This window comes from Oncorhynchus masou, chromosome 17 (assembly GCF_036934945.1).
Source record: "Oncorhynchus masou masou isolate Uvic2021 chromosome 17, UVic_Omas_1.1, whole genome shotgun sequence".
In the NCBI taxonomy this organism is placed as follows: domain Eukaryota; kingdom Metazoa; phylum Chordata; class Actinopteri; order Salmoniformes; family Salmonidae; genus Oncorhynchus; species Oncorhynchus masou.
This window is the reverse complement of record NC_088228.1, coordinates 10,724,386-10,796,474: the sequence shown is the minus strand read 5'-3', so window position 1 is coordinate 10,796,474 and position 72,089 is coordinate 10,724,386. Positions and strand designations below refer to the sequence as shown.

Below are 72,089 nucleotides of genomic sequence, written 5' to 3'. Positions count from 1 at the left end.
AGGAGGCCGGGAGTATGGGAGTGGGATCCATGGGCAGCTCCTCTGTGTCATACAGCCGGGACAATGAATTTGCCTTAACGCTTTGGGAGCCTGGTGTGTAAGAAAGAGGTGGAAATGCGATACCCTAGGAAGGAGACGGACTGTTGAAAGAACAGGCATTTCTCAGCCTTGGCATACAGGTCATGCTCCAACAGTCGACCAAGCACCTTGCGCACCAAGGACACATGCTTGGCGCATGTTGCGGAGTATATCAGAATGTCATCAATATACACCACTACACCCTGCCTGTGCAGGTCCCTGAAAATCTTGTCTACAAAGGCATGGAAGACTGATGGAGCATTCATCAACCCATACGGCATGACGAGGTACTCATAGTGCCCAGTGGTACTAAAAGCCGTCTTCCACTCATCTCCCTCCCGGAGACACGTGACTCCTGGGAAGCGCAGCGCCTACCAGGAGATCTATCGCACAATCGCCCAGGTGATGAGGGGGTAATTGAGTCGCATTCTTTTTAGAGAAGGCAAGAGCCAAATCGGCATATTCAGGGGGAATGCGCACGGTGGAGACCGGGTCTGGACTCTCCACCGTAGTAGCACCAACGGAAACCCCTAAACACTTACCTGAGGACTCTCGCGACCACCGGGTGAGAGCCATCTGTGGCCACGAAACAGTGGAGTTATGACAAGTTAACCGTATGACCCCCCTGCGTCACCATGCCCAAAGGAGTGGTGACCTCCCTAATCAACCCTGACCCTAATGGTTGACTATCTAAGGCGTGAACTGTGAATTGTGTCCTCCTCCCAGAGCGCTAAGAACCTTGGCGTGATCCTGGACAACACCCTGTCGTTCTCAACCAACATCATGGCGGTGGCCCGTTCCTGTAGGTTCATGCTCTACAACATCCGCAGAGTACGACCCTGCCTCACACAGGAAGCGGCGCAGGTCCTAATCCAGGCACTTGTCATCTCCCGTCTGGATTACTGCAACTCGCTGTTGGCTGGGCTCCCTGCCTGTGCCATTAAACCCCTACAACTCATCCAGAACGCCGCAGCCCGTCTGGTGTTCAACCTTCCCAAGTTCTCTCACGTCACCCCGCTCCTCCGCTCCCTCCACTGGCTTCCAGTTGAAGCTCGCATCCGCTACAAGACCATGGTGCTTGCCTACGGAGCTGTGAGGGGAACGGCACCGCAGTACCTCCAGGCTCTGATCAGGCCCTACACCCAAGCAAGGGCACTGCGTTCATCCACCTCTGGCCTGCTCGCCTCCCTACCATTGAGGAAGTACAGTTCCCGCTCAGCCCAGTCAAAACTGTTCGCTGCTCTGGCCCCCCAATGGTGGAACAAACTCCCTCACGACGCCAGGACAGCGGAGTCAATCACCACCTTCCGGAGACACCTGAAACCCCACCTCTTCAAGGAATACCTAGGATAGGATAAGTAATCCTTCTCACCCCCCCCCCCCCTTAATGATTTAGATGCACTATTGTAAAGTGGCTGTTCCACTGGATGTCAGAAGGTGAATTCACCAATTTGTAAGTCGCTCTGGATAAGAGCGTCTGCTAAATGACTTAAATGTAATGTAATGTAAATGTGAACGGGGAAGGGCACATCCACAGGAATTATGGGGATCCCTAAACTATGGGCAAATGATCTATCAATGAAATTCCCAGCCGAAGGATAAGAGGCCATGATTATTTTCATCATTGTGTCAAGAGATATAGTGCTAAAACACTTGAGTGTCTCCCTTGATCCTAGGTCCTGGCAGAGTTGTGCAGACTCAGGACAACTGAGCTTTGGAGGAATACACAGATTTAAAGGGGAGTCCGTAATTTGCTTTCTAATGATCATTATCTTTTCCTCAAAGAAGTTCATGAATTTATCACTGCTGAAGTAAAAGCCATCCTTTCTTGGGGAATGCTGCTTTTCAGCTAGCTTTGCGACAGTATCAATAAGAAATGTTGGATTGTTATTATTTTCCTCAATTTAGTTGTAAAAATAGGATGATCGAGCAGCAGTGAGGGTTCTTCGATACTGCACGGTACTGTCTTTCCAAGCTAGTCGGAAGACTTCCAGTTTGGTGTGGCGCCATTTCCGTTCCAATTTTCTGGAAGCTTGCTTCAGAGCTCAAGTATTTTCTGTATACCAGGGAGCTAGTATCTTATGACAAATGTTTTTGTTTTCAGGGGTGTGACTGCATCTAGGGTATTGCGCAAGGTTAAATTGAGTTCCTCAGTTAGGTGGTTAACTGATTTTTGCACTTTGATGTCCTTTTGTAGGCGGAGGGAGTCTGGAAAGGCATCTAGCAATCTTTGGGTTGTCAAAGAATTTATAGCACGACTTTTGATGATCCTTGGTTTGGGTCTGAGCAGATTATTTCTTGCGATTGCAAACGTAATAAAATGGTGGTCCGATAGTCCAGGATAATGACGAAAAACATTAAGATCCACAACATTTATTCCACGGGACAAAACTAGTTCCAGAGTATGACTGTGGCAGTGAGTAGGTCCAGAGACATGTTGGACAAAACCCACTGAGTTGATGATGGCTAGTCATTGACGACAGCTCAGCATTCAACACCATAGAACCTCAAAGCTAATCACTAAGCTAAGGATCCTGGGACTAAACACCTCCCTCTGCAACAGGATCCCGGACTTCCTGACGGGCCGTCCCCAGGTGGTGAGGGTAGGTATCAACACATCTGCCACACTAATCCTCAACACTGGAGCTCCACAGGGGTGCGTGCTCAGTGCCCTCCTGTACTCCCTGTTCACCCATGACTGCATGGCCAGGCATGACCCCAACACCATCATTAAGTTTGCAGATGACACAACAGTGGTAGGCCTGATCTCAGACAACGACGAGGCAGGCTATAGGGAGGAGGTCAAAGACCTGGCCGTGTGGTGCCAGAATAACAACCTATCCCTCAATGTAACCAAGACTAAGGAGATGATTGTGGACTACAGGAAAATGAGGACCGAGCACGCCCCGTTCTCATCAACAGGGCTATAGTAGAACAGGTTGAGAGCTTCAAGTTCCTCGGTGTCCACATCAACAACAAACTAGAATGGTCCAAACACACCAAGACAGTCATGAAGAGGGCACGACAAAGCCTATTCCCCCTCAGGAAACTAAAAAGATTTGGCATGGGTCCTGAGATCCTCAAAAGGTTCTACAGCTGCACCATCGAGAGCATCCTGACTGGTTGCATCACTGCCTGGTACGGCAATTGTTCGGCCTCTGACTGCAAGGCACTACAGAGGGTAGTGCGTACGGCCCAGTACATCACTGGGGCTAAGCTGCCTGCCATCCAGGACCTTTACACCAGGCGGTGTCAGAGGAAGGCCCTGAAAATTCTCAAAGACCCCAGCCACCCAAGTCATAGACTGTTCTCTCTACTACCGCATGGCAAGCGGAGTGCCAAGTTTAGGACAAAAAGGCTTCTCAACAGTTTTTACCCCCAAGCCATAAGACTCCTGAACAGGTAATCAAATGGCTAGCCGGACTATTTGCATTACACCAAATAATGCATGCAGAGCAGAATTAGGCCGATACCCGCTAATGATCAAAATAGAAAAAGAGACGTTATATTCTACAACCACCTAAAAGGAAGCAATTCCCAAATCTTCCATAACAAAGCCATCACTCCAGAGATATAAACCTGGAGAAGAGGCCCCTAAGCAAGCAGGTCCTGGGGCTCTTTTCACAAATACAAACACACCCCAAAGGGCCCCAGGACAGCAACACAATTACACCCAACTAAATCATGAGAAAACAAAAAGCTTGACACATTGGAAGGAATTTACAAAAAAAACTGAGCAAACTAGAATGCTATTTGGCCCTAAACAGAGAGTACACAGTGGCAGAATACCTGACCACTGTGACTGACCCAAAATGAAGGAAATCTGACTATTTACAGACTCAGTGAGCATAGCCTTGCAATTGAGAAAGTCCGCCGAAGGCAGACCTGGCTCTCAAGAGAAGACAGACGATGTGCACACAGCCCACAAAATGAGTTGGAAACTGAGCTGCACTTCCCAACCTCATGCCAAATATATGGCCATATTAGAGGCACATATTTCCCACAATGAATTTGAAAAAAAAAATCACATTTTGATAAACTCCCATATCTATTGGGTGAAATACCACAGTGTGCAATCACAGCAGCAAGATTTGTGACCTGTTGCCACAAGAAAAGGGCAACCAGTGAAGAACAAACAACATTGTAAATACAACCTATATTTATGTTTATTTATTTTCACTTTTGTACTTGAACTATTTTCACATCATTACAACACTGTATATAGACATAATATGACATTTGAAATGTCTATTATTTTGGAACTTTTGTAGGTGTAATGTTTACTGTTCCTTTTTTAATGTTTATTTCACTTTTTTTTAAATCTATTTCACCTGATTTGGCAAAGTAAACATATGTTTCCCATGCCAATAAATCCCCTAAAATTGAAAATATTTTATTGAGAGAGAGACAAACACACACGAAAATAACACATACATTGACATGTATGGATGTAACATTTGCAAAATAGCATAACTTGGCATCTCTCATAATTGTATTTACTTTTTTCAAAAACCTACTGGCTGTATTTGATTGAGCCACATTTATTGAAATTGAATCAATTAATGTATTTATTATTATTGAACGTATTATTCTGATCACCTTTTTCCTTGATAAATTCCGATTGGTACCGGTCGTATCTAGTTATCACAGCTACAAAGTCATAATTATGGTTTAATCCCGCCTATCTCTACAATGTATCTTCTTGAAACTTTACCCACTCTGCTAACCTTATGCCTATCTCGACTCTTGAATGAAGACCAAAAAGCAAATGTTTGTTTTCATGAATTTGTACGATATAATCCATTTTACTTTGTGGCTGTGGTAACTAGTGACCACGGAAGCCAGTGCCGTGACGTATTCAACGTGCGACCGCTTGCATGAAATCGACACAATCAGTCGTGATGTATTTCGCTACAGGCGTCTGGTCGTCCAGGAAAAGAGAGTATACACGAAAATTATGTGGTCCAAGTATCGGCTCATTTGGGTAAATACATGTTGTTACATATTTCTGAATTAATTTGAGTCAGGCAAGACCATAACAAACATGCTGAAGTCTGATAGTGTGTGCTACATTTTGTTTCGATTTTTTTTTATGCACGCTTTGGTCCCAAATCCTTTCCGTGTGTTGTTGGAGGCTCTGACATGACACACGAGGGCTAGCTTCAAACGTGGTTTAAATTAGCTAGCTAGCATACCGGTAGTTAGGATTCACAGTAGCCAATAATCAAAACATTGTAATGCCGTGCCAGTATGTACATTGCCAGAGAGTAGGTAACGCTACTGTGAACTAGCTAGCAGAGTTATATATTAGTTAAATTAACCATCTTAAGGGCATGTTTCTCTCACCGTGTGGTGCCTATAGTACGTCTAGCCGGTCGGCTGAGAAGGTAAAGCATGGCAAAATAGAAGGCAATGGTCAGGTGTCTTGTTTTCCTTCCTCGGACCCAACTGAAGGCACTCAAATGGGGAGCCATACCCTGGAGACCATGACCTATTCGAGTCATTCACACAAAAGCTGGAAGCTCTCAGCCGTCCAATCAAACACAAGGCTAGAGCTATTAGTCCCTCACTCACTCAAGAGCAGAAAAAGCACAAACTTCAAATGGAGCCTTCCATTGTCTCTGCTCCATTCCTCCCTTGTGTAGCTATTAGCAACCATGGGCTTGAACCTGACTCAGAGTGCATTGCTCCCACAGACAACACTCAAGCAAATCTGAGATCAGATCTAAAGCAGATCTCTGTGTCTCATACCTGCTCTGACCTGCCCCAGAGTCAGTCCCCCTCCATGCACTCCCCTTGCCCTCCCTCCACAGTGCACATCAATAGACAGCCCTTGCCAGTCACACACACCTCTTACCTCTGCTGCAGCCCTGTAGCACAGGTCCACGACCCATCCCTAACCACAACCGCAGCCCCCATTAGATCCACAAACCATAAACGAGACCGGAAAAGGGGCATAAAGAACAACAGAAAAGGAGTCTCTCCTCTCTCCATGCGACACAAGAGGCAGTCGCGGCGCCGGTGTAACATCCAGTTCTGGTGGCAGGTGTGGAGGATGTGGGGGCACAGAAAGTGGCAGAGAGCCAGGTGTCTCCTCTGGTTCTCCATGATCAGAGCTAAAAGACTGGCGGAAACCAGGAGGCGCCTGTCTATTTTCAACACACAGATGTCTTTTACATACACTGGGGAATTGGAGGAAAGTCAGAAATGGCAGAAGGTACGCAAGGGAAAAGAAGTGGTCACTACGGCCATTGCTTGTGATGGTCAATGCCTGGACAGTGCAGAGGACAGCCAGGCAAGTTCAAATTTCATTACACCAACATAGCAGTCAATACAAAGTCCATGAGCATGTAGATGTCATCCATTTATATGCTCAGGCCTATCCAAACAGATTTATAAATCAATACATGAGACCCATACTGACAGCAATCAAATCCAAAATAGCTAAATACAGTTGACTTATTTAGGAAAAGGGGAGTTTGGAACAGAAGGTGTGTCCGTCTGTGGGCACATCAGTGCTGTGTAGCAACCCTGTCAAGGAGGAGGACCGGGGCACAGTCAGAGCTAGGGATGCGGCCACCGCCACTAAACAGGACACGCTGGTGACGAAGCGAGCAGTGCCGTATCCACCTCAGAGCCAGCGGGCGTCCACAGGCGTCAGCTGGGAATCAACAACGACGCTCATCCATGGTAAATTTGTTTTTCTTAAATTTAAAATGTTTCCTTAAGTGCTGCCTTGAGTGTCTAATGTTCTTTCTATCTCCGTAGAGTTCCTTGACTGCTTCTATATGAAGTATGGAAGTTTCATCCCATTGAGCAATAACGATGTACTGAGGCACCTTAACAAGAAGCTGAAGACTGACCTTACTAAGGGGCAAGTACATAATAAATACAACAGAGAAGACATGGTTTTGGTTCCTTCACTTCATAATGCAATATGTGTAGTATGCCCTGTTTTTCCTGATCATGTGGCCTGACTTGGGTATACTAGGCCAGGGCTGCCCAACCCTCTTCCTAGAGATCTACTGTCTTGTAGGTTTTCAGTCCAACCCTCTTCCTAGAGATTCACCGTCCTGTAGGTTTTCAGCCCAACTGTAATTTACCACACCTGATTCTATTTATTAGCTGTTTATTAGCTGCACACCAAGCCGAATCAAGTATTTTAGGTTAGGGTTGGACTGAAAACTTAACTTACAGAACAGTGGAACTCCTGGAAGAGGGTTGGGCAACCCTGCTCTAGGCCCTAGCTGTATCTTCTATCTCTGGCCCTGGACAACTTTAGACCCAAGGTATAGCCTATCCTGTTGAGGTCACATGGTCAAGGAAAAACTCAGGGCCCTAGGAATTATGAGGCTCTCTACTAAATAACAAAACAATGTTCTGCCCTCTTTCATAGGAAGTATTTCATCTCTGTAGTAGTAATGAAGTACCAGGCTGTCCTAGCGCATAGAATGATGCCCGCTTTCCGGGTGGTCTACAACAAGCACACTCTGACACTGGAAGACTTGTCTACGCTGGACGATCAGAACTGGCTCAATGACCAGGTTGATGCCTTTTACCCAAATCCACCAATTTCACCATGATATACAGTGCCTTTTGAAAGTATTCAGACCCCTTGACTTTTCCCACATTTTTGATGCGTTACAGCCTTATTCATAACAAGGATTCAATAAAATAACAATCCTCAGGAATCTACACACAATACTCCATCTTGACAAACTGAAAAGAGGTTATTTGACATTTTAGTTAAAAAAAGAAGAAAAAAAAGAAATACTTTATTCAGACCGTTTGCTATGAGACTTGAAAATTGAGCTCAGGTGCGTATTGTTTCTATTGATCATCCTTGAGATGTTCTACAACTTGATTGCAGTCTACCTGTGGTAAATTCAATTGATTGGACAAGATTTGGAAAGGCACACAAATGTCTATAGAAGATCACACAGTTGACAGTGCATGTCAGAGCAAAAAACAAGCCATGAGGTCGAAGGAATTGTCAGTATTGCTCAGAGACAGGATTGTGCCACGGCGCAGATCTGTGGAGGGGTACCGAAAAATGTCTGCAGCATTGAAGATCCCCAGTAACACAGTGGCCTCCATCATTCTTAAATGAAAAGTTTGGAACCATCAAGACTCTTCCTCGAGCTGGCCGCCCGGCCAAACTGAGCAATCGGAGTAATAAGGGCCTTGGTCACATAGGTTACCAAGAACCCGATGGTCACTCTGACAGAGTTCCTCTGTGGAGATGGGAGAACCTTCCAGAAGGACAACCATCTCTGCAGCACTCCACCAATCAGGCTTTTATGGTTGCGTGGCCAGACAGAAGCCACTCCTCAGTAAAAGGCACATGACAGCCCGCTTGGAGTGGTAGCATGGTAGCATCCTCATTAATGTAGAACTGTTTAGAAGCATATTCTGTTATTTACAAAAAAAGTGACTCAAATGACACTACGTCATTTGCCATACATTTCTAATGGGCACAAAATAATCTGAAACACAACTGAAAAACACACAGCAAATGCATCCAACAAATTCTTGTAATCATTGATTGCTAGGATTATGGGACCAAATACTAAACTTTTGACTATAATACACACAAAGGAATTTGTCCCAATACTTTCATTTGCTTAAAATAGGGGCACTATACTAAAAGTGCTGTAATTTATAAACAGTTGATAATTCCCTCAAATTAAAGTTTACAGTCTGCACTTCAACCCCGTAGTCATTGTATAATTTAAAATTCAGAGTGCTGGAGTACAGAGCCAAAACGACAACAACTGTGTCACTGATCCAATACTTTCGGAGCTCACTGTATGTCCATAGACTGAAAACTTTCATGACGGGCTGGGGGTTTCTTCTGACCACGTGACCCGATCAAGAAATAACTGTAGTTCACGTGGTCAGGATCAGAAAAGCCTCTTGGCCCTGCGTAGTCTGGTGCGTCATCGGTCCAAAGTTAACTTGCTCTATGTGATGTGACCCTGTTTTGAAATTCTTTTGTGGTTTTCTCTTGAAGGTCATAAATATGTATGGAGAATTAATCATGGAGTCTGCACAACACAAGGTAGGATTTATTTCCCATTATATTTCCTCCATTCTATCAAGAAATATTCATAATGTATTATAATGTTTTACATTATAATAATGAGTCTTGATCACAGAGGGGTAGAAATTCTACAATAGCCTGAGTCCTGATGCAATTGGGCTTATATAACAAATGGGAGCAACTTTGATTGTCGTCCCTCTATTTGATGCATGTGGTCGTGGTTCCTGAATGAGCTTATTTTTTTCTAGGTCCATTTCTTTAACAGCTTCTTCCACCGACAGCTCATGACCAAAGGATATGAAGGGGTGAAGAGGTGGACCAGGAAGGTGAAGGCTGCATTTCAGATTGTCTAACTTTGTTTTGATCTTTCAGAATGGATGTTACTCTAAAGCTTCTGATAATCATTGGGGATGGGCTTTGTTCTGTTTCAATTCAGGAGATTAATTGTGATGTACATCAACTTTAATTGGTGGAAATGGAATTGACCCGGACCAGGGTCATTCATTTTTAGCTTTCCATGACTTTTTATTTAAATTTTTTGCTTTCCGTATTCTAATGAGGACAACCGCTGTTTCACTCCGTGCGAACCGTTTTCTACCCTACTGAACACGTCCCTGGCTTCTGTTCCTCTGTGTCCTGCAGGTGGATCTCTTCTCCAAGGCGCTGCTGCTGGTACCCATCCACCTTGAGATCCACTGGTGCCTGGTGACAGCCGACACCGTCAGCAAGAGGATCCACCTCTACGACTCCCAGGGCATCGTGTTCAAGGAGGCTGCTGAGGTAACGGCGACGTAACTTTGACTGATTTAACTTTCGTTGATACAGGTTATTTTCATTGAGATCAAATCTCAATCAGACCTCACAACTGATGCCCCCCTACACCAGCTTGTGTGTGTCTGAACTCATTGGTGGCAGGAAGACTCGAGCATATTTTAATAGGATGAACATGAAAATGCTTTATTTAATTTTTGCTATAATATGCTACTGTGGCTAAATATCTCACTTGACTGAATGGAATGCTTTCATTTCATCCATACCCTTGCCCTGCACATTGTGGAATGACTTAACCAGTAGTGAATGTGTCCATATTCAATAACAGAATATACATTCCAGTGGTGTGAATGTTTAAACAAAATTGGGATCCTTAAACTCCTTAACTGAAAAACATGTTTAATTTTTTTCACCCACAAAATTAAAATCACTGTTCATTTTTCACAAAACATATTATTTTCTGTGTGTAGCCTAAATGGACTCTATGGCTATAAAGACCTGGGGAAAGTTGTGTAATTTAAATAACAACCGGAGAGGAAGAGGCAGACTTTAGGCCACTGGTGAATTTTGGAGACAAGACAAGACATTACGAAATACAGACATATGCGTGCTGGCCTGCCTGCCCCTTCCTCTCTCTCCCTCGCGTTGGCCTGCCTGCCCCTTCCTCTCTCTCCCTCGCGTTGGCCTGCCTGCCCCTTCCTCTCTCCCTCGCGTTGGCCTGCCTGCCCCTTCCTCTCTCTCCCTCGCGTTGGCCTGCCTGCCTGCCCCTTCCTCTCTCTCCCTCGCATTGGCCTGCCTGCCTGCCCCTTCCTCTCTCTCCCTCGCGTTGGCCTGCCTGCCTGCCCCTTCCTCTCTCACTTGTGCTGTCTCGCCTGCTCTTTCTCTTCGCCAATGATGCCAGTGTGTGTTCAGTCTTCGGTCTGTTGCGTGTGGAATATGCCAGCCTATTTATTGATGATAAGACAAATTGCGAGATAGATAGGTCTAGTACACGGTTCTTACTCTGTCTGCCTGGTGGCCAATCTGCCTATACTGTGCCCCTCCCCCCTATGTTTGTGTTCTTGGCAGTACAGCAACTAATCGGTCTCCTCCGTTCCAAGTTCCAGAAATACCAATCTTAGCAGTCGATTCCTAGCGGAATCGAATCTTAACACAAATAAATTGATTCACGTGGAACTGTATTAATTTTATTATAATTTAATGGAAAACAAATAAAACATGTTTGTCCATCCCTAATATATTCATGTTTAATCATAGCTTAATTAAGTTGTTACTTGCTACGTAAGATTTCACAGACTGACTTTACATAAACAAATACAATTTCCAATCAGTAAAATGCTATTTCACCTGATTTAATGTAGATGAAATCAACATTTATTTTTTCTTCCCCCTTTCCATTCTATAGAATGTTTTAAGGTACATACATACTGAAGCGAAGGAGAGGAAGCAAACTGCATTTCAAAATGACTGGAAGATGTATATCGACGAGGTATGATACATTGAGCTGTGTGTGGATCTTTGAAATTGAGTTTTAATGTTTGCCTGATCATTTTTTTAACACAATAGAACAAAAAGACTGGTCTTCAAGGGATTGCCTTCAGAAATCCTGCCAAAAATGCCATTTGAAATGTAGCCCATGATAATCACTGTTTTGGGTGTCTAACTCCAAATTGACTTTTCGCAGAGAATACCACAACAGACAAATGAAAACGACTGTGGAGTTTTTGTGTTAGAGGTACCAGCATATATATATATTTTTTTTATCCTTGATTATTTGAAGTGTCTACTTTTATCGTCATGTGTCAGTGTAATCTTAATAAAGTGTTACTTCCTGTCTCACCTCACCCTGTTCATTCGTGTACCTTTGTCTCAGTACTGCAGGTGCCTTGCCTTGGGGAAACCGCTGCGATTCTCCCAAAGGGACATGCCAACTGTGCGAAAGAGAATCTACAGAGAGCTCTGTGAATGCAAGCTCCAGGACTGACAAAATGGACCTTTCACCTTTTCACCATCCTCACTCACCTCACCTGGGTCATACTAATTAGGGCACACAATAGAAAAATGTTTTGCAATGGTAAAAAAACAACAAAAAAGTAGATATTGCCAAGAATCCTTGAGCCATAGAAAAGGGGGGGGGGGGTTGTTTTGTCTGGACCCTGTGTCATTGTGTTAGCTGATATATTTAATTAGTGGAGAAGCATCTCCACCCCATATTCTGACGACCTGTCATTTCAAGCCGCCTGGTTGCAGACTGACTAGCTGGCATTTGTTTTAGCCAATGGCGTATCAGGGTGTAACAAAATATGTTGTGATCAGTCTGTAATGACTGTCAGACTAGTTGGTCTCCTAGATTTTTATTTTTTTATAAAGAACTGGTATGAACTTGACTTAACCAAGTCTGAGGCGAGTCTATATACATGTCCACTGTTTTTCAATGGTTATTGCATTATTCTACATGAGCTTACAACGTTTAGACTATTGTTGAAGGCGGCAGACCGAATAGCAACCTACCATTGAATGTATTGAACATACGGAATATATTCAATGTAGTTTTTGTTCACACTTTCGTTATAGTTTTGTGTTTTAGACGTTTCTGTATGGGTCAAATTTCAGATTTTTTGCATTGAATAAATTGCATTCATTTAAATGTAAACTGTTGTCCCTTAGATTTGCCATTTACTTTTAAGACCTAAGTTTTCCTATTATGTCATGCCCCTATCTCCCGGAGGCTCAGTTCTGTAACAGGTCAGCAGGAGGTTAATGTGGATCCGGTTTTGAGCCATGAAAAGGTAAATCAGGGTCCATATTCATAAAGCGTGTTAAGGTAGGACTGCTTTGAGAATACAGGTCCAGAAGGATACGTCATGTTTTTTTTGTGTTTGTCACCTTCCTTTCAAAGACAATCTGGAATTTTTATTTATTTTTATTTATTTTTATTTAACCAGGCAAGTCCGTTAAGAACAAATTCTTATTTACAATTGACGACCTACCGGGGAACAACTGCCTTGTTCAGGGGCAGAACGACAGATTTTTACCTTGTCAGTTCGGGGATAGGATCTAGCAACCTTTTGGTTACTGGCTCTAACCACTAGGCTACCCCCCCCCCCCTCCCTCCCCATTTTTCTTTATTTTTTTCTACGTTGTAGAATAATAGTGAAGACATCAAAACTATGAAATAACACATATAGAAACATGTAGTTACCAAAAAAGTGTTAAACAAATCAAAATATATTTTATATTTTGAGATTCAAAGTAGCCACCCTTTGCCTGGACAGCTTTGCTCACTCTTGACATGATCTCAACCAGCTTCATGAGGGAGTCACCTGGAATGCATTTCATTTAACAGGTGTGCCTTGTTCATTTGTGGAATTTCTTCCTTATTAATGTGTTTGAGCCAATCGGTTGTGTTGTGACAAGGTAGGGGTGGTATACAGAAGATCCCTATTTAGTAATAGACCAGGTCCATATATGGCAAGAACAGCTCAAATAAGCAAAGAGAAATGACAGTCCATCATTAATTTAAGGTATGAAGGTCAGTCAATCTGGAAAATTTCAAGAACATTGAAAGTTTCTTCAGTTGCAAAAACCTATGATGACACTGGCTCTCATGAGGAACGCCACAGGAAAGGAAGACCCAGAGTTACCTCTGCTGCAGAGGTTAAGCTCATTAGAGTTACCAGCCTCAGAAATTGCAGCCCAAATAAATGCTTCAGAGTTCAAGTAACAGACACATCTCATCAACTGTTCAGAGGAGACTTTGAATCAGGCCTTGATGGTTGAATTGCTGCAAATAAACCACTACTAAAGGACACCAATAAGAAGAAGAGACTTGCTTGGGCCAAGAAAAACTGAGTCCAAATTTGCGATATTTGGTTCAAACCACTGTGTCTTTGTTAGACGCAGAGTAGGTGAACAGATGATCTCTGCATGTGTGGTTCCCACCGTGAAGCATGGAGGAGGAGGTGTGGGGGTGCTTTGCTGGTGACATTGTGATTTATTTATATTTCAAGGCACACTTAACCAGCATGGCTACCACAGCATTCTGCAGCAATACGCCATCCCATCTGGTTTGCGCTTAGTGGGACTATCCATTTTTCCCCCAACAGGACAACGACCCAAAACACCTCCAGGCTATGTAAGGGCAATTTGACAAGGAAGGGCAGTGATGGAGTGCTGCATCAGATGACCTGGCCTCCATAATCACCTAACCTAAACCCAATTGAGATGGTTTGGGATAAGTTCGACCGAAAAGCAAGAAAGCGGCCAACAAGTGCTCAGCATATGTAGAAATTCCTTCAAGACTGTCGGAAAAGCATTCCGGGTGAAGCTGGTTGAGAGAATGCCAAGAGTGTTCAAAGCTGTCCTCAAGGCAAAGGGTGGCTACTTTGAATAATATTAAATAGATTTTGTTGGTTACTACATAATTCTATTACAGGCCTCCCGAGTGGCGCAGTGGTCTAAGACACGGCATTTAATTACAATAGGTGTTACTGCAGTACCTGATTCGAATCCAGGCTGCATCACATCTGGCTGTGATTGGGAGTACCATAGGGCTGCGCACAATTGGCCCAGCGTTGGCCGGCGTAGGCCGTCATTGTAAATAAGAATTTGTTCTTAACTGACTTGCCTAGTTAAATAAAGGTTAAATAAAGCAAAAAATGTCATAGTTTGTCTTCACTATTATTCTACAATGTAGAAAATATAAAAATAAAGAAAAACCCTTGAATGAGTAGCTGTGTCAAAACTTTTGACTGGTACTGTGTATATGTACACACACACAGTGCATTCAGAAAGTATTCAGACCCCTTGACTTGAAGCACCTTTAGCAGCGATTACAGCCTCGAGTCTTCTTGGGTATGACGCTACAAGCTTGGCACACCTGTATTTGGAGATTTTGTTCCATTCTTCTTTGCTGATGCTCTCAAGCTCTGTCAGGTTGGATGGGGAGCTTTGCTGCACTGATATTTTCAGGTCTCTCCAGAGATGTTTGATCGGGTTAAAGTCCGTGCTCTGGCTGGGCCACTCAAGGACATTCAGAGACTTGTCTGCGTTGTTTTGTCGTTGTGCTTAGGGTTGTTGTCCTGTTGGAACGTGAACCTTCACCCCAGTCTGAGGTCCTGAGTGCTCTGGAGCAGATTTTCATCAAGGATCTCTCTGTACTTTGCTCCATTCATCTTTGCCTCGATCCTGACTAGTCTCCCAGTCCCTGCCACTGAAAAGCATCCCCACAGCATGATGCTGCCACCCCCTTGCTTCACCGTAGGGATTGTGCCAGGTTTTCTCCAGGCGTGAAGCTTGACATTCAGGCCAAGGAGTTCAATCTTGGTTTTATTAGACCAGAGAATCTTATTTCTCATGGTCTGAGATTCCATTAGTTACCTTTTGGCAAACCAAGCGGGCTGTTATGTGCCTTTTACTGAGGAGTGTCTTCAGTCTGGGCACTCTACAATTTAGGCCTGATTGGTTGAGTTCTGCAGAGATGGTTGTCCTTCTGGAGGGTTCTCCTATCTCCACAGAGGAACTTGAGAGCTCTGACAGAGTGACCATCGGGTTCTTGGTCACCTCCCTGACCAAGGCCCTTCTCCGATTGCTCAGTTTGGTTGGGCGGCCAGCTCCATGAAGAGTCTTGATGGTTCCAAACTTCTTCCATTTAAGAATGATGGATGCCACTGTGTTCTTGGGGACGTTCAATGCTGTAGAAATGTGTTGGTACCCTTCCCCAGATCTGTGCCTCAACACAATCCTGTATTGGAGCTCTACGGACAATACCTTTGACCTCTTGGCTTGGTTTTTGCTCTGACATGCACTGTCAACTGTGGGACATTATATAGACAGGTGTGTGCCTTTCCAAATCATGTCCAATCAATTGAATTTACCACAGGTGGACTCCATACAAGTTGTAGAAACATCTCAAGGATGATCAATGGAAACAGGATACACCTGAGCTCAATTTCGAGTAGTATAGCAAAGGGTCTGAATACTTATGTAAATAAGGTATTTCCGTTTTGAATATCTTATAAATTTGCAAAAACCTTTTTTTCACTTTGTCATTATGGGATATTGTGTGTATGTAGATTGCTGAGGAAATGTTTTAATTTAATCAATTTTATAAGGCTGTAACTTAAAATGTTGAAAAGGTCAAGGGGTCTGAAAACCTTCCGAAGGCACTGTGTGTTTGTGTATATGTGTGTATATATATATATATATACAGTGCCTTGCGAAAGTATTCGGCCCCCTTGAACTTTGCGACCTTTTGCCACATTTCAGGCTTCAAACATAAGATATAAAACTGTATTTTTTTGTGAAGAATCAACAACAAGTGGGACACAATCATGAAGTGGAACGACATTTATTGGATATTTCAAACTTTTTTTAACAAATCAAAAACTGAAAAATTGTGTGTGCAAAATTATTCAGCCCCCTTAAGTTAATACTTTGTAGCGCCACCTTTTGCTGCGATTACAGCTGTAAGTTGCTGGGGGTATGTCTCTATCAGTTTTGCACATCGAGAGACTGAAATGTTTTCCCATTCCTCCTTGCAAAACAGCACGAGCTCAGTGAGGTTGGATGGAGAGCATTTGTGAACAGCAGTTTTCAGTTCTTTCCACAGATTCTCGATTGGATTCAGGTCTGGGCCTCTTGGCTGCATCTCTGATCAGTCTTCTCCTTGTATGAGCTGAAAGTTTAGAGGGACGGCCAGGTCTTGGTAGATTTGCAGTGGTCTGATACTCCTTCCATTTCAATATTATCGCTTGCACAGTGCTCCTTGGGATGTTTAAAGCTTGGGAAATCTTTTTGTATCCAAATCCGGCTTTAAACTTCTTCACAACAGTATCTCGGACCTGCCTGGTGTGTTCCTTGTTCTTCATGATGCTCTCTGCGCTTTTAACGGACCTCTGAGACTATCACAGTGCAGGTGCATTTATATGGAGATTTGATTACACACAGGTGGATTGTATTTATCATCATTAGTCATTTAGGTCAACATTGGATCATTCAGAGATCCTCACTGAACTTCTGGAGAGAGTTTGCTGCACTGAAAGTTTTTGATTTGTTAAAAAAGTTTGAAATATCCAATAAATGTCGTTCCACTTCATGATTGTGTCCCACTTGTTGTTGATTCTTCACAAAAAAATACAGTTTTATATCTTTATGTTTGAAGCCTGAAATGTGGCAAAAGGTCGCAAAGTTCAAGGGGACCGAATACTTTCGCAAGGCACTGTATATATATATATATAATATTAAATATTAAATGTTGCATGACTATTCTGGCTCTTTGTTCAGGCAACCTTAAATTAGTTCAGGAGTAACATTTGGCTTAACAAATCACATTCAGTGAAACACTATTTGCCCCGTTCCTGATTTCTTATTTTTTTGCACATTTGTCACACTTAAATGTTTCAGATCATCAAACACATTTTAATATTACACAAAAATAACCCAAGTAAACTCAAAATGCAGTTTTTAAGTGATACTTGTATTTATTAAGGGAAAAAAGCTATCCGAACCTTCATGGCCCTATGTGACAAAGTAATTGCCCCCCCCTTGTTATAAATCATGAATTTACTGTGGTTAATCACATTTTTTTGGAAAGCTGAGTTCAATTTCACCAGCCATACCCAGCCTGATTACTGCCAGACCTGTTGAATCAAGAAATCACTTAAATAGAACCTGTCTGACAAAGTGAAGTAGGCCAAAAGATCTCAAAAAGCAAGACATCATGCCGTGATCCAAAGAAATTCAGGAACAGATGAGAAACAAAGTAATTAACATCTATCAGTCTGGAAAGGATTACAAAGCCATTTCTAAAGCTTTGGGACTCCAGCGAACCACGGTGAGAGCCATTATCCACAAATAGAGAACATTTGGAACAGTGGTGAACCTTCCCAGGAGTGGCCAGGCTACCAAATTACTCCAAGAGCGCAGTGATGACTCATCCAAGAGGTCACAAAATCTTAATGATCCCCAAGACTTTTGGGAAAATATTCTGTGGACTGACGAGACAAAAGTTGAACTTTTTGGAAGGTGTGCGTCCTATTACATCTGGCGTAAAAGTAACACAGCATTTCAGAAAAAGAACATCATACCAACAGTCCAATATGGTGGTGATGGTCTGGCGCTGCTTTGCTGCTTCAGGACCTGGATGACTTGCTGTGATTGATGGAACCATGAATTCTGCTCTCTACCAAAAAATCCTGAAGGAGAATGTCCGGCCATCAGTTCGTGACCTCAAGCTGAAGCGCACTTGGGTTCTGCAGCAGTACAATGATCCAAAACACACCAGCAAGTCCACCTCTGAATGGCTTTTTTTTTAAATGAAGGTTTTGGAGTGGCCTAGTCAAAGTCTGGACTTGAATCTGATTGAGATGCTGTGGCGTGACCTTAAAAAGGCGGTTCATGCTCGAAAACCCTCCAATGTGGCTGAATTAAAACAATTCTGCAAAGAAGAGTGGTCCAAAATTCCTTCACATCGATGTGAAAGACTCATTGACAGTTATCGCAAACACTTGATTGCAGTAGTTGCTGCTGAGGGTGGCAGTTATTAGGTTTAGGGGGCAATGAAGGTTCGGATAGTTTTTTTCCCCTTAATAAATAAAATCATTACCCCCCCACCCTCCCACTTTGTTCAGGGACACATTATTCCATTTCTGTTAGTCACATGTCTGTGGAACTTGTTCAGGTTATGTCTCAGTTGTTGAATCTTATGTTCAACAAATATTTACACATGTTAAGTTTGCTGAAAATAAATGCAGTTGACAGTGAGAGGACTGCTTTTTTTTGCTGAGTTTACATACATCTTTAAGGTCCCTTCATTCAAGTGTTGAATTTCAAGCACAGGTTCAGCTACAAAGACCAGGAGATTTTTGAAAGCCTCATAAAGAAGAGCAGTGATTGGAAGATGGGTAACAATAACAAATCAGACATTGAATATATATTTAAGCAGAGTCAAGTTAAGAATAATTTTGTGGATTATGTATTAAACCACCCAGACACATAAAAAATGTAGTCGTCCTGCTGATCTGAGCTGTAAGACAGGAAGGAAACTTGGTACATTTTACAACTTTTCAATCACCATTTTATTATAAGAATGTGAAATGTCAGAATAATAGTAGAGAGAATTATTTATTTCAGCTTTTATTTATTTCATCACATTCCCAGTGGGTCAGAAGTTTACATTCACTCAATTAGTATTTGGTAGCATTGCCTTTAAATTGTTTAATTTGTGTCAAACGTTTCAGGTTGCCTTCCACAAACTTCCCACAATAAGTTGGGTGAATTATGGCCAATTCCTCCTGACAGAGCTGGTGTAACTGAGTCAGGTTTGTAGGCCTCCTTGTTCGCACACGCTTTTTCAGTTCTGCCCACAAATGTTCTTTGGATTGAGGTCAGGGCTGTGTGATGGCCACTCCAATACCTTGACTTTGTTGTCCTTAAGCCATTTTGCCACAACTTTGGAAGTATGCTTGGGTCATTGTCCATTTGGAAGACCCATTTGCAACCAAGCTTTAACTTCCTGACTGATGTCTTGAGATGTTGCTTCAATATATCCACATCATTTTCCTACCTCATGATACCATCTATTTTGTGAACTGCACCAGTCCCTCCTGCAGAATGCGTCTCCTTCCTGAGCAGTATGACGGCTGGACGGTCCCATGGTGTTTATGCTTGCTTACTATTGTTTGTACAGATGAACGTGGTAACTTCAGGCGTTTGGAAATTGCTGCCAAGGATGAACCAGACTTGCGAAGGTCTACAATATTTTTTCTTGGCTATCAGAAGCTTCTAAAGCCATTACATAATTTTCTGAAAATTTTCAAGCTGTTTAAAGGCACAGTCAACTTAGTGTATGTAAACTTCTGACCCACTGGAATTGTGATACATTGAATTATAAGGAAAGTAATCTCTCTGTAAATAATTGTTGGAAAAATTACTTGTGTCATGCACAAAGTAGATGTCCTAACCGACTTGCCAAAACTATTGTTTATTTTCACAAGAAATTTGTGGAGTGGTTGAAAAATGAGTTTTAATGACTCCAACCTAAGTGTATGTAAACATCCGACTTCAACTGTATGTCACCATGAGGCCATTTGGGATTTTAAAAACAGTTACAGAGTTCAATGGCTGTGATGGGAGAAAACTGAGAACGGATCAACAATGTTGTAGTGACTCCCCCTATAATGACAGAGTGAAAAGAAGAATAGAAATATTTCAAAACATGCATCTTGTATGCAACAAGGCACTAACATAAAACTGCAACAACAAAAAACAGCAAAGGAATTCCCTTTTTGGCCTAATTGCAAACAACAACTTATGTTTGGGGCAAATCCAACACATAACTGAGTACCTGCCTCCTTATTTGCAAGCACGGTGGTGGCTAAATCATGTTATGGGTATGCTCGACATTGGCAAATACTGGGGCGATTTCAGGATAAAAAGAAATGGGATGGAGATAAGCACAGGCAAAATCCTAGAGGAAAATCTGCTCCAATCTACTTTACACCAGACACTGGGAGAGAAATTTGCCTTTCAGCGGGACAATGACCTACAACACAAGGCCAAATCTACACTGGAGTTGCTAACCAAGAAAACAATGAATTTTCCTCAATTTTGTCTTAAATCTTCTTGAAACTCAACGGCAAGAATTGAAACTGGTTGTCTAGCCATGATCGCTAACATCTTGACAGAGTTTGAAGAATTATAAAAAGAATAATGGGATAATATTACACAATCCGAGTGTATTAAGCTCTTAGAGATTATCCAAGAAGACTTGCAGATGTAATCGCTGTCAAATGGGTTTCTAACATGTATTAACTCAGGGGACTGAATACCTATGCAACAACTATAATTTAGTTATTTAATTTCTACTAATCTTTAAAAAATGTTTCTTCCATTTTGACATTTGACATTCCTGGTCAATGCAGAGCATCAAGCCGTTGGACTCTCAAGTGGAGAAGCGGTCTAAGGCACTGCATCTCAGTGCTAGAGGCATCACTACAGACCCTGGTTAGATTCCAGACTGTATCACAACTGGCCGTGATTGGGAGTCCCATACAGCGGCGCACAATTGTTCAGTATTTTACAACTTAATGTTTGATGGTTCTTCACCTTGAAAGTAGTCTGTACTGGGAGAAACTTGAGTCCATGGTTTCTCCAGGCCTGTAGCGTGCCTTTTAGGGTGAGGAACCATCTAACATCAAGTTGTAAAGTACTGAACTTCCCCTTTAAAATGTAATACTGCGCAGACAGAGAGCGCACAGCGAACTGGGTGGCCCATTCACTTTCAATGAAGCCTAGATGGGGACGACATTCTATTCAGGTGTACAGATGTGCTCTTGCCCACGGAAGCTGCTTAGCCGAGCCAGCGAAAACAGGATTCTGCTCTTATTTTTCAAGAGATTCCGTCGTTGTTGACCAATCACAGTAGAAAACGTAGCCAACAGCAGGATACTATCAGTTTACAGAGTTATGTTTAACAATATATATTTTTTAAATATACAAATATTTGTATTATTCATTTCTGTAGCATGTTTTATGCATGCTTATGGAGTTATAGCAATATTTTCTTCCCACGTTGATAATGTTTGTTTATTTCATTGCCATGTTCACCAGCAGCTGTCGCATAGACTGTGGACTTCCGTCCACGTGTGTAAAGGCACTTGCCGCTTTGACTAGAGGGACAAGTGGTGTACTCTGCTATATTCTGCTGGCTGTCTGAACAGCACTTCACGCTATTGTAACAGGAAGATCTGCAGGTCATTCTGTTTAGAACAGGTTCAAGTTAACGCTTCTATTACAACACCTTCCTTGGCTGACTTGTTTAACACTGACAGTGTCAAAATACATAGTTCTGAAATATGTACTGTGTCCCTTCACTCTTAGTCGTCCGTCCACATTATCTTAGTCAGCGGTGGGATGCCCATATGTACACTGTTATGTGTAGGTCAGTTTTTCCATTTACACTCTAATGGTTAAGGTAAGGATTTTGGGAGGGTAAACTGACCCTAGACGTGTGATCCTAGAACTTTAGGAGTTGGGGCCAGCTTTTTCCCAGAGAATTTCATTGACCCTTTGTTCGCTCCCAATAGCCATTCGTCCTCTATGTTGGCTCCAAATGGGCCCTAGTCATCCATGTTGGCTCCCAATGGGCCCTAATCGTCCATGTTGGCTCCAAATGGGCCCTAGTCATCCATGTTGGCTCCCAATGGGCCCTAATCGTCCATGTTGGCTCCCAATGGGCCCTAGCCGTCCATGTTGGCTCCCAATGGGCCCTAATCGTCCATGTTGGCTCCAAATGGGCCCTAGTCATCCATGTTGGCTTCCAATGGGCCCTAATCGTCCATGTTGGCTCCCAATGGGCCCTAGTCATCCATGTTGGCCCCAATTGGCCCCTAGTTGTTTTCCATCTGCGGGTGTTCCTGATCGATCTCCTGGCCATCATCGTGGTGCAGGAGGATGTAGGAAATGAGCTGGAACATGTATTGCCACAGCAGCAGGGCCAGGTACAAGTAGAAGTCACTACAGTCGACTGTGCATTGGTCACCTGAGAAGTTGCTCTCACAATCACAGTGGAAGCCATTGGGGAGGTTGTGGCAGTAGCCTCCGTTATCGCAGGGGCCCGATGCGCACTCATCAAAGTCTACCTCACACCTGTGCAGAAGGGGGATTTAATTAAATATTATTTCATTAAGTAAATACAATTAATAATTTAATACTAATGAATTATGAATTCATTGCATTTAATAATATTTGTTATAACATGAATATACATTTTCATATACATTCATGCAATATTACAAGACAGACAGATATTGGGTCTCATTCACTGACCTTGAGTATGCACAGACTGGTGCTTCTCCAGAGCACAAGATTAAATATACAAATATTTTCGATTTTGTACATTTTTTCTTATTAGAAATGTGTTCTTCTGTACAAACACATTTTACAACTGCTTAGACCACTCCTACACACATTTTCTTGTTGAAACAAGTCAATTAGCAATTTTATTGACAAAGAATTTCTCCGGTAAATGTTTTAACTCCGGTGAAAGTTGCTGTCTTAATTTGAGGAAGTGAAAAGAAGGATGCAATCTGTAAAGGTTATTTTCCAGGTTCTGTATTGTCATGCAAAGTATGTAAAGTAACATAAACATGTTATCGATTTAGTTTATGTGGATATTTTCATCCTACATATTATGTTTGTACAGTATGCATGCTGTGATTATGGCTTTGTGTTGAATAGACTGTTTCCTATTATTTAGTATCTGATAGTAACAACATTTCCGAACAATAGATTTATTTTTTATTTTTTATTTTTAACCTTTATTTTACTAGGCAAGTCAGTTAAGAACAAATTCTTATTTTCAATGACGGCCTAGGAACAGTGGGTTAACTGCTGTTAATATGCAGTTGGTCCCCCCTTTTGCTGCTATAACAGCCTCCACTCTTCTGGGAAGGCTTTCCACTAAATGTTGGAACATTGCTGCAGGGATTTGCTCCATTCAGCTACAAGAGAATTAGTGAGGTTGGGCACTGATGTTGGGCGATTAGGCCTGGCTCCCAGTTGGCGTTCCAAATCATCTCAAAGGTGTTCGAAGGGGTTACAGTCAGAGCTCTGTGCAGGCCAGTCAAGTTCTTCCACACTGATTTAGCTAAAAAATATTTCAGTATAGGTCTCGCTTTGTGCATGGGGGCATTATCATGCTGAAACAGGAAAGGGCATTCTTCAAACTGTTGCCACAATGTTGGAAGAACATAATTGTCTAGAATGGCATTGTATGCTGTAGGGTTAAGATTTCCCTTCACTGGAACTAAAGGGCCTAGTACGAACCAAAAACAACCCCAGACCATTATTCCTTATCCACCAAACTTTACAGTTGGCACTATGCATTTGAGCAGGTAGCGTTCTCCTGGCATCCTCCAAACCAAGATTTGTCTGTCACACTGCCATATGGTGAAGCGTGATTTATCACTCCAGAGCATTCGTTTCCACTGCTCCAGATTCCAATGGCGGCTAGCTTTACACCACTCCAGTTGAAAGTCACCGAGCTCTTCAGTAAGACCATTCTACTGACAATGTTTGTCTATGAAGATTGCATGGCAGTGTGCTCAATTTTATACATTTGTCAGCAGCGGGTGTGGCTGAAATAGCAGAATCCACTAATTTGAAGGGGTGTCCACATGCTTTTGTATATGTCGTGTATATGGTGTTTCTATCAAATTTTCTTAATTACTATAAAAAACATACAATACAGTTTGAGTTCCCTGAAAACCATTCAGCTTGTAAGGCACAAAAACAGCCTTCTACCATGATGGGCCATCAGCATGATAATTGTGTCTAAATTAATATAGACATTAAAGGGGAAGTTCAGTATTTTACAACTTTATGTTAGATGGTTCCTCACACTGAAAGTAGTCTATGGGTCAGGAGAATATGTAATCCATGGTTTCTCCAGACCTGTACACTACTTTCAATGTGAGGAACCATCGAACATTGTTGTAAAATACTGACCTTCCCCTTTAAAGTATACATACTGTATTGTAACAGGAAGAGCTGCAGGTCATTCTGTTTAGAACAAATGAAAGTTAACAGTTCTATCACATCACCTTCCTTGGCCGACTTGTTTAACACAAATCATGCCGACACGGATGGTACTGAAATATGTACTGTATCCCTTCAGTCATAATCATCCACAGTATCTTTATCAGGGTTGGGATTTATTTTACCTTTAATTAACTAAGCAAGTCAGTTAAGAACAAATTCTTATTTTCAATGACAGCCTAGTCACAGTGGGTTAACTGTCTTGTTCGGGAGCAGAACAACATATTTTTACCTTGTCAGCTCGGGGATTCAATCTTGCAACCTTCCTGTTACTAATCCAACGCTCTAACCACTAGGCTACCTGCCGCCCCTTGGATGCCTGTAGATACACTGATCTGAGATCAGTTTTTCCATTTATCCCCTAATGGTTAAGGTAAGGATTTGGGGAGGGTAAATTGTTCCTTCACCTGTGTCTAGGAGGTGGGGGCAGCTTCTTTACAGAGTATTTAGTCGAACCTATGTTGGATGTCGCCTATGTTGGATCCCAATGGCCATTCGTTTTTCCATGTTGGCTCCCAATGGCCCCAAGTCGTCCATGTTGGCTCCCAACAGCCCCTACTCATCTATGTTGGCTCCCAATGGACCCTAGTCGTCCATGTTGGCTCCCAACAGTCCCTACTCATCTATGTTGGCTCCCAATGGCCCCAAGTCATCCATGTTGGCTCCCAACAGCCCCTACTCATCTATGTTGGCTCCCAATGGACCCTAGTCGTCCATGTTGGCTCCCATCAGCCCCTAGTCGTCCATGATGGCTCCCAATAGTTCCTCTGTGGAGATGGGAGAACATTCCAAAAAGTAAACCATCTCTGCAGAACTCCACCAATCAGGCGTTTATGGTAGAATGGCCAGACAGAAGCCACTCCTCAGTAAAAGCACATGACAGCCCGCTTGGTGTTTGCCAAAAGGCAACTAAAGGACTCTCAAACCATGAGAAACAAGAATGCCAAGCGTCACGTCTGGAGGAAACCTGGCACCATCCCTACGGTAAAGCAGGGTGGTGGCAGCATCATGCTGTGGGTATGCTTTTCAGTAGCAGGGACTGGGAGACTAGTCAGGTTCGAGGCAAAGATGGAGGGAGAAAAGTACAGAGAGATCCTTGATGAAAACATGATCCAGAGTGCTCAGGACCTCAGACAGGGGTGAAGGTTCACCTTCCAACAGGACAACGACCATAAGCACACAGCCAAGACAATGCAGGAGTGGCGCCTGGACAAGTCTCTGAATGTCCTTGAGTTTTCCAGCCAGAGCCCAGACTTGACCCTGATAAAACATCTCTGGAAAGACCTGAAAATAGCTGTGCAGCGATGCTCCCCATCCAACCTGATAGAGCTTGAGAGGATCTGCAGAGAATAATGGGATAAACTCCCCAAATACAGGTGGGCCAAGCTTGTAGCGTCATACCCAAGAAGACTTCAGGCTGTAATCGGTGTCAAAGGTGCTTCAACAAAGTACTGAGTAAAGCGTCTGAATACTTATGAAATGTGTTATTTCAGTTGTGTTTTTAATCAATTTGCAAACATTTCTAAAAACCGTGTTTTGCTTTGTCATTGTAGGGTATTGTGTGTAGATTAGAGGAGGAAAGAAAACAATTGAATCTTTTTAGAATAAGGCTGTAACGTGTTAAAATGTGGAAAAAGTCAACAGGTTTGAATACTTTCCGAATGCACTGTATATACAGTTCCAGTCAAACGTAGAGTAATAGTGAAGACATCAAAATGATGAAATAACACATATGGAATCATGTAGTATGCAAAACAAGTGTTAAACTAATCAAAATATATTTCCACCTTCTTCAAAGTAGCCACCCTTTGCCTTGATGACAGCTTTGCAGACTCTTGACATTAGTCAATCGTTTAGTATTTGGTCCCATATTCCTAGCACGCAATGACTACATTAAGCTTATGACTCTACAAACATGTTGGATGCATTTGCAGTTAGTTTTTGTTGTGCTTCAGATGATATTGTGCCCAATAGAAATTAATGGTAAATAATGTATTGTGTTGTTTTCGAGTTTTATTGTAAATAAGAATATAATGTTTCTAAACACTTCCAAATTCATGTTAATACCATGATTATGGATAATTTTGAATGAATCTTGAATAATGATGTGTGAGAAAGTTGCAGAGGGTCAAATGTCATAGCCCGAAGTCATTCTGCTGCCTATCTTCTCAATAGATTTATATTAATCAAAAATATAAAAGAAACATGCAACAATTTCAATGATTTTACTGATTTAGTTTTAATAAGGAAATCAGTCAATTTAAAAAAAAAATTAGGCCCTAATCTATGGATTTCCCATGACTGGGCAGGGGCTTGGGAGGGCACACCCACTTGGGAGCCAGGCCCAGCCAATCAGAATGAGTTTTTCCCCACAAAAGGGCTTTATTATAGACAGAAATACTCCTCAGTTTCATCAGTTGTCCGGGTGGCTGGTCTCAGACGATCCCGCAGATGAAGAAGCCGGATGTAGAGGTCCTGGGCTGGCGTGGTTACATGTGGTCTGTGGTCTGCGGTCTGAGGCCGGTTGGACATACTGCCAAATTCTCTAAAACCACGTTGGAGGCAGCTTATGGTAGAGAAATTAACATTCAATTCTCTGGCAACAGCTCTGTTGGACATTCCTGCAGTCAGCATAGCAATTGCGTTTCCAGTCAATAACTGATGCAAAGTGTGTATGTTTATCCTGTGTTCCATTTAATTAGCTAGTAAATAAATAATTTAACCAATTTGTGTAGTACTGAATCATAAGTAAGGCTGGGGTTTTTGCAGATGCAAGGAGGTTACTACTGTTCAGAGTGATGATATGATAGGAAAGGTAAAGGGGGATACCTAGTCCGTTGTACAACTGAATGCCTTCAACTGAAATGTGTCTTCCACATTTAACCCCTCTGAATCAGAGAGGTGCGGGGGGGCTGCCTTAATCGACATCCACGTCTTCGGTACAAGGTTATGATTAATACGTTGACTGTTTATAGATGTGATAGGTAAATACCTTTTAGAGTTTAATTCGGGAGATGGTGACTCTTTAAAGAACTGCTCTCGTGGTGCCCCAGATCCTATTAAGTTAATTGTTGCATGATTAATTTAATCAGGTAACAATTAAACGTAGTTAGGTAATTAGATAAATAGCAGTTTTCAGATTAATGTTAAAGTCAAGTCACCACACAGTCTTACGTATGAAATCTCTTAGGCAGCATATCTTTAATAAAAAAAAAAAAAAAAAAAATAATAATTTAAAACAACATAAGTAAAAAATTCAGACCTTTGCAATTAAGTTAGCAAGATTGACAAGTAAGGCTAGGTAATTAAGAAAAATAAACAAAAATGAAATCAAAAGGACAATATGCCTAAACAGTAAAAAAAAAAAAAAGAAGGTAGCTGTAGGATTCAAATATTGTCCATCATTCATTCATTGGCATGGTGTAATCACTGTGTAAATGTCCTGAACCATAGGCAATATAATTATAAAATGTTCAATACTCAGTAATAATAGTTTTATTGTTCCTTGTACCCGAACATGAGGGGGTGTCCTCATCATTGTCTTATGCTGAGGGCAGCATCATAGCCATAGTCTAGGCTGCATGATTGTGCATGGATAGCATACCTGAATAATGTTTTGAAGTTTTGAACTTTCTTGGCAGTGGAAAACGTGTGTGTTGTGTTCTGGAAGGTCAAGATGAGTTTTGCCGGGTGGATGAAGTCACATCTTAGGTTTAGCTTGCATACCTGGGTTCTCTCCCTCTGTTTTAGCAGTTCATCACTCAGGTCTGGGTAGATGCTGATCTTCTTCCCTGCATAGGTCAGACCCCAGGATTACGCTGCAAAGCGAACGATTCGCAGCTTGACTTCAAAGCTGTGGATCCGTACAATCATACATCGAAAGGCGTTTCGGAGTTGACCAGTGTGGTGCGTAAGGTTAATCAGTGGCATGGGACCAATCTTCTCCTGCCTGAACAATTCATAGAAAATATTACTCATGGAGGAGGTTGGGTTCTCCGCTTCCACACCAGTTTCAAGTCCTGTGATCTGCACATTCAATTAGCGGGAATGATTTGGGAGTGATTCAGTTCATTATCTCTTACAACTTAGTTTCCAGATCGCACATCTGACGTATTGGCTGTCCTCTCCAGACATTCCTCTTTGGTTAAAAACAGGCTCTCGAGTGGTCTAAGGCACTGCATCTAAGTGCTAGAGGCGTCACTACAGACCCTGGTTTGATCCCAGGCTGTATCACAACCGGCTGTGATCGGGAGTCCCATAGGGCGGTGCACAATTGGCTCAGCGTTGTCCGGGTTAGGGGAGGGTTTGGCCGTCATTCTAAATAAGAATTTGTTCTTAATTAACTGACTTGCCTAGTTAAATAAAGGGCAAATAAATAATAGGTATCCACTCTGCCAGTGATTCATTTAATATCTCGTATAGTAGCAGCCAACTCTTTCTGTTGTCTGGTGTTGAGAGCCGTTTATGTTCACACAGTTGAATTGTGGACATGCAAATTCTAGCTGCTGGAGAGTAATGGACCTGGTAGGTATTTCTTGTCACACAATGAATGTCCCACACCTTAATTTGATGTTTATAATTGAGTTTTAGGAAATAAGTCTGATAATTCATAGTAGTTTGCATAAGAAAGTCACGAAAAGGCCACTAGTTTCAAAGTGTGCCACCGGAACCAGAAACCTAACAGCAGCCCTTATCAGAAATGTGGACTGAGGCAGTTGTAGAACGCATTCAACAACTGCCTCAGACCACTCATATGCACATTTTCTTGTTGACACGAGTCAATTTACAAATGGTAAACTTTCCATCTAGTTATTTTAGAAGAAATCAAATGTCTATTTTGATTTTACCAGGAAATTCAGTTAAGAACAAATTCTTATTTTCAATGACGGCCTAGGAACAGCAGGTTAACTGCCTGTTCAGGGGCAGAATGACAGATTTGTATGTTGTCAGCTCTGAGATATGAACTTGCAACCTTTCAGTTACTAGTCCAACGCTCTAACCACTAGGCTACCATACCGCCCCATTTAACTCCTGACAGATGCGTTCCTTAGGAGAAGTATTGTTATGTTACAGTATCATAATACTGTATGTGATCCTGTGTGGCTCAGTTGGTAGAGCATGGTCTTACAACGGCAGAATCGTGGGTTTGATTCCAGCTGGTTGTAATGCACAGCCTTCCACCATGATGGGAGTTTTGTATGAAAGTCCGATTTGCAGGTAATTCCTTTCAGAGCAGAACAACAACAACAAATGTACGGGGTAGATCAGCTTTAATATTCAAATAAAATCAAATTTGATTTGTCACATACACATGGTTAGCAGATGTTAATGCGAGTGTAGCGAAATGCTTGTGCTTCTAGTTCTGACAATGCAGTAATAACCAACAAGTAATCTAGCTAACAATTCCAAAACTACTACCTTATAGACACAAGTGTAAGGGGATAAAGAATATGTACATAAAGATATATGAATGAGTGATGGTACAGAGCAGCATAGGCAAGATACAGTAGATGGTATCGAGTACAGTATATACATATGAGATGAGTATGTAAACAAAGTGGCATAGTTAAAGTGGCTAGTGATACATGTATTACATAAAGATGCAGTAGATGATATAGAGTACAGTATATACATATGAGATGAATAATGTAGGGTATGTAAACATTATATTAGGTAGCATTGTTTAAAGTGGCTAGTGATATATTTTACATCATTTCCCATCAATTCCCATTATCAAAGTGGCTGGAGTTGAGTCAGTGTGTTGGCAGCAGCCACTCAATGTTAGTGGTGGCTGTTTAACAGTCTGATGGCCTTGAGATAGAAACTGTTTTTCAGTCTCTCGGTCCCAGCTTTGATGCACCTGTACTGACCTCGCCTTCTGGATTATAGCGGGGTGAACAGGCAGTGGCTCGGGTGGTTGTTGTCTTTGATGATCTTTATGGCCTTCCTGTGACATCGGGTGGTGTAGGTGTCCTGGAGGGCAGGTAGTTTGCTCCCGGTGATGCGTTGTGCAGACCTCACTACCCTCTGGAGAGCCTTACAGTTGTGGGCGGAGCAGTTGCCGTACCAGGCGGTGATACAGCCCGACAGGATGCTCTCGATTGTGCATCTGTAGAAGTTTGTGAGTACTTTTGGTGACAAGCCGAATTTCTTCAGCCTCCTGAGGTTGAAGAGGCGCTGCTGCGCCTTCTTCACGATGCTGTCTGTGTGGGTGGACCAATTCAGTTTGTCTGTGATGTGTACGCCGAGGAACTTAAAACTTACTACCCTCTCCACTACTGTTCCATCGATGTGGATAGGGGGGTGTTCCCCCTGCTGTTTCCTGAAGTCCACAATCATCTCCTTAGTTTTGTTGACGTTGAGTGTGAGGTTATTTTCCTGACACCACACTCCGAGGGCCCTCACCTCCTCCCTGTAGGCCGTCTCGTCGTTGTTGGTAATCAAGCCTACCACTGTTGTGTCGTCCGCAAACTTGATGATTGAGTTGGAGGCGAGCGCGGCCACGCAGTCGTGGGTGAACAGGGAGTACAGGAGAGGGCTCAGAACGCAGCCTTGTGGGGCCCCAGTGTTGCGGGGTGGAGATGTTGTTGCCTACCCTCACCACCTGGGTGCGGCCCGTCAGGAAGTCCAGTACCCAGTTGCACAGGGCGGGGTCGAGACCCAGGGTCTCGAGCTTGATGACGAGCTTGGAGGGTACTATGGTGTTAAATGCCGAGCTGTAGTCGATGAACAGCATTCTCACATAGGTATTCCTCTTGTCCAGATGGGTTAGGGCAGTGTGCAGTGTGCTTGAGATTGCATCGTCTGTGGACCTATTTGGGCGGTAAGCAAATTGGAGTGGGTCTAGGGTGTCAGGTAGGGTGGAGGTGATATGGTCCTTGACTAGTCTCTCAAAGCACTTCATGATGACGGAAGTGAGTGCTACGGGGCGGTAGTCGTTTAGCTCAGTTACCTTAGCTTTCTTGGGAACAGGAACAATGGTGGCCCTCTTGAAGCATGTGGGAACAACAGACTGGGAGAGGGATTGATTGAATATGTCCGTAAACACACCAGCCAGCTGGTCTGCGCATGCTCTGAGGGCGCGGCTGGGGATGCCGTCTGGGCCTGCAGCCTTGCGAGGGTTAACACGTTTAAATGTTTTACTCACCTCGGCTGCAGTGAAGGAGAGTCCGCATGTTTTGGTTGCGGGCCGTGTCAGTGGCACTGTATTGTCCTCAAAGAGGGCAAAAAAGTTATTTAGTCTGCCTGGGAGCAAGACATCCTGGTCCGTGACGGTGCTGGTTTTCTTTTTGTAATCCGTGATTGACTGTAGACCCTGCCACATACCTCTTGTGTCTGTTGAATTGAGATTATACTTTGTCTCTATACTGATGCTTAGCTTGTTTGATTGCCTTGCGGAGGGAATAGCTACACTGTTTTGTATTCGGTCATGTTTCCGGTCACCTTGCCCTGATTAAAAGCAGTGGTTCGGGCTTTCAGTTTCACGCGAATGCTGCCATCAATCCACGGTGTCTTGTTTGGGAATGTTTTAATAGTTGCTATGGGAACGATATCTTCAACGGACGTTCTAATGAACTCGCTCAACAAATCAGCGTATTCGTCAATGTTGTTGTTTGATGCAATACGAAACATATCCCAGTCCACGTGATGGAAGCAGTCTTGGAGTGTGGAATCAGATTGGTCGGACCAGCGTTGAACAGACCTCAGTGCGGGAGCTTCTTGTTTTAGTTTCTGTCTGTACGCAGGGAGCAACAAAATGGAGTCGTGGTCAGCTTTTCCGAAAGGAGAGCGGGGCAGGGCCTTATATGCGTCGTGGAAGTTAGAATAGCAATGATCCAAGGTTTTTCCAGCCCTGGTTACGCAATCGGTATGCTGATACAATTTAGGGAGTCTTGTTTTCAGATTAGCCTTGTTAAAATCCCCAGCTACAATGAAATCGTAAAAATCTAATTACCCTTGAATGAGTAGGTGTGTTCAAACGTTTGACTGGTACTGTATATACACATACATACATACATACATACATACATACATACATACATACATACATACATACATACATACATACATACATACATACATACATACATACATATGTTTATACATACATACACATATTATATACATCTTTCAAAAAAACATCCTGTATTATTTTCCTGTAACGATACCACCCCTTCCCTAATTGGAGTAAACTAAGGAACAACAACACTTAGGCTTCTATTTCCAGCTTAAACATACTATATACATTTTACGGACACAATCTATTTTACAATAGTTATCTTTTGTTTGTTTTTACTCCTATCCTTCCGCTACCCTTAAACCCTCCCATCTATTTCTGAAGACAATCCAGTTTGATTTCTATTTGCCATATCTTTTTAACTGTGCTGTTTCACAAAAGTTCTGAACCTATAGACATTTTAGGTACACAGTATATTTTACATTGGTAATCTTGTTTTTATTAGTCCCACACTTCAGCTCCTCTCAACCCCTCCCATATATCTCTTAACACCATCCATATTGGATTTCTATTTGTCATATATTTTTCAACTGTGCTGTGATGTTTCACAAAATTTCTGAACCTTTGTATTCTCATAGTTTCTACAGATTGTAAATTAAAGACAAACATTTTTGCTAAAAGTATTACTATATTATTGATCGGTTGACTATGACTTTTCAAATCACCCAATAGTGCTATCTCTAGAGTTAGCTGCAGGTAAATGTTGCAATTCTTCAGCCATTCCTGGACCTGCAACCAAAAACAAGCTACATATGGACAGTACCAAAATTAATGATTTTGTCTCTTCGCAGCAAAATCTGCAGAGCAGTTATGTTTGTATCCCCATATATAAAATATTATACTGGTTGCAAAAATGTGGTATAATAATTTACAGAAAAACATTCTGAAGTTCTAAGTTTTGAATCCGTTGTCGTTTTGAGTATCAGTCCGTAAACCATATGGAATTAGTACCTCAAAAACTCTTCTATTTTGCAGTCTGTATGGCACACCTGTCAATTTTTTGGTCATTACATGAAACGGGTATACTTTTTTATTAATCAAAATGTTCTTTAACCAATTTTAATGCAAGGCTGGCAGACAAGTTTCTTACTTTTTTCCCCTTCCACTTGCCTCTTCCATTTTTGTGGTAATGCTGCAATTGGTAGGTTGTAATTTTGGGTAGAGCAGACATTTCCATATATTTGTGTTAGCTTCATTGTGTGACATAACTCCACCAGTCCTATTTATGATATAATTGACAAAAAATGTACTTTTCTTTATCAATTAGTATATTTAAGTTTAACCACAATATTTGTCATATTATTTGTTCTGTCTTTTCTGGTACATTAAACTGAAAATGCAAACAACTTTCTATGGCTTGTTTTAAAAATAGCAATATTCTGGAGATTATTTCATTTTCAAATAACCAAAAGTGAGAGGTGGTAATCTGAATAAAGGGAAAAAGGCCATTCTTGAACATGGGGTGAGACATTCTTACAAATGTGCTGGAGAACCAGTTTGGATTTAAGTATAACTTTTGTATGACTGGCACCTTTAGTGAGAGGTCTAATGCTTTAATATTTAATCATTTCTGACCTCCGAATTCATATTCACTTTATAAATAGGCCCGTTTAATTTTGTCTGGCTTGCTGTTCCAAATAAAATTGACAATTTTAATGGTAATGTAAAAGTTGTATTTTGTAATGATCCAATATGTAATATAGTACACTTATCATCATTTGGTTGTAATCCAGAGAGATTACAAAAAGTATCTAGATCCTCTATAAGGCTGTGGAATGATCCAAATTGTGGATTTAAAAGAAAACATGAATCATCAGCGTACAATGATATCTTTGTTTTTAAGACCTGGATTTTTAATCCCTTGATATTATTGTTGGATCTAATTTTAACAGCTAACATTTCGATGGCCATAATAAATAGATATGCCGATAGTGGACAACCTTGTTTTACTCCTCTTGACAATTTAATACTTTCTGAGATGTAGCCATGGTTTACTATTTACCACCTAGGGTTATTATATATAACTTTAACCCAGGTAGGGGGCAGGTAGCCTAGTGGTTAGAGCGAGCTGACAAGGTAAAAATCTGTCGTTCTGCACCTGAACAAGGCAGTTAACCCACTGTTCCCGGTAGGCCGTCATTGTCAATAAGAATTTGTTCTTAACTGACATGCCTCGTTTAATACAAAAAAAAATGTATTCTCCAAAATTGAAATATTCCAGGCATTTATATATAAATTCCAGTTGTACTTTATCAAAAGCCTTTTCAAAGTCAGCTATGAATGTCAGGCCTGGTTTCCCAGATTTTTAATTAAAAAAAACAACTGTTTAATTAGGATAAATAATATCCAACAATGCCTTTTTAATTCTATGCATATGCATTTTGCTAGAAATTTTGCATCACAACTAGGGCCGTGGTGGTCAGAAAATTTTGTCAGCTGTTGATCGTCAAACAAAAAAACTGTTGTTCTCACGGTAATTGACCGTTAATTAACATAAACACATTTAGCATCTCCTGGTTTCCACACATACAAGCCACTGATGCTGACCTTTGGAACATCTACATAACATCTAATAAATCCATGTAATATAGCCTACACCTCCACAATAAATCCATTATTTATTTTTAGAAAGGTCTAAAGAAGCATGATATGAAGAAAATGTAGTCTATTTCAGAAGAAAATAATAGCATACTCTGAGTTGTCCTTATGTTAGGTCCTGATCTGGCTATACAAATGGCCATGGGCTACACTAGTTCATTTTAGCAGACAAGATTTGCTTAAAATTCTGTGGCGTTATTTTATGGTATGAAGAATACAATTGAACAAAGCTGAATAAAATAGAAAGGATATATCACATGCGGCTATTCTGTGTTGAGCGGTTAACAAAGAAATAGGTACTCCTATATGATAATTTATAGTTATTAATGTAACTTTAGTTGTTCTACAAACTTTGGGCTATGTGTTTTGATATTTAATACATTGTATGGCTGCATGATGCACAGGCTGTACACACTACATCAGTCACTCATTCACAATTTGACAAGCACTTGATAATGTCTAGAATTTCATAGAGGCATCCCCTTTGTGTGGTCGTAATGCCCCCTAAAACAATCCATGCCTTTTGCGGCCAGTGGCTGCTGTACCCTTCTCCCTGAGTGCTGCATACTGCATCACGTGATCGGGTCTTTCTCACAGGCTACAAGTGAAGACAGACACATCAGGGACGCAACTGCGTGCATCCTTATCCAATTCCGAGGTGCATATTGAATATATTGGAAGAACTGCCCACATTTACTTTAGTCAGCCAACAAGATAAGTAGGCCTAACTGACAGCAAAAGCACTAGCCTATGTCAATCTACTATCCCCCATAGTACAAAGGTCAACCTATTCTATTCTGTGCGAGAGATAAATATTCCAAACATAGTCTGGGACAGTTGTGGGACACGATAGATCCCAAATTAATACAACCACTAGCATCAAAACATTTTTTAACGAAATGTGGCTGACGCAACAGATCAGAACGTTTAGCTTAAAATGTTGATAAACTATTAGTCTATTTCTTCACATTATAAGCACAGCAATGCGCACATGGTAGTCGGCTATAAGCGCAAATGTTCCATTAGGGGAAAATGCCATTATCAAAAGTGACCGCAAATGCAATTCTGCATGTAATGCTTTTATTATAAAGGTGCATTTTTATGGTGAAAATTAACTTCCCCAAACTTGAAACTCACGTGCTGCTTATATATGCCTGTTAGGCTCCACACCCCTTGTAAAGCGGATTAATGTGCTTCATTTTAAGACGTTATTTGGCCACTTTAGTTGTGATACAAGCCTTATTAAAACATATAGGCCTATGGGCTAGGCTACATGAGGTGTGCGACTATGATTAGAAAAAAATCGCTAAAAAAAGGCTTTGTTTCTTCTGCTGGGCATCAATCACAAGTGATAATATATAATTCATAAATGATAAGCTAATATTGTCACCCATCAGACTATTCTTTATTTAATCTTGTCTTTACATATACTAAATAACATATGTGTGAAATGTGTTTATGATGTAGAATGGACCATTATCATGCACCTGAATCAAAACGGGCAGCGGCAAAACAATGCATGTCGACACTTAAATAGTGAATGGAGGACACTTTCCCTGTGGATTATTGTCATGCCAGCCAGGTAGGCTATACTAATATTAAGCAATGTGCTTAATATTAGGAAAGTTGATTAATGAATATAATAGGCCTAGCTAGGGCTGGGCGGTATACCGTAGTTTATGATATACCGGTATTGATGCACGGACCTGTTTGGGTTTTTACTTTACCTTCTATAACGGTATATGAATGTTTGGTTTGTTAAATGGGATACACCGTGTGTAACGTACATTTTTATAGTTTACTTCTCCGCTCTCTCTCCATGCCACTTTCCACACAGACCTAATACCGCCCCCTGTCACTCAAGGATGGCATTTGTTTTTACTCAATCACGAGACACTTGTGTTCGGTCTGCATGGTCAATGTAGGACATGGAACAATGTTGATGACAACGATGGTTTTCACTTTGCTTCTTAATATAAATCCACTAGCATTCTATAATTACACGATTTGTTTGTGTTTCTTACATCTGCTAACACCTAGATTGTATTTTCTAAGCAAGTTGGGCCATAATCCTGTTAGCTACTAACGCTAATCGCCAGCTAGCTGTTACATGTACTGAGTGAGAGCAAACATAATTAGCTATACAGCCTAATAATACCAGTGATGGTGTAGACCTAAATCAGCATTCAGCATATCGTTTGTGCAACAGTATCGTCTAAATCAAAGAGGAATATGCAAAGCAAGAATGAGATAAATACATGAAGTAGCTAATAGAAAACATTCAATGTAGCCAAAGATTATAGGGCCCCTTAGGAAACACTTGTCAACACTTTAGTTCCTACCCTGTCACAATAACTCCTCCCTGGCATTATCATTCGTTGTCATGTCAAACAACACTGTATTCAAAGTGCCCACTATTATATTCTAACAATAGAATTAGAATAGTCATTATATTTCCATGATTCCAACAGTTCACCCAAGTGTTTTGCTCTAAATCGCAAGTCAATTCGCAATTGCAACATTTGGTTAAAAATAAGTCCTAGATTATTTTCCCATATCGTGCAGCCTTACATGGCAGTGTGGAAATGATCTCAATTGAGTGCAGGAAATACAGAAAATTATAAAGCTGCTGAAATTTGTTTTGGTTGAAGTTGAATTGAACAGTATAAAACAATCAGAATGGAAAAAGACCCATTGAAATCACTTAGAGTGTATGTGTTGCCACCCTAAGGTCACACACTACTCATAAAGCAGCCCTAGGCCTACCTTATAGAAAGCTTATAGAAAGCTGATCCTCCTCTTGTTAGTAGAGGCCATGACTCTGTTTTCTTGCTCAATTGCAAAGCCTATATAAATGTTGCGCAACATGAGCTCATGGGCTCTCACAAAGTGTTTTATTAAAACATTTGCATTGATGTCAAAGTGATTAGAGGGACAATAGCATGCTGAATACGAGGCAGTTAGCAAGTTTGGTAGGTTACTAATGACCATCAGCAGCTTCAGAGCTTGGAGAAGCCTATCACTAAATGGTTACATGGAATATGACTGCCTTCATGACTGGTGACTGCAGGTGTGGTGGTAATTTTATTTTTATTTAACCAGGCAAGTCAGTTAAATACAAATTGTTAATTTCAACGACGGCCTGGGAACAGTGGGTTGTTCAGGGGCAGAACGACAGATTTGCACCTTGTCAGCTCGGGGGTTTGAACTTGCAACCTTCCGGTTATTGGTCCAACGCTCTAACCACTAGGCTACCCTGCCGCCCCATAATACAGTAACTGCAACAGCCCTAATCACAACCCTGAAGTGTAAGGAGCTTCCTATTTTTTTATGGACTGGATCTTTGTATTTACCATTTGGATCCTGTTTCAGTTAATAATGAAATCCGACCTTCTTGTTGAGTATCTGATAATCTACAATTTTTATAGGAGTGTACAAAACATGATAATAACGGTCCTCTGAGTGCATCAGAAAAGGATTGGTATCCCTCAACTGGTATCTGGAGTTTTCCCGGACTTAAAGGCTTTAATTGCATCAAGAAGTTCCTCCTCTGTAATTTGGCCTTCACATGAGTCTTTCTGTACAGCTGTTCATTTTACATTATTAATCAAATAAAAAATACATACAATTAACTTTGGTTAGTGGAGATGGAGGAGACTGAAATGAAAACATATGCTTAAAGTGCTTTGCTTCCTCTTTCAAAATATAGTTTGGTGAATTATCGGGGTAATTTTGGTAGCATTATTATGTTGAAAATGTAAAAAATAATTTGGTTCATTTTTACCCATATTTCATTATGTTCTCTTTAAATTTTATAATATATTACACTTGATCTTTCTTGAGTAAATTCCTCCATGTATTTTTTGTTTTTCCTCTAACTTATTCTGTGTCTCTTTGGTACAGTTTTTATTGGTATCTATCTTTACTGTTAGTCCTTCCATTTCCTTTAAAAAAATTGACTCTTTTGACCTAAATTGCCTTTGTTTTAAAGATGAGTACTTCATTGCATGGCCTCTAAAGGTACATTTAAAAGTGTCCCATACAATAAGAGGATGTGCTGTACCTACATCTGAAGTCGGAAGTTTACATACACAGGTTGGAGTTATTAAAACTCGGTCAACCACTCCACAAATTTCTTGTTAACAAACTATAGTTTTGGCAAGTTGGTTAGGACATCTATTTTGTGCATGACATAAATCATTTTCCCAACAATTGTTTAGAGCCAGATTATTTCACTCATAATTCACTGTATCACAATTCCAGTGGGTCAGAAGTTTACATGCACTAAGTTGACTGTGCCCTTAAACAGCTTGGAAAATTCCAGAAAATGATGTCATGGCTTTAGAAGCTTTTGATAAGCTAATTGACATCATTTCAGTCAATTGGAGGTGTTCCTGTGGATGTATTTCAAGGCCTACCTTCAAACTCAGTGCCACTTTGCTTGACATCATGGGAATATTAAAATCAGCCAAGACTTCAGAAAACAATTTGTAGACCTCCACTAGTCTGGTTCATCAGCAATTTCCAAATGCCTGAAGGTACCACGTTCATCTGTACAAACAATAGTACGCAAGTATAAACACCATGGGACCACGCAGAAGTCATACCGCTCAGGAAGGAGACGCGTTGTGTCTCCTAGAGATGAACGTACTTTGTTGCGAAAAGCGCAAATCAATCCCAGAACAACAGCAAAGGACCTTGTGAAGATGCTGGAGGAAACAGGTACAAAAGTATCTATATCCACAGTAAAACGAGTCCTATATCAACATAACCTGAAAGGCCGCTCAGCAAGGAAGAAGCCACTTCTCCAAATCCGCAATGTAAAAGCCAGACTATGGTTTGCAACTGCAAATGGGGACAAAGATCGTACTTTATGGAGAAATGTCCTCTGGTCTGATGAAACAGAAATAGAACTGTTTGGCCATTATGACCATCATTATGTTTGGAGGAAAAAGGGGGAAGCTTGCAAGCCGAAGAATATCATCCCAACCGTAAAGCACGGGGTTGGCAGTGCATGAGGAGGGACAATTATGCTGATATATTGAAGCAAATCAAGACATCAGTCAGGAAGTTAAAGCTTGGTCACAAATGGCAATGCAAGGCAATGCTACCAAATACTAATTGAGTTTATGTAATATTCTGATCCACTGGAAATGTGATGAATGAAATAAAAGCTGAAATTAATCATTCTCTCTACTATTATTCTGACATTTCACATTCTTAAAATAAAGTGGTGATCCTAACTGACATGAGACAGGGAATTTTTTACTAGGATTAAATGTCAGCAATTGTGGAAAAATTGAGTTTAAATGGATTTGGCTAAGGTGTATGTAAACTTCTGACTTCAACTGTATGTTATGTCAGAAAACATCAGTTCTAAAATATTATGTCCTAGTTAAAAGCCAAAAGGCTTTGATTAAATTTCCAATATCCTTGCCCACATGGAAATTCTGTAAGTGTAATGTTATAGGCCAATTGCTTGATGGTCCGACCGCATTCTGTCCCCTAACAATGTAAAAATTACTTTCAGTCGCTAGCGAGAACGACATAAGAAAGTAGTCAAGACGACTAGCTTGATTGAGCCTCTGCCATGTATATCTCACTAGGTCAGGATATTTAAGGCTACATATATCCACTAGTTCCAATATATCTATGATTTTGATATTTCCTTAAGTGAACGAGGGTAATAGTTTGTTGTGTGATTTCCTTAACGGTCCATTGAGGTATTTAAAACCGTATTATAATCTCCCACCATAATAATACAGTATTGTATTGCTTGTAGGTTTGATAAAGTATTATATATAATTTCAAAAAAAGTGTGGATTATCATTATTTGGACTGTATGCGTTAATGAGCCATATCTGTTTATGGTCCAATAACATATGTAAATAGTTAAGGTAAGGTTTTTGGGAGGGTAAATGGATCCTAAACCTGTGCATAGGAAGTGGGAGCAACAGCTACCCAGAACATTCAATCAACACTTTGTAGCCCATGTTGGTTCCCGATGGCCCTTTGTTATCCATGTTGGCTCTCATGTGCTCCTAGTTGTCCATGTTGGCTCTCATGTGCTCCTAGTTGTCCATGTTGGCTCTCATGGGCTCCTAGTTGTCCATGTTGGCTCTCATGTGCTCCTAGTTGTCCATGTTGGCTCTCATGTGCTCCTAGTTGTCCATGTTGGCTCTCATGTGCTCCTAGTTGTCCATGTTGGCTCTCATGTGCTCCTAGTTGTCCATGTTGGCTCTCATGTGCTCCTAGTTGTCCATGTTGGCTCTCATGTGCTCCTAGTTGTCCATGTTGGCTCCAATGGATCGCTAGTCGTCATCTATTTGCAGTTGTCCCCAGTCGATCTCTGGGCCATCGTCGAGGTGCAAGATAAGGTAGGACATGAGCTGGAACATGTATTGGAATTGCAACAGGGCCAGGTACAAGTAGAAGTCGCTGACATCGATCTGGCACTGGTCACCTGAGAAGTTCATCTCACATATACAGTGGAAGTGGTTGACAAGGTTGTGGCAGTAGCCTCCGTATTCACAGGGGCCCGACGCACACTCATCAAAGTCTACCTCACACCTGTTACACACGGGGGATTTAATGAAATATACTTATATATTAGTTATATATTTAACAATAATTGTATATTTTAATAATATTAATTACATTATCACATACATATACATTGTGTTACAAAACCAACTAGCTAGCCAACTGAGTTTTGTACACTTTCTAAGTCTAGGAGTCCGAGGCCTAGCTAAATGGTCTGTAACCTGATTTAATGTGTTCATTTCAAATCAAATCAAATCCGACTTTATTAGTCACATGCTCTGAATACAACAGGTGTAGAGCTTACAGTGAAATGATTTCTTACGAGCCCCTAACCAACAGCGCAGTTTAAAAAAAACATGGATAAGAATAAGAGATAAAAGTAACAAGCAATTAAAGAGCAGCAGTAAAAAAAGACAATATTTACAGGAGGGTGTCAGTACAGAGTCAATGTGCGGGGGCACCGGTTAGTTGAGGTTGTATGTGGATGTAGGTAGGGTTATTAAAGTGACTATGCATAGATGACAACAGAGTGGCAGTGGTGTAGAGGGGGGGGCAATACAAATAGTCTGGGTAGCCATTTGACTGGATGTTCAGGAGTCTTATGGCTTGGGGCTAGAAGCTGTTTAGAAGCCTCTTGAACCTAGACATGGCGCTCCGGTACCACTTACCATGAGAGAACGGTCTATGACTAGGGTAGCTGGAGTCTTTGACCATTTTTAGGGCCTTCCTCTCACACCACCTGGTGTAGAGGTCCTGGATGGCAGGAACCTTGGCCCCAGTGATGTACTGGGCCGTTCGCATTACCCTTTGTAGTGCCTTGTGGTCGGAGGCCGAGCAGTTGCCATACCAGGCAGTGATGCAACCAGTCAGGCCCCAGTGATGTACTGGGCCGTTCGCATTACCCTCTGTATCGGAGGCCGAGAGGCCATACCAGGCAGTGATGCTCTCGATGGTGCAGCTGTAGAACCTTTGAGGATCTGAGGATCCATGCCAAATCTTTTCAGTCTCCTAAGGGAGACTGAAAAGGGGAAAATAAGTTTTGTCATGCCCACTTCACAACTGTTTTGGTGTGCATGGACCATGTTAGTGTGTTGGTGATGTGGACACCAAGGAACATGAATCTCTCAACCTGCTCCACTACAGCCCCCGTCGATGAGAATGGGGGTGTGCTCTGTCCTCTTTTTCCTGTAGTCCACAATCATTTCCTTTGTCTTGATCACGTTGAGGGAGAGGTTGTTGTTCTGGCACCAGACGGCCAGGTCTCTGACCTTCTCCCTATAGGCTGTCTCATTGTTGTCTGAGATCAGCCCTACCACTGTTGTGTCATCTGAGGGAGAGGTTGAAAATGTGAGTGAAGACACTTGCTAGTTGGTCAGCGCATGCTCGCAGTACATGTCCTGGTAATCTGTCTGGCCCTGTGGCCTTGTGAATGTTGACCTGTCTAAAGGTGTTACTCACATTGGCTGCGGAGAGCGTGATCACACAGTCTTCCAGTACAGCTGGTGCTCTCATGCATGTTTCAGTGTTATTTGCCTCGAAGCGAGCATAGAAGTAGTTTTGCTCATCTGGTAGGCCCATGTCACTGGGCAGCTCTCGTCTGTGCTTCCCTTTGTAGTCTGTAATGGTTTGCAAGCCCTGCCACATCCGACGAGCATCAGAGTCGGTATAGTATGACTCAATCTTAGTCCTGTATTGACACTTTGCCTGATTGATGGTTCGTCAGAGGGCATAGAGGAATTTCTTATAAGCTTCCAGGTTAGAGTCCCGCTCCTTGTAAGCGGTAGCTCAAGCCTTTAGCTCAGTGTGGATGCTGCCTGTAATCCATGGCTTCTGGTTGGGGTATGTACGTACGACCACTGTGTGGATGACGTCATCGATGCACTTATTGATGAAGCCAATGACAGATGTGGTATCCTCCTCAATGCCATTGGAGGAATCCCAGAACGTATTCCAGTCTGTGCAAGCAAAACAGTCCTGTAGCTTAGCATCTGCTTCATCTGACCACATTTATTTTTCTAGTAACTGGTGCTCCCTGCTTAAATTATTTGCTTGTAAGCAGGAATCAGGAGGATGGAATTATGGTGAGATTTGCCAAATGGAGGGCGAGCTTTGTATGCGTCTCTGTGTGTGAAGTATAGGTGGTCCAGAGTTCTTTTCACTCTGGTTGCACATTTAACATGCTGATAAAAATTTGGTAAAACTGATTTAAGTTTCCCTGCATTAAAATCCCTGGCTACTAGGAGCGCCACCTCTTGGTAAGTGTTTTCTTGTTTGCTTATGGCGGAATACAGCTCATTCATGCTATTTTAGTGCCAGCATCTGACTGTGGCGGTATGTAAACAGCTACGAAGAATACAGATGAGATCTCTCTCTGTAGGTAGTGTGGTCTACAGCTTATCATGATATACTCAACCTCAGGTGAGCAATAGCTCGAGACTTCCTTAGATATAGTGCACTCGCTGTTATTTTCAAAAATACATAGTCCGCTGCCCCTTGTCTTACCAGACGCTGCTGTTCTATCCTGCCAGTACATCGTATAACCAGCCAGCTGTATGTTGATATTGTCGTCGTTCAGCCACGACTACATGAAGCATAAGATGTTACAGTTTGGTAGTTTAACCTCTCCGTAACCCGTCAACTTTATTGTCCAAAGATTGCACGTTTACTTGCAGAATTGAGGGATAGTGGGGTTTAATCGATCGCTTTCAAATTCTCAGCAGGCACCCCGCTTTCTGGCCTCTCTTTCTCCACCTCCTCTTTACGCAGATCATGGGGGTTTGGGCCTGTTCCCGAGGGAGCCGTATATCCTCCGCCTCGGGTTTGTCAGAGTTGTGAAAGAAGAAAAAGGATTCTGCTAGTCCGTCGTGAGTAATCGCAGTTCTGATGTCTAGAAGTTATTTTCGGTCATAAGAGACGGTAGTGGCAACATTATGTACAGAATGAGTAAAAAATAAGTTAAAAATTAACAAAAAACACAATCGGTTGGTGGCATGTAAAACATCTGCCTTCTGCTCCGGGCGCCATTTTCTTGTGTGTAGATTTATGAGAGACGTCGGAGTATATGGACTGTGTTGTATGCATTTGCCTCCAGGAGACAGCAACCTTACCTAGGTGCTGGGCCTCCTCCATCCTGACTCCTGGGTCGGCCAGCCCAAGCAGGCTATTGAATTGTTAACAAAATAAATATGTACAAAAAACAAAATTTAAAAAATTCAGGCTCCAAAACAAACACTGGCAGCCCAAGAGGCTTCTGGACACTTCTCTCTTACTGTTTGCCGATACTTTTTAATTACCCACACCTGTGCACTTATCAAGGCAAGGCACAGCATCTGCAGTTGGTTGCTGCTGCCACCTAGGGATTAGGTAGTGTTCTGTCTATCTATGATAATACCTAACCACGCCCCTATATAATAAAAATTGGTACAATCATTTTTCTTCTTCATTCATGTGGTATACTGAGTAGCAATTTTGTTTTATTTCCAGTTGCTTTATGACTCTAAAACCTAATTAAAGTTAACATATTTGATCATTAATATTCTATCTAAATCTTCAAGGGAGAGGGAGTTGACAGGTAATGTTTTTTGTTTACCATGGTGATATCAGTATATTTTGTTTAAATCTATCAAAAGTAGAGAACTTTCCGGACCCTGAGTTGTCTTGTTACACTATATGTAAACATGAAATTAAGGAAGTTGACCCTGCTCATTCCTCAATAATTTAGGACGTTTGACAAATCTGATGGAGTTTACCAAACCTTGGGACACATCTTTAAGGAGTCACAGTTTTAAGATACATATTCTTCGAAGTCACAAAGGGTTTTTCCAATAAACTACATGAGATCCGTTTTCAGATCCAAGTTTCTAACATTTTGAGTTTCCGAGGTTGAAATTGGAATCCTTTGCTTAGGACAAGGATTGTCCAGATTTTCAAGAATGCCTGAATTACATAGTAATTACACTTAGGTTTCATTGAGATTCATGGACGCAAGTGTTTACTACAGATTTACTATTGTTTATATTCATGGCTTACCATTGCCCTATAAAACCGGGCAGACAGTCACAGGTGTAGTCTTGCTTAGAGCAGTTCCCCCCGTTGAAGCAGCTGTAATTCCATCTGTCTCCAGGACACACGGACGCGGGCAGGTTGGGATATCTAGAGTTCAGCGACACAAACATACAAGCATCAGTTACCTGACAGTTAGGAGTTTGATAGCTGGCGAAATGGCTCAAACAGAATTGTTGGTTGATTCAGTTGATGTTTCTAATCACCACAGATGTGAGCTAGTTTTGGCTTGAGAGGATATCATTTAAAATTACTTGAAAGAACTTGAAATAACTTACGGTATCTTTTCAATGTACCATGGGACTTCTGGCACCTTTTCACTAAAAGAGAATGATTAATCAGGCATCCATTTGGGGCGGCAGGGTAGCCTAGTGGTTAGAGCGTGTGACTAGTATCCGGAAGGTTGCAAGTTTAAACCCCCTAGCTGACAAGGTACAAATCTGTCGTTCTGCCCCTGAACAGACAGTTAACCCACTGTTCCTAGGCTGTCATTGAAAATAAGAATTTGTTCTTAACTGACTTGCCTAGTTAAATAAAGGTAAAATAAAATAAAATGTGTTCATATTACCCTTGACATATGATATGACATATGCAATAACTCATACACAATTGAGTTATAGCTTTGGATTGTTTTGTTTAGTTCTTGCAGATTTTTTTTGTGATTTTTTTCGATGTTCTTTAAGATAAATTAGGGTTAGGATGGGTTAAGGTTGGGGGGGAATATGGGAAGCGTTTGAGACTTACTCGCAGAAGGGCCCGGTCATGTTCCTGGGGCAGTGGCAGGCATAGTTCAGGAGGCCTCTGAGACAGGTGGCCTCCGGGCCGCACTTGTTGTTCTCACACGTATCCACATCCTTCTCACACCTGGTCCCCCCATACCCCGGCTCACACGCACATAGATATCCCTCCCCCAAAACACTGCAGTTGCCATGGACACAGGGCTTGACGGCGCAGGTGTCCACGTCATTCTGGCATTGTGGCCCCATCCACTCAGGAGGGCACCTGCAGAGGGAGAGGTCAAAGAGTTCCTCACACACCCCCTGGTTTAAACAAGGGTTCGGCGTGCACACACTAGCCCCCCGGCAGCCATATAGGGGGGTGACGGCACTGGGGGTCCTCAGAAACTGCCCCTCTTGGGGTCTGGGAAGGTTCAGGTCAGTATCTCCATAGTAGGGCAGCGGGAGCCCCCCGATCTGGACAGGGCCCAGACATCCTTCCAAATTCCCCCTAGCCTCTGGCCCCAGACCTCCCAGGAGGATGTCCACTCCCTCCCTGAGGAAGGCCAGGCTCCCAGAGGCGACCTTGGACACAACTTGCTCCTCCTCTACTTCATCTCTTCCCCCATCCAGGACCATGATCCACCTGGAGGTCTGTAGATCCGGGGCTTCCATGGAGAGCTCCACCATGTGCCACTTGCCGTCGCTGACCAGGCCCCGGCTCTGGGCAGTGAGCTTGGGGGAGGCCTCGCCACCACCGGCCTGTAGTTCTAGCAGGAGGTGAGAGTCCTGGAGGGAGATGGTGATGAACTCAGAGCCTTTCTTGGTGTGTAGGAGGGTGGCGTTCGTTTGTCTGGTTCTCACACTTAGGAGGACGCTGCTGAGGTGGTGCCTGATCTTCCCGTTGCCTCTGTAGGACAGTATGCTGTCATTCCGGAGGGTCACGTTGGACACACCTGGGATGCAAAACAGAAGAGGCTTAAAACAACAAAATCTGTAACTGAAATATCCTCAGTGGCACAAGAAGCAACCAAAAATCAACGTGAAAGATGGGGCAAGTGCAATGTTCAACATTTTGGGTTAAAACCCCTTTCAAGTAACTGAGTCATTAACCGTTGCCCCCATCTCTCCCATTGATTTGTGGTTAGCCTTGGGTAAAGTTACTGAAGTTAAAGGTGGCTGTTTAAAGAAATCCACACCATGGATTACAGTCCCTCCTAGCCCATAGACTACTTTCAGGGTAAGGAACCATATAGAGACCTTATCTTTTAATTGCCTATTGAACAAACAGGAGCATTACTTGAACATATTCTGGTGCCTTAACCTCTTGAATCATGTGGTGGTATGGTTAATCTGGGGGGATAAACTTGGCTCATTGGCTCATGAGAATTCTGTGTTGGGCTTCTCCTTCTGCCCTAAGTCTCTACTGTATTTACCTTTACTCGAGTTAAGCCTTCAGATAAGGAAACGCAGGGAGGATAATCAACAGTCCATTCAGTGGATACACACTGAATAGGCCGACACACTAGTCTGCTCTATATAGAATACGCCAAATACAGAGAAGAAATTGCTACATGTCTATGTTTCCCAGGCCTCTCTTCAAGAACCCCCAGCCAGTTCCACCTATCTATTTAAGTAGAGCCAACTTAATTCAACTAATTAAGCAGACATGATTCAACTTGTCAAGCAGAGTGGATTCAGCTAATGAAGGGCTTGATGATTAGTGAACTACCGGTAATTGTATCAGGTGCACTGATACTGGATTAGGTCAAATACACTACATAACCAAAAGTATGTGGACATGTGCTCGTCAAACATCTCATTCCAAAATCCTGGGCATTAATATGGAGTTGATCCTCCCTTTGCTGCTACAACAGCCTCACTCTTCTGGGAAGGCTTTCCACTAGATGTTGGAACATTTCTTTGGGGACTTGCTTCCATTCAGCCACAAGAGCATTAGTGAGGTTGTGCACTGATGTTGGGCGATTAAGTCTGGCTCGCAGTTGGTGTTCCAATTCATCCCAAAGGTGTTAGATGGGGTTGAGGTCAGGGCTCTGCGCAGGCCAGTCAAGTTCTACCACACTGATCTCAACAAACCATTTCTGAATGGACCTCGCTTTGTGCACAGTGACATTTTCATGCTAAAACAGGAAAGGGCCTTCCCCAAACTGCGGCAGGGTAGCCTAGTGGTTAGAGCGTTGGACTAGTGACCGGAAGGTTGCAAGTTCAAACCCCTGAGCTGACAAGGTACAAATCTGTTGTTCTGCCCCTGAACAGGCAGTTAACTCACTGTTCCCAGGCCATCATTGAAAATAAGAAATTGTTCTTAACTGACTTGCCTAGTTAAATAAAGGTAAATAAATAAACTGTTGCCACAAAGTCGGAAGCACAGAACCATTGTATGCTGTTCACTGGAGCTAAGGGGCCTAGCCAGAAAAACAGCCCCAGACCATTATTCCTCCTCCACCAAACTTTACAGTTGGCACTATGCATTGGGGCAGGTAGTGGCATCCTCCAAACCCAGATTCGTCCATCGGACTAACAGATGGTGAAGTGTGATTCATCACTCCAGAGAACGAGAGTCCAATGGCCGTGAGCTTTACACCACTCCAGCCGACATTTAGGCTTGTGTGCGGCTGCTCGGCCATGGAAACCCATTTCATGAAGCTCCCCGACGAACAGTTATTGTGCTGACGTTGCTTCCAGAGGCAGTTTGGAACTCTGTAGTGAGTGTTGCAACCGAAGACAGACGATATTTCCTTCAACACACCGTTTGTGTGGCCTACCAATTTGTGGCTGAGCTGTTGTTGCTGCTAGATGTTTCCACTTCACAATAACAGCACTTGCAGTTGACCGGAGCAGCCCCAGGAGGACAGAAATTTGACGAACTGACTTGTTGGAAAGGTGGCATCCTATGACGGTGCCACGTTGAAAATCCCTGAGCTCTTCAGTACAGTCCATTCTACTGCCAATGTTTGTTTATGGAGATTGCATGGCTGTGTGCTAGATTTTATACACCTGTCAGCAAAGGGTGTGGCTGAAATAGCCAAATCCACTAATTTAAAGGGGTGTCCACATACTTTTGTAAATATAGTGTAACTGGACCATGCAGGTGGTATTAAAAGAGAGGTTTGAGAAACATTGATATGAGTAATAGTGAAATTTGACATTTGATTTCTGCAGAATGGATTACATTGCTTGATCTCTTCAGAAAGGGGTTCCCGAACTAGGAACTCACACTCAAAGCCCTGTGAGAGGGTCTGGCAGGCTGCGGTCGAGGGGCACGGAGACAGCTCACACCACTTGACCACCTCACAGCGCCGCCCTGCAATGTTGGGTGGGCAATTGCAGATAAAGTCGTCCCACATGGAGTAGCATACTCCGCCGTTCAGACATGGGATGTTCTGGAGGAGACAAATAATAACTCAGTCAAGCAGTTAGACTTTGTCATGGGTCAACTGTGTTGTCATGGAGAGGTTGTGCAGAGTCATTGGGCAACTACAGTTGAAGTCGGAAGTTTGCATACACCTTAGCCAAATACATTTAAACTCATTTTTTCACAATTCCTGACATTTAATCCTAGTAAAAATTTCCTGTCTTAGGTCAGTTAGGATCACTACTTTATTTTAAGAATGTGAAATAATAGTAGAGAGAATAATTAATTTCAGCTTTTATTTTTTTTATCACATTCTCAGTGGGTATGAATTTTACACACACTTAATTAGTATTTGGTAGCATTGCCTTTAAATTGTTTAACTTGGGTCTAACGTTGCAGGTAGCCTCCCACAAGCTTCCCACAATAAGTTGGGTGAATTTTGGACCATTACTTCTGACAGAGATGGTGTAACTGAACCAGGTTTGAAGGCCTCCTTGCTCGCACACTCTTTTTCAGTTCTGCCCAGTTCTGATTGAGGTCAGGGTTTTGTGATGGCCACTCCAATACCTTGACTTTGTTGTCCTTATGCCATTTTGCCACAACTTTGGATGTATGATTGGGTCACTGTCTATTTGGAAGACCCATTTGCGACCAAGCTTTAACTTCCTGACTGATGTCTTGAGATGTTGCTTCAATATATCCACATAATTTTCCTACACCATGATGCCATCTATTTTGTGAACTGCACCAGTCCCTCCTGCAGCAAAGCACTCCCAAAGCACCCCCACAACACCCCCACCCTGTGTTTCATAGTTGGGATCGTGTTCTTCGGGTTGCAAGCCTCCCCTTTTACCTCCAAACATAACAATGGTCATTACAGCCAAGCAGCTCTATTTTTGTTTCACCAGACCACATTTCTCCAAAAAGTACGATCTTTGTCCCCATGTGCAGTTGCAAACCATAGTCTGGCTTTTTTATGGTGGTTTTGGAGCAGTGACGTCTTCCTTGCTGAGCGGCTTTTCAGCTTACGTCGATATAGGACTCGTTTTGCTGGGGATATAGATACTTTTGTACCTGTTTCCTCCAGCTCCTTCACAAAGTCCTTTGCTGTTGTTCTGGGATTGATTTGCACTTTTCGCACCAAAGCACGTTAATCTCTAGGAGACAGACTTGTTTCCTTCCTGAGCTGTATAACGGCTGCATGGTACCATGGTGTTAATACTTGCGTACTATTGTTTGTACAGATGAACGTGGTACCTTCAGGTGTTTGGAAATTGCTCCCAAGGATGAACCAGACTAGTGGAAGTCTACAAGTTTTTTCTGAGGTCTTGGCTGATTTCTTTTGGATTTCCCATGATGTCAAGCGAAGAGGCACTGAGTTTGAAGTTAGGCCTTGAAATGCATCCACAAGTACACCTCCAATTGACTAAAATTATGTCAATTAGCCTATCATAAGCGTCTAAAGCCATGACATAATTTTCTGGAATTTTCCAAGCTGTTTAAAGGCACAGTCAACTTCGTGTATGTAAACTTCTGACCCACTGGAATTGTGACACCTTGAATTATAAGTGAAATAATCTGTCTGTAAACATTTGTTGGAAAAATGACTTGTGTCATGCACAAAGTAGATGTCCTAACTGTAACGGTTGTCGTTGGTGGAAGAAGGAGAGGACCAAGGTGCAGCGCGGTACGTGTTCATGATCTTTTAATTACACTGAACACTAGAACAAAAAGAACAAACCAGAACAAACGAAACAGTCCTGTCTGGTACAGAGACAGAGACAGACAACAACTACCCACAACTCAAGGGCGAAAACAGGCTGCCTAAGTATGGTTCTCAATCAGAGACAACGATTGACAGCTGCCTCCGATTGGGAACCATACCAGGCCAAACACCTAGAAATACAAACATAGAACAAAACATAGAATTCCCACCCCAACTCACGCCCTGACCAACCTAAAATAGAGATATAAAAAAAAGAACTAAGGTCAGGACGTGACACTAACCGACTTGCCAAAATTATTAACAAGAAATTTGTGGAGTGGTTGAAAAACAATTTTTAATGACTCCTACCTAAGTGTATGTAAACTTCTGACTTCAACTGTATGTTGCCAAAGAGAATATACATGCAGAGCTCCAGAAACTGATTCTCAAATAGAACCCCCCCATCACACTTGTAGGCAATGTCATGGCGACTTAACTAGATCATGCAAACTCGATCATGCATGGAAATGAGAGAAAATGAACAACTATGTAAAGGTTAAGGACCAAGCAGGCAATGAGACAACAAAGTAGGGTGCAAACACTGTAGTAGGGTTTTTATTTCCCCAAGTTGTTAACAATGTAAGAGAATTCAAGCCATAAAGTTGCATAAAATATTATACGGTCTGTAAATTAATAAAAGTAAACTTTTCTAAAGCCTCAACATAAAGTATAACTGACGTCTACATAGCAGAGGAGGAGCAACTGTAACGATCTTCATTGGAATGAGACAGGCGGGAGTGAAGGGCGATTCCAGCAGCGCCGGAGTGAAGGGCGATTCCAGCAACTCCTGACTGACAGGCGATTCCAGCAGCTCCTGACTGACAGGCGATTCCGGCAGCTCCTGACTGACAGGCGACTCCGGCAGCTCAGGACAGACGGGTGGCTCTGGCAGCTCAGGACAGATGGGCGGCTCTGGCCGCTCAGGACAGACGGACGAACCTGGAGGGAGGAGACGGAGAGACAGCCTGGTACGTGGGGCTGCCACAGGGTCCACCAGACTGAGGAGACCTACAGGAGGCCTGCTGCTTGGTGGAGGCACCGGATGGACCAGGCTGTGGGGGAGCACTGGAGCCCTGGTGCGCAGCCTTGGCACCACTCCTCCCGGCTGGATCACCATTTCAGCCTGGACCATCCAGAGTGCAGGCACAGGTTAAACCAGGCTGTGGGTGAGCACTGGAGATCCTCTGCATACCACTCGCACCTCTCCCTTAGGCTCAATACACACATTCACCCAGCACGGGTGGAGCGCAGGCATAGGACGCACTGCACCCTCCCAGCTCCCCGGAGACAAAGCTTGCAGCGCCGGCGCAGGATACCCTGGGCCGAAACGACGTACTGGAGACCAAACACGCTGGGCTGGCACAACACGCCCTGGCTGGATGCCCACACTCGCTTGGCACTTGCGGGGTGCTGGCCTATAGCCCACCGGCGACACCTTGCATTTGACCGCATAACACGGTGCCTGACCAGTACTGCGCTTCTTCCGGTAAGCATGAGGAGTGGGCTCAGGTCTCCAACCTGACTCTGCCACACTCCCCGTGCCCCCCCCCCCAAAAAAAAAAATGTTTTTGGGGCTGCCTCTCGTGCCTGTCGCGTTGCTGTGCTGCCTCCTCATATCGCCGCCGCTCAGCTTTCGCTGCCTCCAGCTCTGCCTTGGGGCGGCGATATTCCCCAGCCTGTGCCCAGGGTCTTTTTCCATCCAAAATCTCCAGAGTCCAGAGATCGCTGCTGCCCGATATCACGCTGCTTGGTCCTTGGTTGGTGGGTGATTCTGTAACGTAATTCGTCCTCCTCTGACGAGGAGTAGTCAAGATTGGACCAATGCGCTGCGTGGTATGTGTCCATGTTAATATTTAATAAATCATCAGAATACTGAATAACAAAACAACTAAGTGAAAGAACGAAACGACAACAAAACAGTCCTGTCTGGTGAAGACACAAAACAGAAAACAATCACCCACAAAACACATGTGGGAAAAGGCTACCTAAGTATAATTCTCAATCAGAGACAACGAACGACACTTGCCTCTGATTGAGAACCATACCAGGCCAAACTACATAAACACAACATAGAAAAAAGAACATAGACTACCCACCCCAACTCACGCCCTGACCCAACTAAAACAAAGCCATAACAAAGGAACTAAGGTCAGAACGTGACAGCAACTCATATCAAGGGTTAATTAAAGCCAAAAGCATGGCACTCCGAAGGGAATGGTCAGTTCCAAATATACAAGGCAGGTAGGCTGTAAAGATACTCATATGCGCATAGTACATTTTAGTTAGGGAAATCCATTTCGCCTACATGCTGGACAGAGGTGATGTCATCCAAAACCCCTCCAGATTAAGGGTATTAGAATGTGCCAAGAACACCTAGCCACCAGAAAAGAGCTGCACAAAACCAAAATGGTAAAACCCGGTCATTATTTGAACAAGGCTAAATGTTTGTTGCAAATGAATGTTAAAGTGCACAGGATAGGGACATTTAGCAGTTTTGCTAGGTGTGTCTGTCACTCTGAGGAAGTTATCTTTCACTCCTTCATTGACTTCCCAAACCCCAAATCCCAGTATGGTCTGTTTGGTCTGCTTCGCGGCCATCCCAGGAAGTATTGGCTGCTAGGAACTTTGGGTTTATAAACTCAGTGGTGTTGTCATGAGGCAACTGTGGTGTTTTCATGGGGCAACTGTGGTGAATCATGGGGCAACTGGCATTGTCATGGGGCAACCGGGGTTTTGTCATGGGGCAACTGTGTTGAGTCATGGGGCAACTGTGGTTTGTCAGTATAGTATGTAGTATATACTGTGGTTTGTCATGGGGCAACTGTGGTTTGTCAGTATAGTATGTAGTATATAGTATAGTGTATGTCCAGTTACTCACACTGCAGACGTTGTCACTGATACATCCCTGTGTGACGTTGACCAGCTCCTCCACACCGTATGAGGCTACCAGAGTTCCTATGGGAAAGAACTGTAGCCGTTTATTGTTGATTCTCAGGTCCTGGACACAGCCTTTCAGGTAACCCCCGAAGGAGGCCGAGGCTCTCTGGTCAGACAAACCCCCAACGTAGACCAGGTCCCCTGGCTGCACCACCACGGGCCGGATGGGAATGGTTCCATGGCTCTGGGCCGACTGGAACAGGGTCACAGAGTCACCCTCCAGCTGCACCGTCACCAAGTGAAAGTGGCCGTCACTGACCACTTTGCTTCCCGCCAGGCACTCAAAATTGTTCACCTGAACTTTGACCCGGCCGTCATCCAGCCACAGGCGGAGGTACTGGCTGGTGCTGTTAGCCAGGACCAGGAGAAGGCCACTGGGGCGCCGGGTACGCACAAACATGGATATGGTGATGGTGCCAGAACCCAGGGGATCGTCCAAGGAGAAGACGGCATAGCTTGCTACGTCCTCGTTCCCGAACTTGGCGGTGATGTACTCTGCGTTGATACAGAGAGAGAGAGTTTTAGAAAAATAAATAAAGTTGCAAACTATGTCCTCCCAATTATTTAATGCATAGATGAAGAACTAACATAGAGAGATGGTGTCAAAACACAAAGACAATAGCATGGTTTCCACGACACTCTTAGAAAAAAGGGTTCCAAAACAGTTCTTCAGCTGTCCCATTTGGAGAACACTTTTTGGATCCAGATAGGACCCTTTTAGGCTCCAAATGGAACCCTTTTGGATACCATGTAGAACCCTCTGTGGAAAGGGTCCTACATGGAACCCAAAATAGCTCTACCTGGAACAAAAAAAAGTTAATCAAAGGGTTTTCCTATGGGGAACCCTTTTACGGTTCTAGAACGCAAGTTTTTCTAAGAGTGTACCAATCTCCAGTTGGGCCACTGTGTGTTAGTGCCTTCTCTTTTTCCAAAACTATGCTATTGTTTGTTTACTAGTCTGGGAACCAGGATTGGTGTAAATTCCATTTAAACTCAGTCAAGTCATGAAGTGAATTGAAATTCTATTCCTGACATGAAAAGTTTTCAAATCATGAATTGAATTAAACTCATAAAAATTAAATGGAATTGCCCCCAAGTTTGACTTGGTACCAGACTGAGATGTTTATGCCACTCATTCAAGCAGCAGGGATGGAATATTGTCAGGTGTAAGCTGGGGCAATCCGGCCCCTGAGGACTAGAGTTGCCCATCCCTGATTCAAGGTGAAGAGGACCAGTATTCAGAACTCAGACCAGTTATTTCCACCTCTCACGTTAAAGCGTTGTGGCGGGAGTCCTTGGGAACCCCTGTTTTCTGGAAAGTAAAAGCTCTCCCAGTCGGCTCCTTAAACGTTTCCTTAATCAGGTGTTATTTTATTTGCTTCTCTCTGCCTCTGTGTGTTTGAGTTTATGTGTGTATGTTCATGTGTGCCTGTGTGTGTGTGTGTGTGTACTGTATATGCTATTTTTACTAGTTCTCTAAGCTCCTTTGCAGTCTACCACAGGCTACTTTATCCACCTGTTCGGTGCCACATTACAAATCCAGCCATTCAGATTTTGGAGTGATCCTGAGGCTGAACTGTTGACCTGTAGATCAGGCAAAAATGACCATTTCCATTGTTCTTGGCTACATTATCCAAGCTTTAGGAGAAGCACATAACCGTTGCTCTAATAGAATATGTGGTATTATTGCATTGAAATGACATTCCGAAGCTGTGGCTCTCATATTGTACAGTGTTTCTGCTTTACTTTGGTTTTACTGCTACATCTTCAGTGTTTTCAGACAACACTCTCCAGGCCTTACCCTCAGCACAGTCAGTAGTCCCCTTGTATGGTCTGTAGCACTCGCACACATAGCTCCTCCATCCCTGGTTTATGCAATGCCCCCGGTTCTGACACGGGTTGTCGTCACACTTGTCCTTGTCGCTGCACCCCGCTGTGACGTTGATCTGAGCCGGTGAGTTGGCGAGGGCAGGCACTACCAGCCGTGACTCCACAAACACGTCCCGAAAGCAGCCCAGGAAGTGGGCAGGCGGGACAAGTGGGACAGAAGGGTCAGCAGCCTCAGGCATCCTCTTTCCTGCTACCACTCCGGAGCCCCAGCCCAGTCCCACACCTCCTAGGAAGAGGCTGTGACGGACTGAGCCGGACTCGGAGAGGCCGGAGCCTTGCTCCAGTAGGGGGGTCTCGGTGGTTGGGAACTCCTTGGTGCAGCCCACCTCATCACAGGAGGACTGACGCAATCTGATCCCGCTTCCCTCCGCCTCACTGCCCAGCCAGGCCTCCACTGTGTGCCACTGGCCATCCGACACGCTCGGCGGTAGCTCCAGAACCACTGCCCTTCCTGACTCTTGACCTCTTAGCATGCTGAGGCGTAAGTGGCTGTCGACCAGCTCGATGGTGAGCAGCAAGTCTTCGACCCGGCGCTGGAGGAGGGTGCCGACGTGCCGGTCCGTTCTGAAGCTTAGGGTGACGTTCAGAGGTACTTCAGGGTCCGATAGCTGGGTCTCCACGTACATGTAGCCGCTGGTCTCGAAGGAGAAGATGGTTGACGTCTGACAGTTGGAGCCGGTGAAGCCCGCACGGCAGGTGCAGGTGTAGGTGTGGCGGTCGTTCAGGAAGAGGGGAGAGCAGATGCTGCCATTCTTGCAGCGGTTGCCGTCGCAGCCCAGGAGGACGACTGTACAGTTCTCACCTCCGTACAGATGGCCATCTTGGCTCTGTTGAGAGCAGAGGCACCTGTAGCCTCCATGATGGCTCTCGCAGACGCCACCATTCTGACACGGTAGCAGTTCACATGTGTTAGTGTCCTCCTCACAGATGGCACCTGTGTAGATATGTAAACAATCAGATATCTTTGCTTCCTGCATTAAAATCAGTTGGCCATTCTTTTATTTTTTAAAAATCATTGTGGAATTAATATGTTATTGATATGAATCCATTTTTCTTTTTCCTTCATGTGAATTTGGCCATACCAAGAGATTGAAAACATTGAAAACATGAATTCAAAAGTTTGCCACATGTCATGCCATTGATTACTAGTTTGTTTTTTAAAATCTTTAATTTCCTTTCAAATATATCCACATTTACCTACTTAAATACACGTCTATATGTAGGAAGTGTAACACTAATTTTGCAGATTGATTGGTTGATATGTTCACTTGTACTACTACTACTCACTACTCATATGTTCACTTGTACTACTTGTACTACTCACTTGTACTACTTTTATTATAGAAATAGATATTTGTAGTTTATTTCATGACGTTTAGTTTGAACACTGTAGAAAGCAAGTCATAAAGAACATAAAACGGTTGATGAAAATATTAGCGTGATAAAACAATTTGATATTCTCTTTGTAACACTTTTCTGTTCTGTGCACTGTATATCCTCACAGGAAACCTCACAGAGAACAACAACAACAACAAACACACTTCGAACAAGAGAGCTAAATTACCTGTATAGAGTAACCACAAAATCCAAACATACATGTTGACTCTCAACATGGTCCTTGGCCCGTCCTCCTAATCAGTAGAAATCGGAATATCGGTAAATGACTCCATTGCATTTCACAGAAGTTGTTTGGAAGCCATTACAACAGATATCAGCTTCTTGTGTTTCCCCCATGGAGGAATGGCTGCCCAGTCCAGTCTAAAGCCGGGATCACTCCAAGCTAGATAGTCTATTTGGGATTAAGCTAATGTACTTAAAATGTCTTACAAATGGATTGCTAGCCAAGGAGGAGTTCGCAGGACTAATTTGAGCAACAGCAAACATCTCCATTAGTCTAGGAACACGAAGGCTTACATAAGAGACTAGAACCTACCTCACCAATTATGAGTTTTTAAAATGAACTTGAATTTAATTCACCGGAACCCAGTTGAGACCAGTGTCTCGTGGTGATCTGAAGACCCCCCAAAAATCCATTAATACAACAAAACAAAAAAATCCTAACGATAAGACAGCCTATAGTAGGAGGAGTACTGATATAGCCTATAATTCAAATCAAATCAAATTTGTCACATACACATGTTTAGCAGATGTTATTGCGGGTGTGGCGAAATGTTTTAGTACTTTGATAGTACACTGGTTTCACGAGAATTTTTATCCCAATGGTTGAACTCAACTATCACTATAGCTTTGACCAATTCCCAGAAGTTTGTAAGACCCTGGTTAATGAACAATTAGACAAAGCCCCCAGTCTGCAATAGATCAATCCTTTATTCAGAGAGTACTCTGAAGTCAAAAATGCAAACACAGTCCTTTTATAACTCCCACCCCACCTACACACACACACACACACACACACACACACACACACACACACACACACACACACACACACACACACACACACACACACACACACACACACACACACACACACACACACACACACACACACTCTCTCTCCTCCCTAGATTTGAGGGGCCTAGAAAGGGCCCTCTTTCCTGTTGTCAGTTTTCAGAGTTATCACACATCGACAGTTCAGTTGGCCTTGAACGTCTCAACTCTACCCAGCTCATATTGCGAAATAGTAACACAATGGTCTAGTCACACACATTATTAAATTATGACTCTAACACCTTTCATACAATTATATGATTTCAGGGTGGAATACTTTAATCATTACTTTTAACATATACATTCCTTTATCAACTGGTTTCAAAGATTTAGTGAACTGATGTTATGGACACACAAAAACACACACACACACACACATGTTGGAAGTTAGGGTACCATTCAGTAAAATCCTTTACAGTATTCTATTAGCATATTGGTTAAGGTAAAAACACAGCCACCTAATACATACTTGCCTACATCAGGGTACTTTGACTCTCTGTGTGACTTGTTCATTGGTCTCTCTCTCTCCCTGTCTCTCTCTCTCCTCTCTCTCTTTCTCTGTCACTCTCTCCCTTTCTCTCTCTCTCTCCCTGTCTCTCTCTCTCCTCTCGCTCTCTCTCTTTCTCTGTCACTCTCTCCTTTTCTCTCTCTCTCTCTCTCCCCGTCTCTCTCTCTCTCCTCTCGCTCTCTCCCTTTCTCTGTCACTCTCTCCCTTTCTCTCTCTCTCTCTCCTCTCAATTCAATTCAATTCAATTCAATTCAAGGGTCTTTATTGACATGGGAAACATATGTTAACATTGCCAAAGCAAGTGAGGTAGATAATATACAAAGTAAATAAACAATAAACAATACAGAAGTTCCAAAAGAATAAAGATATTACAAATATCATATTATGTATATATACAGTGTTCTCTCCTCTCTCTCTCATCTTGCTCTCTCTCATCGTTCTTCTCTCTCTCTCTCTCTCTCTCTCTCTCTCTACTCTTGCTCTCTCTCTTTCTCTCCTCTCGCTCTCTCTCTCTTTCTCTGTCACTCTCTTCCTGTCTCTCTCGATCGCTCTCTCTCTCTCTCCTCTCGCTCTGTTTTTACGTCACTCTGTGGTCCAACTCATCCCAAACCATCTCAATTGGGTTGAGGTCAGGTGATTGTGGAGGACAGGTTATCTGATGCAGCACTCCATCACTCTACCTTGGTCAAATAGCCCATACCCAGTCTGGAGGTGTGTTTTGGGTCATTGTCCTGTTGAAAAACAAATGATAGTCCCACTAAGCGCAAACCAGATGGGATGGTGTATCGCTGCAGAATGCTGTGGTAGCCATGCTGGTTAAGCGTGCCTTGAATTCTGAATAAATCACTGACAGTGTCACCAGCAAAGCACCCCCACACCATCACAACTCCTCCTCCATGCTTCACGGTGGGAACCATACATGCGGAGATCATCGGTTTACCTACTCTGCGTCTCACAAAGACACGGCGGTTGGAACCAAAAATCTCAAATTTCGACTCATCAGACCAAAGGACAGATTTCCACCGGTCTAATGTCCATTGCTTGTGTTTCTTGGCCCAAGCAAGTCTCTTCTCATTATCAGTGTCCTTTAGTTGTGGTTTCTTTGCAGCAATTCGACCATGACGACCTGATTCACGCAGTCTCCTTTGAACAGTTGATGTGTCTGTTACTTGAACTCTGTGAAGCATTTATTTGGGTTGCAATCTGAGGTGAAGTTAACTCTAATTAACTTATAGTATCCTCTGCATCAGAGGTAACTCTTGGTCTTCCTTTCCTGTGGTGGTCCTTTTAAGAGACAGTTTCATCATAGCTTCATGGTTTTTGAAATTTTCCGCATTGACTTAAAGACTTAAAGTAATAATGGACTGTCTTTTCTCTTGGCTTATTTGAACTGTTCTTGCCATAATATGGACTTGTATACCCTACCTTGTCACAACACAACTGATTGGCTTAAATGCTTTTAGAAGGAAATACTTCATAGACAAACTTCATAGATTTACATTGGCAGTAGAATGGCCTTACTGAATAGTTCCGTGACTTTCACCGTCATAGGATGCCACCTTTCCAACAAGTCTGTTCATCAAATTTCTGCCCTACTAGAGCTGCCCCGGTCAACTGTAAGTGCTGTTATTGTGAAGTGTAAACATCTAGGAGCAACAGTGGCTCAGCCACAAAGTGGTAGGCCACACAAGCTCACAGAATGGCAACGCCGATTGATGAAGCATATAACACGTAAAAATCATCTGCCCTCGGTTGCAACACTCACTACCGAGTTTCAAACTGCCTCTGGAAGCAATGGCAGCACAAGAACTGTTCGTCAGGAGCTTCATGAAATGGGTTTCCATGGCTGCGCAGCCGCGCACACAAGCCTAAGTTCACCATGCACAATGCCAAGTGTTGGCTGGAGTGGTGTAAAGCTTGCCCGCAATTGGACTCTGGAGTAGTGAAAACGCGTTCTCTGGAGTGAAGAATCATGCCTCACCATCTGGCAGTCCGATGGAAGAATATGGGTTTTGCTGACGCCAGGAAAACGCTGCCTGCCACAATGCATAGTGCCAACTGTAAAGTTTGGTGGAGGAGGAATAATGGTTTGGGGCTGTTATTCATGGTTTGGTCTACACCCCTTAGTTCCAGTGAAGGGGAATATTAATGCTACAGCATACAATGACATTCTAGACGATTCTGTGCTTCTAATTTTGCGGCAACAGTTTGGGGAAGGCCCTTTAATATTTCAAATGACAATGCCCCTGTGCACAAAGTGAGGTCCATACAGACATGGTTTGTCGAGACCGGAGTGGAAGAACTTGACTGGCCTGCACAAAGCCCTGACCTCAACCCCATCGAAAACCTTTGGGATGAATTGGAACGCTGACTGCGAGGCAGGCCTAATCACCCAACATCAGTTCCCGATCTCAGTAATGCTGTTGTGGCTGAATGGAAGCAAGTCCCCACAGCAATGTTCCAACATCTAGTGGGAAGCCTTCCCAGAAAAGTGGAGGCTGTTATAGCAGCAAAGGGGTTCCTACTCCATATTAATGCCCATGATTTTCAAATCAGATGTTCGATGAGCAGGTCTCCAAATACTTTTGGTCATGTAGTGTATGTTACAAATTCCCTCTCCTTGTTCAGTAAATCTCCTGGTAGACGCAGCAATTCCCAGGAGTCACATGTATCCTCTGTCACAGGAGGAGACGGTGGCTATGGAAACATATGTCCCCGAATCCCTGGGGCAGGGATACATTCGGCCCTCCACTTCACCTGCCTCCTCGAGTTTCTTTTTTGTGAAGAAGAAGGATGGGGGTCTGCGCCCGTGTATTGACTATCGAGGTATCAATCAGATCACCGTGAGGTACAGCTACCGCTGCCTCTCATCACCAGTGCGATCGAGTCAATGCACGGGGCGCGCTTCTTCACAAAATTGGATTTCAGGAGCGCTTAATACCTTGTGCGTATCCGGGGAGGGGACGAGTGGAAGACAGCATTTAGTACCACCTCTGGGCACTATGAGTACCTCGTCATGCCGTATGGGTTGATGAATGCTCCATCAGTCTTCCAGGCCTTTGTAGATGAGATTCTCAGGGACCTGCACGGGCAGGGTGTAGTGGTGTATATCGACGACATTCTGATATACTCCGCTAAAAGTGCCGAGCATGTGTTCCTGGTGCGCAGGGTGCTTGGTCGACTGTTGGAGCTGTACGTCAAGGCTGAGAAATGTCTGTTCTTCCAACAGTCCAACTCCTTCCTAGGGTACCACATTTCCACTTCAGGGGTGGAGATGGAGAGTGACCGCATTTCAGCCTTGTGTAATTGACCGACTCCCACCACGGTAAAAGAAGTGCAGCGGTTTCTAGGGTTTGCCAATTACTACTGGAGGTTTATTCTGGGTTTTGGTCAGGTAGCAGCTCCCATTACCTCACTGCTGAAGGGGGGACTGGTGCGGCTGCAGTGGTCGGCTGAGGCGGACAGGGCTTTTGGTCACCTGAAGGCTCTGTTTAACTCGGCTCCCGCACTGGTTCATCTGGATCCCTTTTTGGCATTCATAGTGGAGGTGGACGCATCCGAGGCTGGGATATGAGCTGTGCTCTCTCAGAGCTCGGGCACGCCACCAAAGCTCCGCCCCTGTGCTTTCTTTTCGAAGAAGCTCAGCCCGGCAGAGCGAAACTATGATGTGGGGGACTGAGAGCTGTTGGCTATTGTCAAGGCTCTGAAGGCGTGGAGACATTGGCTTAAGGGGGCTAAAAGCCCTTTTCTCATCTGGACTGACCACCGCAATCTGGAGTATATCGAGGAGACTGAATTACTTGCCAGGCAAGGTGGGCCATGTTCTTTACCCGTTTTGTTTTCACTCCTACAGACCAGGTTCCCAGAGCGCTAAGGCAGACGCACTATCCTGGATGTATGACACAGAGGAACGGTCCATGGATCACACTCCCATACTTCCGGCCTCTTGCCTGGTGGCACTGGTGGTGTGGGAGTTGGACGCGGTCATAGAGCGGGCGTTACGCACAGAGCCCACTCCCCCCCTGTGTCCAGCTGGGCGCCTGTACGTTCCGTCTGCTGTCCACAACTGTTTGATATTTTTGGCCCACACATCACCCTCCTCTGGTCACCCTGGTTACCTTAGTGGGAAGTACTGGTGGTCCATCTTGGCCAAGGACGTGAGGGTTTATGTTTCCTGCTCGGTGTGCGCCCAGTGCAAGGCTCCCTGGCACCTGCCCAGAGTTAAGTTACAACCCCTACCAATTCCACAACGGCCGTGGTCGCACCTGTCGGTGAACTTCCTGACAGATATTCCTCCATCACAGGGCAACACCATGATCCTGGTTGTTGTGGATCGGTTTTCTAAATCCTGCCGTCTCCTCCCTTTGCCCAGTCTCCCTACGGCCCTACAGACTGCGGAGGCCCTGTTCACTCACGTCTTCCGGCACTACGGGGTGCCTGAGGATATAGTCTCTGATCGGGGTCCCCAGATCACATCTAGGGTCTGGAGAGCGTTCATGGAACATCTGGGGGTCTCGGTCAGCCTCACCTCAGGTTTTCACCTGAGAGTAACAGGCAGGTGGAGAGAGTCAATCAGGATGTGGGAAGGTTTCTGCGGTCATATTGCCAGGACCGGAAGGGTGAGTGGGTGGCGTTCATCCCCTGGGCAAAGATGGCCCGAAACTCACTCCGCCACTCCTCCACTAACCTCTCTCCTTTCCAGTGTGTACTGGGGTTTCAGCCGGTTCTGGCACCGTGGCATCTGGCACCTTGGCATCGAAGCTCCTGCGGTGGATGAATGGTTTAAGTGCTCGGAGGAGACCTGGGACGCCGCCCATGTGCACCTGCAACGGGCAGTGAGGCTGCAGAAGGCGAGCCCCGACCGCCACCGCAGTGAGGCCCCAGTGTTCGCACCGGGGGACCGGGTCTGGCTCTCGACCCGAAACCTGCTCCTCCGCCTGCCCTGCCGGAAGCTGGGTCTGCGGTTTGTGGGGCCATTTAAAGTCCTGAGGAGACTGAAGGAGGTAAGCTACAGGTTACAGCTTCCGGGCAGGGCAGATTATCGCATTAATCCCTCGTTCCATGTGTCTCTCCTCAGGCCGGTGGTGGCTGGTCCACTCCAGGAAGCTGAGGTGTGGGAGGTTCCTCCACCCCCTCTGGACATCGAGGGGCCCCGGCGTATGCTGTTCGAGCCATCCTGGACTTGAGGCGTCGGGCAAGGGGCCTTCAGTACCTCGTGGAGTGGGAGGGGTACGGTCCGGAGGAGAGATGCTGGGTGCCGGTGGAAGACGTGGAGGACGTCCTGGACCCTTCGTTGCTCCGGGATTTCCACCGTCTCCTTCCGGACCGCCCTGTGCCTCGCCCTCCGGGTCATCCCCGAGGTCGGTGTCGGCGCTCTGCTGGAGCCGCGCGTCGGGGGGGGGTACTGTCACAACTTCCACCGAAGTAGGTCCCTCTCCTTGTTCGGGCAGCGTTCGGCGGTCAACGTCACCGGGCTTCTAGCCATCGCCGATCCACTTTTCATTTTCCTTTTGTTTTGTCTTTGTCTTACACACCTGGTTTCAATCCCCCAATTACCTGTTCATTATTTAATCCTCTGTTCCCCCATGTTTGTTTGTGAGTGATTGTTTCTATGTAGGAAGGTCTGTTATTGTGGGCTCTGTTTTTGTATTACATTTATTATATGTTGAGTAAAATACGTTTATTTACTCATATCTGCTGTCCTGTGCCTGACTCCTAAACACCAGCTACACATAGACCTCCTGACAGTGTGGGAGCTGTACTGTTAGATTTCAGTGCAGCCTTTGATATTACTGACCATAAACTGTTGTTGAAAAAACGTAAGTGCTATGACTTTTCAACCTCTGCCATATTGTGGACTCATAGCTATCTATCTAATAGATCTCAAAGTTTTTTTTAATGGAAGCGTCTCTAATGTCAAACATGTAAAGTGTGGTGTACAGCAGGGCAGCTCTCTAGGCCCTCTATTCTTTTCTATGTTTTTATCAGAGTGACTGGCATTCCAGTTACAATAGTCATTTAAAACATTAACAATGTCTACACTGTATTTTTGATCAATTTGATGTTATTTTAATGGATAGAAAATGTGCCTTTCTTTCAAAAACAAGGACATTTCTATGGGACCCCAAACTTTTGAACGGTAGTGTATGTGTTAGGAAAAAAATGAAAGGAGATGGTTAGAAGACACATTGAATGTTGTTTTTTCTGTTTATGGGCTTACTTGTTGATTAGCCATACACAGAGCAGTTATTACATTTAAGATTACGTTACAGGTACTGGTCATCTCTGTATACACGTTGCAATACCCACTGGTTGATGCTTATTTATAAAACCCTTTTTGGCCTCACTCCCCCCTATATGAGATATCTACTGCAGCCCTTATCCTCCACATACAACACCCGTTCTGCCAGTCACACTCTGTTAAAGGTCCCCAAAGCACACACATCCCTGGGTCGCTCGTCTTTTCAGTTCACTGCAGCTAGTGACTGGAACGAGCTGCAACAAACACTCAAACTGGACAGTTTTGTCTCTTCATTCAATGACTCAATCATGGACACACTTACTGACAGTTGTGGCTGCTTTACGTGATGTATTGTTGACTCTACTTTCTTGCCCTTTGTGTTGTCTATGCCCAATAATGTTTGTACCATGGTTTTTGCTGCTAACATGTTGTGCTGCTACCATGTTGTGTTGTTACCATGTTATTGTGTTGTGTTGTCATGTGTTACTGCCATGCTATGTTGTTGTCTTAGGTCTCTCTTTATGTAGTGTTGTGCTGTCTTTGTCAGTCATGGTGTGTGTTTTGCCCCCCCCCCCCAAAAAATGTTTTTTTATCCCAGCCCCTTCCCGGCAGGAGGCCTTTTGGTAGGCCGTCATTGTAAATAAGAATTTGTTCTTAACTGACATGCTTTAGTTTAAAAAAAGGTTAAATAAAAAATGAATAATAAAAATTGTTTTGAGAAGATCAGAAGGTACTTTATGGGTTATTCTAACTCCAAAGATTCACCTGTGATTTTAATGGTCATCTTGATCGCAACATTATGTAATAACAGTAGACAGGGTTTGAATGTAAACATACTGTTGATAAATATTTGGGGAATGTGATGTGATGAATGGTTTAATTTATACTGTCTCCTTTGGTGCATGTGCTAGTTAGAGCATGACAGCAGTTAGGAACATGGCTATATAGTGTACAATCGCATGTTGTTTGTTACTTGGCATTTATGTTATTACATGTGGCAACACATTGAAAATAACCTACGGATTAATTATCTTATGTTTAGCTTTAACCAAGGCCAGTACAAATAGAGTTCTAAATGTTCATTTCGTCACTGATTCCACGAGTCAGTGTGAATAATTTTCTTGTAACGGTTTTCTGGGGAAAGAGATGCGGACCAAAACGCAGCGTGGTTACTTGTAAACATCTTTAATAAAGATGAACAATAAACAATCTGCAAAACAAGAAATGTGAAAAAACCGAAACAGCCCTATCTGGTGCAACAAACACAGAGACAGAAACAATCACCCACAAACACACAGTGAAACCCAGGCTACCTAAGTATGATTCTCAATCAGAGACAACTAATGACATCTGCCTCTGATTGAGAACCATACTAGGCCGAAACATAGAAATACCCAAATCATAGAAAAACAAACATAGACTGCTCACCCCAACTCACACCCTGACCATACTAAATAATGACAAAACAAAGGAAATAAAGGTCAGAACGTGACATTTCTCATATTTCCCCCTTTTCAGCTATAACATTACAATTGTATAGCTAGTAGGTTATGGGATTTCTGTAGATCGACGGAAGTGAATGAAGCTAGTGCAGTTAAGGTGATAATGGCTGGGGTCATTTTTCCACAATAGCATACTGTACATGGGGAGTTCATTTGCATGATGTCAGTAAATCTCACAGAGGTATTGATTTTACATGCCATACTTGTTGATGCTGATTAATTGATCAGTGTTGACGCTGACATTATGACATTATGTTTATTATTATTATTACATTATGACGTTGTCTTATGTATGTAAATAGCATGTCATAATCCAAATTGCAAGTAGGTCATTGAAACAAGGGTGAATAAGAGCAGAACATTAAAGAAGTCTATACTGTTGAAGACCAGTTTGAGGAACGGTTTGATTATTATCATGGTTTTACAATCATTAATTTTCCTAATCAATATTTTTTATTATTCTCCTCTATTCATTTTTAAGTGGGTTATGACTGTGAGACTGTTAGATGAAGGCATTCACAGTCTTTTCATCCTACAACTCTCTATACAGGTTCCCTAGGTCGTATTTCACTACAATACCCACAATGCCACATAGACTATAAATTCGCATAGGCGAATCATGTGATACAGCTCAGCACATTCTTCACCTATTATCAAGGAACACAAAGCACACAAAGGCTGTTACCGTTTAAAACAATTTACACGTACCTGCATAAATATGAGAGAAATATCAAAGGGTTTCTGTCGGCTTTTTGTGTGACATTTCTCTCTGATTACTGTTACACAAAGGGCTCGAGGACAAAAGCTGAAACAGCCAATGAACGAGTGCGTTGTTTGTTTGCGACGTTTCCCCAAGAATGTGAAGGTGGGGCGTTTTGCGATATTCAGGAAATTGTCATTTTTCTATTTATCTCAGAGTAGAGATGTACAAATGTATTTCGTTTTTTTTCTTAGCGTGCTTACACTTCTAAGGTAGGTTTGAAAATGATTTCACTTGCACGAATGCTTTCCCAAAGGGGCAGTAAGGGTCGTTTGTCAACGTTCTCCTCTTCGGGGGGTGTGTGGGGGGGGGGGGCTGTTTTACAGACCAAAACATAGGGGTCCTTGAGGTGGATAGCGAATTTGAGACTGCAACATTGTAGCCAACTGCTGATGCACATCAAAACTGAATTGAGTTGGCTGCATGCTACGTTGGCTCGAATTTGCGATATAACAACGTTGTCAGCGGTTGAGTTGTTGATACACCCATGTCACTGCATACATTGGCTTTCACAAAACATTAGCCAAAATATCAAAGGCTGGCTATAACAGTAACGTATACACGTATAATCAGCTGCATCTATAAGCTACATCTGTCTTTACCTCTCACCTTGCCTTACAGGCTGTGTAATAACATATGTACAACATACATTTCTACTGACATAGGCTGTTTCTTGAAATTATGTCTGTTTTTCAGAACTCTTTGAATGATTCCCCATTTAACATAATGATGACGAGAAAACCCAACCAACCTCAATCCCCAAAGAGAAGAGGAAAGGTCCGTGCTAGTGCCAGTGGGCAAATGGACTCACTGGACAACAATACCATGACTGACTCAGAGACAGTTCCTCCATCACAAAAGAGGCACCTGACCATGATGCAGCATGGAGACAACCTCCTCAAGTTTCTAAACGAGGACCGAACGAAGCAGAGGTTCTGCGACGTCTCCGTCAGTGTGGGCGGGAAGCGCTACAGGGCCCACAAAGCCATGTTGGCGCACGGTAGCAGCTACTTCCACGCCGAGCTGACCAAAAACCCAACCGCCGATCACGTGATTCTCGACCACGTGGAGGATTCCGTGTTCCAACACTTACTGCACCTCCTTTACACGGCCGAGTGCGTCATTCCCGAGAGCGAGGTCCCTGCCCTGACTGAAGCGGCCGGCTTCCTGGACATGATGGATGTAGTGAAGCTCCTGGCAGGAGAGGGGGATGGCCGGCCAGTGCTTGCCCGAGTGGAGGTTAAGTCCGTGGGGTATCCAAGCTCAGAGAAGACCTCTATAGCTTCTGACCTTCCATCGGACTGTGTCGGGGTCCAAAGCCCAGTCCATTCTGGTGCCCACCATTGTTCGTTCTGCAGCCGCACGTTTTGCTACAAGAAGTCTCTGGAGAACCATTTAAACAGGAACCACAGTAGCAACACCGAGGTAGACGCCAGAGAAAAGGTGGTCAATGAAGAGGTTACTACCATGGTAACCACAACCCGGAGGTCTGCCCGCAGGAGGAGAGTTCCCGCTAAATTGGAGAGAGGTGACGCGGACAGCTCCGGCGCAACAGAGGGGACGCTACATCAAGACCCCGCTAGTCGAGACCCAACCACCACAGAGGAAGACGAGGAGGAAGAAGAAGAAGATGGGAGAAAACCAATGCACATATCCGACACAGGAGATGCACTCACCCCAACCGAGGGTGAGGAGGCGGAAGAGGAGAGGGAGGAGGAGGAGATGGTGGAGGAACGTCAAAGTGCTTTAGTACGGAGAGCAAGAGAGAGCGGTGACAGTTCAGAGGTGGAGACAACAGAACACCACACAGTCAATGAGGTGGAGGTATATAGTCAGGCTGCCAATGGTTCTAACTATGGAGCAGTGTACCCAGAGGGACTGGCTCCTGTCATCATCCAGAGCGTAAGCAAGAAGACGCTCAAGTGCCCCAAGTGTGACAAGACCTTTGACCGCACAGGTAGGTACTCTCCTTAAAGAGTTTATTTAAATGTATTGCACTGATTACATTGTATCTACGTAGGCAGTTGTTTCTGAGCTGATATTACACAACAACAGATTAATAACATACATGACAACATAATAATAAAACAATAACCAATATTCATATAATAATAAGATATTAAACAATAATAATATATTAAATAATTAATACATAACCAACATTTAAACAACCACTGTTTTTTGTCCTCTTCTCTTGGCAACAAAGTAAGTAGTAGGCTTAATTTGTTTGACTGCCAATCAAGTGACTCAGTGGAGTTTTCAAGAGCAGACATGGAAGCCCTGAAGGACTGCGGTCAAATATTTTTTATAACTAAACCAAGACAGACAGCCTTTCGTTTCCAATGGGAAGAAATTATAATTTTTTTTAAACTAGGCAAGTCAGTTAAGAACAACTTCTTATTTACGTTGACACTTGCTTAACCTTTTTCAGGGGCAGAACGACAGCTTAGGGATTCGATCCAGAAACCTTTCGGTTACTGGCCCAATGCTCTAACCACTAGGCTACCTTCTGCCCCCATAGTGGGCAGAACAAGCAAGGAGGTGGGCAGAGCCAAGCACGAGCTCGCGAGATCCTATTGGCGCGTTCTAGCATCATCTGCATATTTCCGTTAGGGAACACCTACTCTGTGAGGTGCGCTTGTGCAATAACTCAATTCACACTTGCAGTCCTAAACGTCGTTATTATTTTTACTTTTGCGAAGAGTAAAGTCTATAATCCTTAGTCTGGCAGGTAGCCTAGTGGTTAGAACGGTGGGCCAGTAACCGAAATATTACTGGCCCAAATCCTCGAGCTGACATGGTAAAAATCTGTGGTTCTACCCCTGAACAAGGCAGTTAACCCACTGTTTCGAGGCTGTAATCTTAACTGACTTACCTCGTTAAATAAAATATAAAAAATTGTCCACTCTGTCTATAACCGATTCTAGTTTTGGCAACAGAGAACTGTATTGAGATGAAATGTTTCAGCGATGAGAATTTTTTTAGAATGTCGTCCAAACTCCATCTTCTCCCACTGCCCGCCATTGGGCTTCCTCTCACTACCATATTTGGTAATGAGTGGAAATGCCAAGCCGATGCTTCACATTTAAACATCCAGTGAAATATCTGTGTCATTGTTCTATCTGTGCTGCAGTTGTGCCCCACTGTATCTGTCTTTTGAGCCTAGCCATAACATGCACCGATTACTTTATTATAACTCATAATATTATGATGTTTTTCTCTGTATTTTCCATAGGGAAGTATGAGAGTCACACCAGGGTACACACGGGAGAGAAGCCCTTCCAGTGTGACGTGTGTCTGCAGTGTTACTCCACCAAGTCGAACCTCACTGTACACAAGAAGAAGCACGCCAGTGACGCCCCCTTCCAGAAGAAGGACCACAAGTGCTCCTTCTGCAACAAGCTACACGCCAGCAAAAAGACCCTCGCCAAACACGTCAGAAGGCGAGCCTTCGTTCCTGTCCCATCATCATTCTCTGTTCACCAGGGTTGGGGTCAGTTCCATTTCAATTCAGCCAATTCAGGAAGTAAACAGAAATTCCAATTCCACATTTTTCTAATAGAGAAGCTTTGAGGAACATTTGAATTGGAATAGGAATTACAGTTTACTTCCCGAATTGACTGAATTGAAATGGACTTGACCCCCATCCGTGATATTCACATTACACTCTTATACATGTTATATATTTAGATTATTATAAATCCCTAAAAATTGAGCTTTTAGGAAAAAAAATCACTCTAAATTCAAATGATTAAAATCATGTTCGTATGAATAAAAAGGATGAGAATATTTATTTAGTGGTTGAATTTAAACCTTATTAACAACCCTTCCAAACTATGTGCTGGTTTCCCAGACCCAGATTAAGCCTAGTCCTGGATTAACAATCAATCAATGGAGAGTCTCCATTGGAAGTGTGTTTTAGTCAATTACTAGGCTGAATCTGGGTCAAGGAAACCATTGCTAGACAAGTTCAAAGTTTGTTTGTAGTCTTTCAGGTTAAAGGGGTTTCTGGTTAGTAATCTGAGTTGATCATTATATGTCCTGATCTAGATGTTATTAGCAGTTCTATAATGGGGATTATTTCATTGCTCTTCAGGGATAAACAGAGTTTATTGAGATAAATGGATTACACTGTAGTCCACCAGTCTTTTCTCACTTAGTTCTATGTAGTGTACTTAAAGTTAAAATCATTTGCTTTACCACCTTGTGGACAAGTGTCACAGCGTAGTTCAG

The 72,089-nt window shown here is 43.2% G+C and overlaps 3 protein-coding genes across 3 annotated transcripts in view; 2 read left to right on the top strand and 1 right to left on the bottom strand.

Annotated features, from left to right (window-relative positions):
* Positions 1 to 4,945: 4,945 nt before the first annotated feature.
* LOC135558433 (uncharacterized) lies at positions 4,946 to 12,545 on the top strand. Its single transcript, XM_064992230.1, has 10 exons — positions 4,946 to 6,373; positions 6,546 to 6,768; positions 6,847 to 6,952; positions 7,475 to 7,622; positions 9,092 to 9,139; positions 9,370 to 9,447; positions 9,764 to 9,901; positions 11,298 to 11,381; positions 11,577 to 11,627; positions 11,766 to 12,545. Exons 1-10 carry the CDS (start codon positions 5,681 to 5,683, stop codon positions 11,874 to 11,876), a joined length of 1,680 nt encoding a protein of 559 aa, XP_064848302.1. The 5' UTR covers positions 4,946 to 5,680; the 3' UTR covers positions 11,877 to 12,545.
* A 28,871-nt stretch (positions 12,546 to 41,416) lies between these two features.
* On the bottom strand, positions 41,417 to 58,284 carry LOC135558105 (protein crumbs homolog 1-like). The gene is made up of 9 exons (XM_064991852.1): positions 58,222 to 58,284; positions 57,959 to 58,025; positions 56,306 to 57,328; positions 54,446 to 54,999; positions 49,665 to 49,830; positions 46,455 to 47,382; positions 45,989 to 46,030; positions 45,678 to 45,800; positions 41,417 to 41,675 (listed from the first exon to the last, which is right to left on the bottom strand). The coding sequence occupies exons 1-9, from the start codon at positions 58,282 to 58,284 to the stop codon at positions 41,417 to 41,419; spliced, it is 3,225 nt and encodes a 1,074-aa protein (XP_064847924.1).
* Positions 58,285 to 67,938: 9,654 nt separating this feature from the next.
* The window catches only part of zbtb41 (zinc finger and BTB domain containing 41), a 13,587-nt gene continuing 9,436 nt past the window's right edge, over positions 67,939 to 72,089 (top strand). Inside the window, exons 1-3 of the mRNA XM_064992229.1 lie at positions 67,939 to 68,068; positions 68,553 to 69,813; positions 71,092 to 71,299. Of these exons, the coding sequence (XP_064848301.1) occupies positions 68,583 to 69,813; positions 71,092 to 71,299 (1,439 nt within the window). The 5' untranslated portion in view covers positions 67,939 to 68,068; positions 68,553 to 68,582. The remainder of the gene's footprint in view (positions 68,069 to 68,552; positions 69,814 to 71,091; positions 71,300 to 72,089) is intronic.

What these genes read in the sequence shown, in the direction of transcription:
- LOC135558433 (XM_064992230.1), top strand. Translation starts at nt 5,681, where the DNA reads ATGGAGCCTTCCATTGTCTCTGCTCCATTCCTCCCTTGTGTAGCTATT. An exon ending in AAGACTGACCTTACTAAGGG is followed by an intron (nt 6,953 to 7,474) that starts GCAAGTACATAA and finishes CCTCTTTCATAG; the next exon opens with GAAGTATTTCATCTCTGTAG. An exon ending in TGAAGAGGTGGACCAGGAAG is followed by an intron (nt 9,448 to 9,763) that starts GTGAAGGCTGCA and finishes TGTGTCCTGCAG; the next exon opens with GTGGATCTCTTCTCCAAGGC.
- LOC135558105 (XM_064991852.1), bottom strand. Translation starts at nt 58,284, where the DNA reads ATGGAGATGTTTGCTGTTGCTCAAATTAGTCCTGCGAACTCCTCCTTG. An exon ending in TTTGTGGTTACTCTATACAG is followed by an intron (nt 57,329 to 57,958) that starts GTAATTTAGCTC and finishes ATATCTACACAG; the next exon opens with GTGCCATCTGTGAGGAGGAC. An exon ending in CCCGGTTTTATAGGGCAATG is followed by an intron (nt 41,676 to 45,677) that starts GTAAGCCATGAA and finishes CGTGTGTAACAG; the next exon opens with GTGTGAGGTAGACTTTGATG.